This window comes from Eurytemora carolleeae, unplaced genomic scaffold (genome assembly GCF_000591075.1).
Source record: "Eurytemora carolleeae unplaced genomic scaffold, Eaff_2.0 scaffold412, whole genome shotgun sequence".
Classification (NCBI taxonomy): domain Eukaryota; kingdom Metazoa; phylum Arthropoda; class Copepoda; order Calanoida; family Temoridae; genus Eurytemora; species Eurytemora carolleeae.
This window is the reverse complement of record NW_019396406.1, coordinates 33022-95221: the sequence shown is the minus strand read 5'-3', so window position 1 is coordinate 95221 and position 62200 is coordinate 33022. Positions and strand designations below refer to the sequence as shown.

The 62200-nt window shown below is 31.7% G+C and overlaps 2 protein-coding genes across 2 annotated transcripts in view; one reads left to right on the top strand and one right to left on the bottom strand.

Moving 5' to 3' along the window:
- Positions 1–1885: 1885 nt before the first annotated feature.
- Positions 1886–47701, bottom strand: LOC111702634 (slit homolog 2 protein). The gene is made up of 27 exons (XM_023474388.1): positions 47255–47701; positions 46953–47040; positions 32964–33035; positions 32273–32329; positions 17152–17170; positions 17023–17083; positions 16077–16131; positions 15213–15288; positions 15000–15074; positions 14644–14696; positions 14512–14577; positions 13897–13932; positions 13495–13544; positions 13351–13381; positions 12996–13048; positions 12214–12282; positions 10983–11052; positions 9677–9748; positions 8959–9012; positions 7329–7400; positions 6932–7003; positions 6580–6651; positions 6383–6451; positions 5096–5137; positions 3736–3829; positions 2348–2508; positions 1886–1979 (listed from the first exon to the last, which is right to left on the bottom strand). The coding sequence occupies exons 2-27, from the start codon at positions 47000–47002 to the stop codon at positions 1907–1909; spliced, it is 1674 nt and encodes a 557-aa protein (XP_023330156.1). The 5' UTR covers positions 47003–47040; positions 47255–47701; the 3' UTR covers positions 1886–1906.
- Positions 47702–58956: 11255 nt separating this feature from the next.
- The window catches only part of LOC111702653 (uncharacterized), a 14601-nt gene continuing 11357 nt past the window's right edge, over positions 58957–62200 (top strand). The window contains exons 1-4 of the mRNA XM_023474408.1: positions 58957–59109; positions 59718–59812; positions 61261–61355; positions 61621–61676. The gene's annotated coding sequence lies outside the window, so the exon portion shown is untranslated. The remainder of the gene's footprint in view (positions 59110–59717; positions 59813–61260; positions 61356–61620; positions 61677–62200) is intronic.

Here is a 62200-nt window from a genome sequence, read left to right as displayed (position 1 = left end):
ACATTCTTAGAGAGGGGGGGGGGAGTAAACATTTTTAACAGGGTAGGGGTAAAAACCTTTTTAGAGGGGGGGGGAGGGTAGAAACATATTTAGAGGTAGGGAGGGGAGGGGACCTAGAAAGACATTTTCATAAAAACATACAGAGGGTTAGATAAAAATGAAGGGACCGTACACATATAAACAGTAAATTTTCAATTGTAAAGGTGCATGTTTTATTCACAACACTACCGTTTAAAGCTTTGCCTGATCAAGAATTCATGAGATATCCATCATCTTATCGATGTAAAATACTTATTTTAAATTGTGTAGATCTAAAGGGACTTGTGGATTTCTGTTTCAAAAACAATGAGAGAAATTGTCAAAATCAAACAATTTACAAGTTAGAACGGAGACTTTTTCTTCAACATTTTCTTTCAAGTAAAGGTTAAAGGTGTACCGATCTAGCTGTTCGATCTGAAATTAGCCATTTGATGTATTCACATTTTTACTATAAAGAATATGTACATTTCCAATTGTTGCGAGCAAGCATTATAAAGCGTATTTGAGTGTATATGCCTGGACCCTGAGTATAGCTTCAGTAAGGCCTAAACCAACTATGGACGCTGATGTAGACATACTTTGATGTATTTCTTTAATAGATACACTCGTGTAAGTATTTATATGAAATCATTATAAAAATTGTTCTAATCAATGTTATGTTGTTGCTATAATAATTCAATCTATTTCAGTTCAACTCTCCTCGCCCTTTCATCTGTTGTTAAACTGTAAGAAAATCTACCAAGTAAAAAAAGAATCAAAGAAGAAACAGTTTATGTATAGAGAGAGCAGTTTGAAACCGGTCATCCAAAGGATATCAGTCAATATACTAAACAAGGTTTCCCCCTCTTTAAATAGAAGGTCAATTGACAAAGACAGTTCTTTAAGGAACGAGCTTTAACCCTACTTGAAACCCAGTATACGCTGGGGGGGGGGGGGTCTCAATTTGATCCCTCCCTCTCTAAATCCCATGTTTGATGTCCAAATATGACAAATGAAACATTATTTGAAATCTCTAATGCTTCACTTTTAGAATCTGCAAAAATATTGCACATCTACTGTATATAAAATTTATCTTTGCAAAGTCCAGTTATATAGTAAAAATATTTGCAAAAAAAGGTCCAAAAAATGATAAATTTTTCATTTTTAAATCGCCATTGACAATGACCATACCATTTCAAATATGCAGAAATTTGTGCAAAATTTTAAATTTTAATGTGTAATTATGAAAAACTAAAAATGCGGAAACTTCTTTTGTGTAAATAATTTGCAAATTTTGTTTGCAAAACTTGTTTAATCTACTTTATTATGTAATAGGCTTTCTAAAAAGCTAAAAATCATAAAAAATGTGAAAACTAACAGTGGATCAAATTAAAAATTTAGTTTGTTATAGGAAAAAGCAGTCATTCAGGCAGTGTGCCTGAGGCCTCAGGCAGTTAGTAAAAAGCCTGATTTTAGGCCTTATGAGAGGGATATATGAGTATTTAGGAAAAGTCAGCAAATTTTAACAGCCTTAGACCATACAACGCAAATCACTCTGGGCCGTAGTAAATTTGAATTCAAACAGGACCTGCCCAGTTTGTACCGGCCTGCCAGATAACACCGTGTACTGACCCGATCCTATGACCATATTCTGTACAGTACGTCGCCCTAACCAGACTAAAATACGACAGGGGTCAATTTTCTTGTCATAGTCCCGTCGGAGGGCTAACAATGACAACTCCCATATTGCGCGTTCAGACTATTTAAAGTACCCGGCCTAATCCTAGGCATATTTGACTAACCCCGCTGGCTTAGTCCACCGTGAAATGGATAGACCCCAAAATATCTTAAATTTCCTGCTCTGCTCTGGACACTGGACTAAATGTTTCTATTTATCCCTGCAGTCCTTGAAGGATCCAGGTAACACTCTGTCAACTTTATTATTCCGCAGGGAAAGAGATCTGAAAAAGCAAAAACTGTTGAATTTATAAATTCTGAAATTCTAAAAATGAATAATACACAAAAAATGTTTTATAAAATGATTTTGCATTATTGACAGTCGTCTTAAAAACCCCAAAAAGCAGATATGGCGAAGGTTGCTCAAGCTTGCATATTTTTGCTAGCCCTTTCTGTAAGTGGCTAAAAAATTAAATCGGGAGGTTTCTTGGAGATTAAAACTTAATATAATACACATGTATTTCCAGAAATTTTTTTGTTGATATAAAAAAGTAACACAATTCTTAACGAGCTTTCCATATTACTGCAGCTCTCATGAAAAAGACGACACTCATTCCAATCCAAAGTTTTCTGGTAACCACTGTATAGTTACCTTAGATTTGGGGTTTGTTTACAAACATCAGAAATACTGGTTATTGCATTGTTGTCGAGTATAAGGTGTTGTACAGTACTGTGAACTGCAGGTACAATTGTTAAGTTTCCTGATGTACAATCCATCCTTTCTTTGGTGCAAATACAGCCACCAGGACAATCCTGAAAAAAATCTAAGAATTGTTGTTCAAAAAATTTTTTATAAGTTTTACATGGAATTTAAGTTATTGTAAAAAAATATTTTTTTAAGGGAAAGGAATTGAGTTTTTGCAACAAGTTCAAATGTTCTTATCCCTTTATCTTTGCAACCAATGGTGTAAACCTTTATAATTTCAACAGAATTCATATTTTGAAATATCAAAGGTCTACAACATAGGGTTGCAAAAGATGTAGGGTTTGTGGCAAAAACTAATTTCCTTTGGTTGTAGCTGAACGATTTCGTTCGAAATGCTGTCAAAAGCTAGAAAATAAACAATTGTGACACGCTTTAAGTTACGTACATATCTTATAAAAAACATTGAAACCAATCATTTTTAATGATTTAAAAAACCCAAATTTATTACGTTGTATGATGTATCTATACGAAAAGCAATAAAAAGTTATCACTGTATAAATTTTTTTCATTAAATCCATGAAAATGCAAATTCGTTAATTAACTCCCTTTCAAGAGTATTTTTCATTTATGTGTTTAGAAACTTAAAAAACTCTACGACAAAAAATTTCTGATGTATAAAATTCTTCAAAAATACTTGAAACCCTTTTTCGGGAACACCCTTTATCTGGAGTAATGGTTGGAAGGCTGAGGGAAACGCCCTAATATATTGTTGAACAATAGTCAATATTAGGAAATATTATTTAAAACATGAACAAATGATTAAACAAGATACAATGAACAATTAATAGAGGAATTGAGTCTTTGTCACAAACTATGATTTTCTAATCTCTATATCTTTGTAATCCAATGCCGTAGACCTTAGATATTTCAAACTATGAATTCTGTTAGATGAAAAAATCTAAGTTTGAAATATCAAAGGTTTACACCATCAGGTGGAAAGCATATAGGTATTAGAAAATCAGAGTTTGTTACAAAAACTCAATTTCTTTGCTCTAAATTACAAATATAAAGGGTTTAGTGTGAACCTTTGATATTTCAAACTTAGCTTTTATAATCTGACAAAATACATAATTTGAAATATTTGAGGTTTACAACATTGGGTTACAAATATAAAGGGTTTAGTGTGAACCTTTGATATTTCAAACTTAGCTTTTATAATCTGACATAATACATAGTTGGGAATATAGGATGTTTACAACATTGGGTTACAAATATAAAGGGATTAGAAAATTATAGTTTGTGGCAAAGATTCCATTCCTTTGTCATTTGATTACCATTTTTAAATTGCAGTATCCAGAAGAAGAAGAAGAAGAAGAAGAAGAAGAGCAAGGATTAGCATATCTTGAAGAAATCAGTTCTCCTGACAACCTAAACATAATTTCCGTAAAGCTGGTTTTAATCTTATAATGAAACTTTATTTTATATTTTTCTTTTGAGAGGATAATTAACATTAACTTTTATAGTAGTGGACAATATATTGTACTCTAAAATCTAAAAAATGTTATTTTTCTATAAAAAAATCATTTTAGAATAAAAGTTAAAGTAAAACAGGGTTTTTTGGGTGAAACTATCTCCAAGAAAGATCTTTAAAATCTTTTATTGATAAAAACATATCTAAGAACTTTCATCTTTCTACTCATGATACATCAATGAAAACTGAAAAATCTGCGAAATCAAAAATGTTTTTGTTTTATAATATGCGAAAAGAAAATATCTTTTATGGAGGGTCACTTGAAATTACGCTCATAGTTCCTTTAAGATTGAATTATGTAGATACTGATAATTTTTTTGATTGTGTAAACTACCTAAATATATTTTAAAATCATGTGACAGACCTATCATGAGATCTCAAATTAAATCCCCCAATTAGTAATCTGATAAGATTCGTATCGTTCTATCTAAAATGGGGGATTTTTCATTTATCTTTCAACGCATGAAATATGTTTCTGAACTTTTTGCACAAATGACGAATTCAAAGAGTTAGAATCTGAATTCTTTTCTTCCTAACAAAACAGGGTGAAAATATTTCTCGTTTTAAAGTTGATATTTTTGGAATAAACTTAAAAATGCTAATTAGAGAAACATGTCTTTTTAGAGGCTCTGCAAGAGGGATAATGTAAAGAAGAAGGTAAAAAAGAGAGGAGAAAATTTCTTTTTTTTTCGCAAAACAGATCAAAGCGAAATTTTCGGCGACAATTTTTTTTTCGCGAAACGATTTACCCTTGTTGCTGTAAGCCCTAGGTGTGGTGGGGGGAGGAGAGTAAAAGAGGAAAAGTATAATGTAGATTAAGGGGGGGGGGGAGAGTCTAAACTAGGATCGTCTAGAAGTTTCAGATTTTGTGATTAAATGAAAATTAATATTAATCTATATTTTCTATGCCAAGGATTCTGGAAACTATAAAGAAAAGTTTCCAAAAATATGGCTGAATTAGGATTATTCCATTGTTCTTAATGTTCAAAACATAAGAATTGATAACTTGCATAAAGGACTGTCAATGTAATTTAGAGAACATATCTGCCCGATTCACAACGGTACAGTTCTATTTAAACCTTTATCTGCGAGAATAAATAAAACAAAAACTTGATTCTCTAAATTCCAATCAAAATAATTTTTAAACAAGAGACTATACTTACTTTTCAGGAGTTTTACAAACAGCGGAACTTGTCTCTATACCTCTAAACAAGAGAAAATCAGAAAAAAATATCCAAAATAACATACATTTATAACCCCCCCCCCCTTCCAGCCTTTTTGAGTTATATATCCGGCATTTTTTTAAAGGAAATTGAGTTTTTGCCACAAACTTGCATTTTCTAACCCCTATATCTTTTCAACCTGATGATGTAAACCTTTGATATTTCCAATTTAGACTATTTGATCTAACAGAATTACTAGTTTGAAATATCAAAGGTCTAGAAAAACGGGTTGCAAAGTTATAGGAATTAGAAAGTCAGAGTTTGTGGCAAAAACTCAATTCCTTTACCGCGGGGAACGATTTTAATAAATTAAAGAGGTTGTTGAACCGCCGGTGATAAAAGATTTGCACCGACCGCGGCGTAGGATTGTTCTACGATCTAACTCAAGCTAATTCAATTTGGTTCCGGGAAAACTCAAAGCATGATATAAACAGGGTGAGTAAAAAAAGGTGAATATCAAGATCTTTTATTAGCAATCTGACCTTTTTAAAAAATACTATTTTCCTTTAAACTAAATGAATAGAAAGACAAAAGTGCGGGAATATATTATTTCTATTACACCTTAAAATCTTAAACCGATCAAATTAGTAGTTTCGGAGAAAATGTGTGAAATTAAATTTGGAAAATCCGTAATTTTATTTTTTTTTAAAATCATTATTCTCTTAAAAATTTTTTTTAATGTGAATTTTTGTGATAGGTAAAATATCTAAATATTAATATTAGGAAAATACGCATACAAAAGTGTATTATTAAAATATGTTGATTTCTAAATTTAATTTTGCGCATTTTCTCCAAAACTACTCATCTCATTTGTTTAAGATTTTAAGGTGTGATAGAAATAATATATTCCCGCACTTTTGTTTTTCTGCTCATCTAATTTTAAGTAAAAAATAGTTTTACGGTTTTTAAAGGGTCTATCAGATTGCCAATCAAATTTTTTTTAATTTCATTTATATTTGTTAAAATGAGATTACCAGAAAAAACTGCTTTATTATATGCAAGAACTCGCTATTCACCCTTTTTTTTAATCACTCTGTAGATATCTACTGAAAATCTATACTGACCAATTGCAGACTTTCAAATAAAAACTTTATATGTCACATCAAAATTAGGTTGCAAATTGAATGCAGTAAAATATCCCAAAAATAAAAAAAAAACCTTCAAGGTTTTTTCAATTGTAATGAAATTTCGCTTTATTAAGAATATACACTGTACTCTGTATCTTACCTTGAATTTAGAAAGGAGCTGAGCCATGCTAATTCACAGTTACAATCCCAGGGGTTCAAACCAAGGTGCCTTATTTAGATCATTTTAATAATAATTACGATAAAAATAATAATAATAATAATAATAAAAATAATAATAATGATATTTATAATATAGAAGTATTGTATATTTGTATATTGTGTAAATCAGATACTCACAAAGTTTTAATGTTTTCCAATGGTTTGAAGAGATTATTCGGTAGTCCCTGCAGGTTGTTATCAAACAAGGAACTTAATATTAATTTAGGTTAAACAATTGTTTCCAAGTTTTAAAAATTAACAAAAAATTTCCTTCAAGGCCTTGGTTTAAATTTTTTTTTTAACATGGACATTTTACACCTTAACAAATCAGACAGGATAGCTCAAAATTTGTTCACAAATGCACTTGAAAAGGTCAAAAGTAAATCTTAATTCATTTTACTTACATTTTGTCCTTGAATAATGAATAAAAGCACTTCCTAATCTTAAACCAAACACTGGGACTAGATTTTATAATGTTTAATTTACTCACACAAGAACTAAATTCTTCTGATCCTGAAAGGAATGAGGAGGAATGCAGGTCAACTTGTTTTTGTTCAGCAATCTACAAATTGTAATCAATTAATTTAATTAATTCAATTAATTCAATTAATTCAATTAATTCAATTAATTCAATTAATTCAATTAATTCAATTAATTCAATTATGTCAATTAATTCAATTAATTCAATTAATTCAATTAAATATGTTTAAAACTTTTTATAAATAGCCAAGCAAATAATACATTCAGTTCTATCTTAGGTAGCAAAGATATAGGAATTACCAAATTGAAAGAAATTGCGGTGAGTGTTCAGTTTCTTTCGATCAGTGAGACTTATTTTGTAAAGTGCAACATTTGATTTATAGTATTTCATTAATAATAAAACTTACAGCATATGAAGATGATGAAGTCCTTCAAATAGTCCAGGAGGGAGCACTTCGAGTTCATTATCATAGAATATCCTAAACAATGCTTCGAGTTCATTATCATAGAATATCCTAAACAATGCTTTGAGTTCATTATCATAGAATATCCTGAACAATACTTCGAGTTCATTATCATATAATATCCTGAACAATAATTAGAGCTCATTATGATAGAATATCCTGAACAATAATTCGAGTTCATATTATCATAGAATATCCTGAACAATAATTCGATTTTATTATCACAGAGTATCCTGAACAATAATTCGAGTTCATTATCATAGAATATCCTGAACAATAATTCGAGTTCATTATCATGGAATATTCTGAACAATAATTCGAGTTCATTATTATAGAATATCCTGAACAATAATTTTAGTTCATTATCATAGAATATCCTGAACAATAATTCGAGTTAATTATCATAGAGTATCCTGAACAATAATTCGATTTTATTATCACAGAGTATCCTGAACAATAATTCGAGTTCATTATCATAGAATATTCTGAACAATAATTCGAGTTAATTAACATAGAATATCCTGAACAATAATTCGCGTAAATTATTATAGAATATTCTGAACAATAATTCGAGTTAATTATCATAGAATATCCTGAACAATAATTCGAGTTCATTATCATAGTATATTCTGAACAATAATTCGAGTTAATTATCATAGAATATCCTGAACAATAGTTCGATTTTATTATCACAGAATATCCTGAACAACAATTCGAGTTCATTATCATAGAATATTCTGCACAATACTTCGAATTAATTATAGAATATCCTGAACAATGATTCGATTTTATTATTACAAAATATCCTGAACAATAATTCGAGTTCATTATCATAGAATATCCTGAACAATAATTCGAGTTCATGTATCATAGAAGATTCTGAACAATAATTCGAGTTATTATCATAGAATATCCTGAACAATAATTTGATTGCATTATCATAGAAAATTCTGAACAATAATTCGAGTTCATTATCATAGAATATCCTGAACAATTCGAGTTCATTATCATAGAATATCCTGAACAATTCGAGTTCATTATCATAGAATATCCTGAACAATTCGAGTTCATTATCATAGAATATCCTGAACAATTCGAGTTCATTATCATAGAATATCCTGAACAATTCGAGTTCATTATCATAGAATATCCTGAACAATTCGAGTTCATTATCATAGAATATCCTGAACAATTCGAGTTCATTATCATAGAATATCCTGAACAATTCGAGTTCATTATCATAGAATATCCTGAACAATTCGAGTTCATTATCATAGAATATCCTGAACAATTCGAGTTCATTATCATAGAATATCCTGAACAATTCGAGTTCATTATCATAGAATATCCTGAACAATTCGAGTTCATTATCATAGAATATCCTGAACAATTCGAGTTCATTATCATAGAATATCCTGAACAATTCGAGTTCATTATCATAGAATATCCTGAACAATTCGAGTTCATTATCATAGAATATCCTGAACAATTCGAGTTCATTATCATAGAATATCCTATAAAACATTAAAATGTTTAACCTATTTTATTCTTGAATAAGATAAGAAATACTTACAGGGTAGTCAGCTTTGAATTGCTTTTAAAAGTTTCTTCAGCCATTTCAGAAATCCTATTACGAGATATATCACTGAAACAAACAAAAGGAATTCAGTCTTTGCCGCAAACTCAAATTTTCTACGAAACCTGATGGTGTAAACCTGTAATATTTTAAACTTTAACTTGTTTAATCTGACAAAATGTATAGCTTGAAAAATTTAAGGTCCATGATATCGGATTAAAAATCAGTGGTTTTGGCAAAGACTCAATTCCTTGACAATAAAAAAAACTAGTTTCTCGCCACAAAATAAAACCTTTGAATCTATCTTTTCAATATTATGTTCAAATCCTATTTCATATTTCAAATCATCGGGATGACAAAGATTAATAGATTTGAAAATTATAGTTTGTGGAGAGTAATAGGTTTCTAGTTTGGAAACCAATAGGTTTCTAGTTTGGAAACCGAGCTTTGCCATGGAAACTAAAAAATCTTTAAAGTTGGAAAGATTTTTAACTAAGCTAAGTATATTAACCATGAGTCTACTAAGTTCCCCAATTAAAGTTTGAGGCAAAAGGGTTAAGAGGCCAGTTTTTGAGTTTTGATTGGACATACAAACAGACAAACAGACTTTATGTATACATACATAAATATTGAAAAAAGTGATAAGGTGTTAATATAGAAGTATATGTAGATATACATATATTGAACAAGTAAAGTCAGACATATTTTTACTTACATTCTTTTTAGATTTGGAGCACTAGCAAATGCATACGATGGAAGATGGGTTATTTGATTTTTCTCTAATCGTCTAAACAATATAAGATGACAAACATTGAATTACACAAGTTGCACTTGAAAATGAATGTGTTAATGAAAAAAACCAAAATTGTTTTCTCAACTTTCAAAGAATTAAATCAAAACTAAACCTAAAAATAATGGATTTAGATTATGGATTTGGAGTATTTAGGAGATTACAGAAATTTGAAAAATTCAAAAAATTTAAGATATTAAATAAATAAACTTATGAATTAAAGACATTCAAAAATCAAAGAAACAAGTAGATTTAAAAACAAAAGGATATTTAAAAAAAATATCAGAGAGAATGAAGAGATTTAGAGAGAATGAAGAGATTTAGAAGAATGAAGAGATTTAAAAGAATGAAGAGATTTAAAAGAATAAAGATATTTAAGAGAAGAAGAGATTAGGGAGAATAAAGAGATTTAGAAGAATGAAGAAATTTAGAGAGAATGAAGAGATTTAAGAGAATGAATAGATTTAGAAGAATGAAGAAATTATATAAAATCAGATAGGATAAATTGTTTATTTCTAAAAATACACATAAAGGTTTTAATGTTACAGGCAAAAAGGTGCAACTAATTTTATTGTTTAATTGTTTACTATATGTATGTATTATAGCAATAGGTGGAGATTAGCTTACATTGTTTTTGGTATTATCCCATGAGAATGAAGAGAATTAGAAGAATTAAGAAATTTAAGAGAATAAAGAGATTTAAAAGAATAAAGATATTTAATAGAAGAAGGGATTAAAGAGAATAAAGAGATTTAGAAGAATGAAGAGATTTAGAAAGAATGAGGAGATTTAAAGAATAAAAGATTTAGGAGAATAAAGAGATTTATAAGAATGAAGAGATTTAAAAGAATGAAGAGATTTAGAAGAATGAAGAGATTTAGAAGAATGAACAGATCTAGGAGAATGAAGAGATTTAGAAGAATGAGGAGATTTAGAAGATTGAAAAGATTAGGAGAATGAAGAGATTTAGAAAAATTAAGAGATTTAGAAGAATGAAAAGATTTAGAAGAATGAAGAGATTTTGGAGAATGAAGAGATTACAAAAGAATGAAGAGATTTAGAAAATTGAAGAGATTTAGAAGAATGAATTTATTTAGAAGAATGAAAAGATTTAGGAGAATGAAGTGATTTAGGAAAATGAAGAGATTTAGAAGAATGAAAAGATTTTGGAGAATGAAGAGATTTAAAAGAATGAACAGGGTTAGGAGATATATCTCCAACAGTAACTTACAGTTCCAAAGTGTCAAATGGAAGAATTGAGGGAACTTCAGTCAAACCCAGAGATCTGCAGTCCACCGTTCCTAATTAATCAATTAATCAATTTATCAAGTATAATATATTTGACAATTAATTAAATAATCAAATAATCAATTACTTTAATACTTTTAAAATAATCAAATAATCAATTTTTTATTAATCATAAAAATAATAATAAACTAATTAATTAATCAATTAATTAGTTCTTAATTAGCCAATAAATCAATAAATAATCTACTATCAAATCAAAATATCTAAATTGGAATTTATCTGTTTATCAATAATCTAATTAACCAATTTATAAATTAATTAACTAATGCATTTTCAATTTCTGGATGTAATCGTTAAACAATCATTAGACAAGATGTCAACCATTATCAGTTCCTTATTATACTGAATCCAAAGCAGAAATGTGTCAAGCTGAATAAATTGTCAATTTCTTTGTTCCTTGAATATACTACTGTACAACACCTGCCGATAAGCACTAATACAGTCTGGTAAATTAAATATAGGAACAAAATACCAATGTCCGGAGAAGCACCGCCTCTTTTTACAAAATAACCGTGCCTGGTAAAGCACCTCCTCTTTTTACCAAAATACCCGTGCCCGGAGAAGCACCACCTCTTTTTACAAAATAACCGGGCCTGGTAAAGCACCGCCTCTTTTTACCAAAATACCCGTGTCCGGAGAAGCACCACCTCCTTTTACAAAATAACCGGGCCTGGTAAAGCACCGCCTCTTTTTACCAAAATACCCGTGTCCTGCGAAGCACCACCTCTTTTTACAAAAATACCCGTGTCCGGGAAAGCACCGCCTCTTTTTACCAAAATACCCGTGTCCAGGAAAGCACCGCCTCTTTTTACCAAAATACCCGTGTCCGGCGAAGCACCACCTCTTTTTACAAAAATACCCGTGTCCGGGAAAGCACCGCCTCTTTTTACCAAAATACCCGTGTCCGGCGAAGCACCGCCTCTTTTTACCAAAATACCCGTGTCCGGGAAAGCACCGCCTCTTTTTACCAAAATACCCGTGGCCGGGAAAGCACTACCTCTTTTTACAAAAATACCAATGCCCGGGAAAGAATTAACCCAAATGCTCATGGCCTGAGAAGCACAACCTTTTTTTCCAAAAACCGATGAACTATAAAGCACCACCTTTTTTATCTAATAACCATGTCTGGCCAGAGAAGCACCAACATTTTATACCTTTAGAGCATTTGCATTTGAGTGGGCAAACAAAGGATTTCTCAACACATGCATTCTCCTCTAGCTCCTCTGCAAATAGAATAAAGGAATTGAGTTTTTGCCACAAACTCTGATTTTCTAATTCCTATAACTTTGCAACCCGTTTTTCTAGACCTTTGATATTTCAAACTATTAATTCTGTTAGATCAAATAGTCTAAGTTTGATTTATCAAAGGTTTACATCCTCAGGTTGCAAAGATATATGAGTTAAAAAATGCGAATTTGTGGCAATAACTCAAATCCTTAGTATTATTTTAATTCTTTAAAACGCATCAAGCTAGTTTACGTAAATAGTGATCAGCAGAATTTGAAGAACACTTTTCCTTTATAAATCAGCTGATGTGAAAGAAATTTAAATTCAGCTGATGTTGAAGGAATGTCTAATTTACCATTTTAGACTAACTAGCTGATGTTGAAGGAATCCCTACTTAGCATTTTAATCAGCTGAAGTTAATGGAATCTATATTTACCTTTATAATCAGCTGGTGGTAAAGAAATCCCTATTTACCTTTAAAGTTTAAAAACAGCTGATGTTAAAGAAATTCATATTTACTTTTATAATCAGCTGATGTTAATGGAATCTATATTTATCTTTATAATCAGCTGATGGTAAAGAAATCCCTATTTACTTTTATAATCAGGTGATGCCAAAGGAATCCATATTACCTTTATATATCAGATGGTGTTAAAGGAATCCATGTTTACCTTTATAAATATATTTACCCTTTTATGCTTCCCTTTACCTTTACAAATGAGCTGATGTGGTAACACTGTTGACACACTTCGACCAGAATGACTATAACGTTTCAGTATTAATAAATTAAAAAAATTTTCCTTTAGATATGACCAGAGATTAATAACGATACAGATAGTACACTAGATGTGCTGAATTGCAAGACAGGGTAATTGTGAACGAAATTCCTAAATCTTGAAATGACAACATCCTGTGTTATATCCGAATTGTTATTAATCTATGGCGCTAACAAACTTAATTTGATGTATATTACTTCATGATAAAAAATATTTGTTTATTGAAATGAAAATACAAAAAATGTTGCAAGGAAAAAAACCCATGTTTTAGAAGATGAAACCGCTTACCTTGCAGGAGAATGACACAATATACCAATTCCTTGAAAGTTTCAAAACAATTAACAATGTATTTTTGACTTCTTTAGTAAAACGTCAAAACAAAAAATTAAATTTGATAAAATTCTTCATCAATTTTTGTAATTGCTTTTATTCCTAGATCAGGATGTTGTCTTAAAAATTTCGTCAACCACTCTACTCCACAACTATACCAATAACTTCTCAAATAGTGCACTCTTTAGATAAATCATATGTTCAAAATGTTCATAATGCTCTTGAAAAAGTCACAGTTTTGCAAAATTATAACTTATTGGATTAATTTGCTGTTTAACTTATTGATTTAATAAAAGTCTGTTAACATAATTTCAATGGACCTCGCGTTTGTAGAGCGGCATATGTCCAACTCACAGAGGAATCATTTACATCTTTGTATAATCAAGGATGACGAAGTTTTCCTTAAATATCTCGCTAAAAAAGGGTATCATTGTGAATCTTACAGGCTATATAAGATAATTAATTAATAATATTGATTAATAAACATCGAGAAGATTAAGTTTCCTGCAGTCTAAGAGATTTTGTTCTAACCGTAGTTGCCTGAAAAAAATTGACGAAATGTAAATTGACGAAATGTAAGCTAACCAAATGTAAAGTGACCAAATGTAAATTGACCAAATGTATTTTGACCAAATGTATTTTGACCAAATGTATTTTGACCAAATGTAAATTGACGAAATGTAAATTGACGAAATGTAAATTGACGAAATATAAATTGACTAAATTAAAATTGACGAAATGTAAGTTGACAAAATGTAAGTTGACAAAATGTAAATTGACCAAATGTAAGTTGAAGAAATGTAAATTGACGAAATGTAAATTGACCAAATGTGAATTGACCAAATGTATATTGACCAAATGTAAGTTGACCAAATGTAAATTGGCGTAATGTATACACTCCGATATAGGGGAGGAGTGGAATCCAGTTTTTTCTATATTTACTCATTTTAGAAAATTCTAAACATCTTACTTTACTATAAAAACTGCTTGGAAGTTTTAGAACACCGGACAATGAGGTACATAGAACATCGTAACACAAATTGGGATATAAGAAAGCTTTATATCCAAGTTAAGCAACAAAAATATGAAAATTGAATTAAATTTTTTAAAACATCTGACCTTAAGTTAGGCATGGACATGAATGCATTAGAAGGAAGATATTTCAGTTTATTGTTCTGCAGGTTTCTAAACATTTTAATTAAAAAATTATTTCATTAATATTTATCTATTAAACAAATAAAATTATCTTACAGGACTTCCAGGTTAGTGAGATACTTGAGAGCTGGGTCAACACATACAACAAACTCTATATCTTTAGATTCCAATGTCGTAGACCTTTGATATTTCAAACTATGAGTTCTGTTAGATCAAATAATATAAGTTTGAAGTATTAAAGGCTTACAACATTTGGTTTCAAAGATATAGGGATAAGAAAATCAGAGTTTGTGGCAAAGAATCAACTCATTTGTTACATATTTTAATATTGTCAAATTTAATTGAAAACAAATCATGTTGTTGTTAAAAAAATCGGTTTTTGCTTTTTTGCCACAAAATCATCTTTTTAAGACATGAACAGAAATCTGACAGAAAATTATATAAAGGTAAACCTGATTTCTTCTTTCATATTCCTTCTCCATCCTTCTTAATCTTGCAGTCTGATCTTCTCCTTTCTCTGCATTCTCCTTTAGTTATTATTATTATTGTTATTATTTTTATAATTATTATTATTATTATTGTTATTATTATTATTATTATTATTATTATTATTATTATTATTATTATTATTATTATTATTATTATTATTATTAAAACAAACTGACCTGTAAAACCTTTATATTAATAATACTTCGCAAAAATTTTGCAGTTAGCTTACTGAGGACATTATAACTCAAATCTCTAAATAAACAAGGAATTAAATCAATTAATTATAGCTAATCTAATTATAAATTTCTTGTCTATTTGTCTGTTTTTTTGTGTCCAATTAACGTCAAAACGGCTGAACACCGATCGGGCCCAAATTTTGTAAGGGACCTCACATGACCTCAGGGTCGGAAGGGATATGAATGATCAAAATTTCAAAAATTAGCTTTCAACAAAAATTGATTTACATTAAATTTTGAAATTCAACGAAATTTTATAATGAAATCCGCTTTGTTTAATCAAATATATATGAATTAGTTTTGTATGTTTTTAATTTCGAAAACTGATTATTTTATAATGTCGTTTCTCTACGTAAGTGACTCGCACATTTCTACTGAAGGAAAATCATGGAGAAATAAACAGAATCAAACACGTTATCTTCCACATTATTGATCAAGGGTTCCGTTGTGTATCGGACATGTCCCTGTTTAAATGGAGGGTCAATTAAAATTACGCTTATAATCCATTTCAAATACTGTATTTCGTTATTTAATCAGATAATTAATGATTTGAAAAAGAGATATTGCAAACTTACATGACATCATGAATTTAAGAAAAATATGTAGGATAAATTTCTTCTCATTCTTTCTGGGTAAACCTTTACAATAGAACGCAACCATATTTTAAGTTCTTGCAGTGAACATTCTCCTTGCCAGAGATTTCATTTATAAATATATTCATAATATGTATAGAGGTTGAAATAAAAATGAGGTTAACAGGTGATTTTATGATTAAAAATATGTTTGTTTGTTCAATATACTTACAATCTCTCTAGTTTGGTGCAGGTTTTTAATGAATCTGAATGAATATCGGCCAATCCTAAAAAATAATTAATAAATTCATAAATTATGCAAAGAAAATCTATCAAATAATTTATCATGAGTTATTTTGAATATTCAGATTTAAGGGATTGTTCAGAATATTTAAGAGATATAAAATCAAGCGATGATAAGAAATTTATCAGTACTTTTGCCTTTAGAAAAGTAAACCTGCAAGGTAAGTTCTTGATCTACTGTAAATTTGGGTCTTTATATTTCCTTTTTATTAGCAGAAGTCAGCCTTTTAGTCTTGTGAACTTTGGGAACAAGCATTGACCTTCATGTTTTGCAGATTTAATTCCTCTTCGATATAAAGAGGTATTGTTACACTGCAGCGATAACTGTCGTTAATTGATCAGCATTTATCTTCTAATTAAAAGTGCCTACATTAGAATATCGAGATAAGGCGTTCAAGACTATCGTTACTTTACACAGTTTCATAACTTTTGCAATTTTATGTTGCTAATCTTGGAATCAATTAAGCATTAATCTCCATCTTATCCTGATCTACGGAGTGATTTTATTCCTTTGATATCCCGTAATGGTAATACTCTGAAGGGATAACTTTAATTTAATAGTTTTCAAGCATGATCCTCAAATTTAAAAATGTCCACGGCGGATATCAAGATCAAGCGCTCAAGATTAACAATACCTACATTAAAGTTCCAATTTCATCCCTTTAATTATAATTAGTGGGAGGAGTTTCCCTTGGTCTCTAATCATGAAGAACTCATGTACACTGTAACCTTGCCTGGCTTGTATTGCATAAAACGTGCTTGGTCGCCTCTTTTAATGTTTAGTGCTGATTTGACAGTACGACTGAATTCATATGCAGTGCTTGTACTGGCTTTGATCATGCAACTTACAGCATTATATTTAAAAAGATGATTACCTGTGTTGGCCAAGGATAATGATGTAAGATTTGAAAGATTTACATTCTTTAAGTATTTTATCTAGACATACAAATGTATACAAAAATATATGTATTTTAATTTTTTAAAATAATTGATTTTGTTTTTACCTTGCTTCCTGATAAATACCTGAAATAAATAAATTGATTTAAGAAAAATTTATCTAAAATAACGAAATGGAATTTGACTTTTAACCAATTTGGGATAATTTTTTCTCAGTTATACTATGGGTGAAACTTATGCTTCTTAAAGGAACCGTAAACTTAATTTAATTAAAAAATAACAATGTCAAATTCACAACAGTACCCTTGAAACATTTATATTATCAATAACGTGGAAGATATTGGCGGTCTTCTAAGTTTCAATAGTTAATTTCTACCAAATATTTTCTATTTTTATCCTGCAGTAGAAATGCGCGAGTCACTTTTGTGGTGAACCCCCGGCCCCATATGAAAGAAATCGGTTATAAACATTTGATATGTTGTTCATACTTTATCAGATTAAATTTTGAAGGATACCATTGTGAATCAAGCATTGCCATCTTTGCATGGAGGCCCACTAGTAATTACGCTTACAGTTCCTTTTAAAAAATAGCCTTCAGTGCTCAGACGGATACTTTCCCTCTCAAAGAAACATTCTCTAATTGTAGTTTTTTAAACTATATTTTTGTGGTTGACCCTTTTAAGGTTTTTGAAAAATATATTATTTTAGCTAACCAAAAAACGATCGTTTTTGTTTTTTCCCATATCTTCTCTCAGGGTTAAATTTTGGCATAGAGTAAGGAAAGCAAATGTTCAGAAAAAAAAAAACTATTTTGAAATTAAAACTTTAATCGTGGAACGCTTAAAATCCAAATAACCGAAATGTTTTGTCCTCTGTCTGTATGTAAACACAAAAAATGGCCAGAATTAATGTCTTAAATGCCCTACAGTTATTCTGAAGTAAAAGCTTCTGTAAACATCATACAATAAACTCCAGAAGTTTAACTGTCTAAAGGGATTGAAGAAGGACAAGGTTTTATTAAGTCCGCACTTAAATAGACAGAATTAAGCAGAATGTTGGATAGATATATAGTCCGACTTTGTGACCTCGTAGCTCCTCTTGTTTTTATTTTACTCAATATATACATCTTTCTATGATCATAGCAGGCAAATATTGACTTGATTGGTTCAGCCGTTTTTACATTTAATTTTATATTTTTATAAAAACATTAATCTGTTATTTTTTTGGTGTGATGTTGTAAAGTCAAGAAAAATAAAATCTCTTAATAGCAAAAATAGAACTCAATGTAATGAATGACGATTCAATACCCCCCCCCCTTCCTCTATGACATCACCTCACGTTTTTCTTAAATTTATAATTGAAGTTAATCGTAAATTAAGGAATGTTTTAAAACTTACTTATTACCATGCTATTAAACTAACACGCCTATTCTTAAACTGAAATTCCTAGACGCCTCTGTTTTCATTCATTTTTAAACCTAAAGGGGCTAATAGGGGTATATTAAATTAATCCTTAATTTAATGGGTGGTATGTTCGATTCACAACATTATTATTCTAACCTAACCATTACATAGATTTCCAAAACTGATTGTTAACATTCTTTAAATATTAATTTTTTATCAAAGTCTAAAACAAAAGTAATTTTTTTATTTCTACTCGATAAATTATATTTGTAGTAAGTTTTGCATCTTAATTTATTTATATCTTTCGCTCCTTCCTTTACTGCAAAATTGTTTGTATAATGTTTAGATAAGATTGCATGCAGTTTGCAAATTCTTTGCAATTTCTTCACCTATTGCACTGTGCGAATATGTGTGCGAATCTGGTAAAAATCAGTTGCTGCAGGGTTTGATGTTGTTAGCAAAGATTGATGAATGTATTCATGCAAACATTTCGCACTAAATCAATCATCAGTGTGTGGGCTGAATCATGTGCATAAATGAGGCACACTTTTACCAGACAGGTTGAATCACCAAAAATAGGCCCGAAAATGCATCTTTTAATCAAAATTGAATAATTTCCTTGCTCTCTGTATAAAATAATAATAAAAACAGTTTTTCAAAAAATGTTGACAAGACACAAAAATGTAGTTAAATATTTTAGTGCATTTTTCACTGGAAATTGATCAACAAAATGGCGTACATTAAAACTACACTTTGGTTTCACAAAAAATATTCTGTTGAACATTTCGCAAAAAAATACGAAATTCCTACCAGTTTATTTAAAAAAAAATACTAAATAAAGATTTTTAAATCAAAACATTCCATTTTCAACGATGATTTGCAAGGCCCCTAGGCCTCGTATGCAAAAAAAGGGTTTGCAAATTTATATTCATTGCAAATTTAGACAGAGGTGAATGTGCAGATTCTCATGTATTCAGTTTAGTCCAGTTGATTTATCTCACAATCATCTGACAAGATATATTTACATATCTTTTCATGAAATATCTTTTTTAATGAAGAAGAAGAAGTATAAGAAGAAGAAGAAGAAGAAGAAGAAGAAGAAGAAGAAGAAGAAGAAGAAGAAGAAGAAGAAGACGATTTGGAAGAAGAAGAAGAAGAAGAAGCAGAAGAAGAAGAAGAAGAAGAATAATAATAATAATAATGAAGAAGAAGAAGAAGAAGAAGAAGAAGAAGAAGAAGAAGAAGAAGAGGAAGAAGAAGAAGAAGAAGAATAAGAAGAAGGAGAAGAAGAAGAAGAAGAAGAAGATGAAGATAAAGAAGAAGAAAAAACTAATATGTGTAAACCGTTAAAATTTAATTTGGCTTCTTTAAGGGGAGTAAAATACAAATGAGATAAAGTATTCTCTAAATCAGGTTTGTTAAAGGGTGTATCCGCAGTATTTAAACTTTTTACAGGGTGTACCGTATTAGTGGTGAGAGGCATTATTTATCAATATCATGGTCGGATATATTTCAGTAGGAAGGGGGTAGATTTAAGTGGGGGGAGGGTTATTTGTTGGATGGGTGGGATGGGAGGGGTGGTGTTGCTGAAAACAGATATAGCTGTGGATAATGAGATATTTTGGATTATACATCAACTATTTTACATAGCTGTTATCAATTTGTAAAAAAAAACGTTTAATTAACTGAAAGATGTTTTTCAAATGTTTTTGTTACCTGAAAAACTCTCATTTTGAAAGTAAGACATTACTTAAAAGATTTATAAATATAGTAAAATGTATTATCATTTTGGACGCTTTTAAAAATACTTGAAACAAAGCTGGGCACCTCTGCTAATGGTATATGTGTAAACCTTTAACTACAGTGAAATACAATAAGAGTAATTTGATTCAATATGATATTAATAGGAAATAATTTGTTTCTACGAATTACTTGCAGCTTCTGCAAATAAATTAAAATATCTAAATAAAGGGTTGTATTTTAGAAACCTCGTTAGATTAAATTGATTAAAAAATATACATTTGGAGATTATACATATTTTTGATTACACAATTATCTACATTTCCTGAAGTGTTGAAGGCTTACTTTAAAAAGAGACAAATTAACACTTATTTTTAAAAAGGCATTGACTTTCTTACCTCTATATTTTTGCAACCTAACGGTGTAAATCTTTGATATTTTAAACTTAGATTATTTTATCTAGCATATTTCATAGATTCAAATATGTAAGGTCTAAAACATCGGGTTGCAAAGATATGGGGATTAGAAAATTTTAGCATGGGGCAGCGGCTCATTACCTTTCAGATAATTTTAGCTAGGGGCAGCGGCTCATTACCTTTTAGATAATTTTAGCTTGGGGCAGCGGCTCATTACCTTTTAGATAATTTTAGCTTGGGGCAGCGGCTCATTACCTTTTAGATAATTTTAGCTTGGGGCAGCGGCTCATTACAATGGGGTAAACTTATTTTTGTACATGCTCCCTGACTACTGAGAGTTGTAAGCTCAGCATGCATAATAAAACATGTTGGTTTATGTTTAGAGGGTCAGACCTAAAAAGCGCAGTTAAAGGGACTGTAAACGAAATTTCAAGTGACCCTACATAAAAAGATTGCAATGCCCTATTTGTAGTGGTACCATAATAGCGTTGTTTGATCAAATATGAATTAGATATTTCTGTTTGTATTGTTTTTTTCCATTTGTGGTTTCAATACAAAAGTGCAGGCTTGCGAACTTTTTGAAATTATAAAAATTAACCACTTTTCGACGTTATCTATCACATTTTATCAGGTTAAGGTTTAAAGGCTACCATGGAAAATCTGGCATTGTCATCATTGCATGGGGAGTCACTTACAATTATGCGTACAGTCTCTTTAAACCAACTGATAATTGGTGCTCAACCCCCCAGGAGACCATTTTTAAACCCAGGCTCAGCCATTAGGCATGGTTTGGTTAGAATAGGTTTGTATATAAGTATATATATATACTTATATATTACAAACTCATATTCTGGACGCTTTCTCAACACTTTTTGTACACAACTAATCTTTGGGATCAAATTTTCATATAGCTATCGTAGAATATGTACTGGAAAAAGAGGAGGATGGGGGGGGGGAGAAATAACTATCCCAAAAAAGACCGAAGACTGAAGTGGCCCTTCATTTAAAGACTATGCTTTTCCGTTTCTTTTTCCGTAGTATTGAGGACGATATCGTTGTTTTATCTTTAATCTTGTTAAATTAGGACACTTCCCTCATTGTCTCTGCATAAACACAAATGTGACTCTTCCAGAGAACCCTGTGTTTTAATAATAATCAACTCTTATATAGAGAAAAATGCCACGCTATAAATGGAGGATCACCTGAAATTATGTTTACAGTCCCTTTGTGTTCACTTTGTGTTGAAGGTCTGATAATGCACACTGCACAATGCATTTTGTTGATTTCCAGTGTGTGGTGGTTAAGATTAGGTTACTAGATATCAAGCATTTAGGGATGGGTAACTTTTTCAAAAACGATCGGAAAACGTTTTTTTAAGTTTCCTTTTGGATTTTCAAAACTGACAAACATTCGTTTTTAGAAAGAAAAAAAAATTGTTAAATCTAACGAAGTGTTAGTTTTAAGCTTTTGAAAGAACTATAATTTAAAACAAATTTATTTTTTTGTTTAAGTTTGATCGCAAATTTGTTTGTTCCAAGGGGGATTTGTAGATTCAAATTTAAATTTGTCATTAAAATATGCTTCATTTGTCATTTATTTTCAAACGATCGTTTTTATTCCAAAGCGAGCTTTTTGAAAACTATCGTTTTCTGGAAAGATCGTTTTGAAAACGATCGTTTCGTTTTTTCTTCCCAAAAACATAACTTAGTTTCTTCCCTTTCGAAAACGTTAGTTTTCTAGAAAGATTGTTTTCAAAATTATCGTTTAGTTTTCAGATTTTTTTCATTATTAACAAAACGAAATGAAGGTTTAAAAAAAGTCAAAACTGCCCATCCCTATTCATGACTATACATCACGTTTTAGCAGATATTTTACTAGTTATCAAAGATGTTTAGAACATGCTCAGTGTGTCCCAAAAAAATATCATAATTAAGATTAAATTCATAATCCATGATGATACCAGCATTAAAATGTATTGTTCTATAATTATCTTGAGAATGAGCTTTTGACGCTAACTCAAATTTTCTTATCCCTATATTTTTGCAACCTGATTGTGTACACATTTTGTATTTCAAACTTGTATTTGATCTAACAGAATTTATAGTTATAAAAATTAAATGTCTATGGCATGGGGTTGCAAAGATAAAGGTACGTATAAATAGCAAGAACCCAGTTCCTGCTTCAACATAAGTATTACGAGTAAAAAAAAAAATAAAAAACTTTGTAGAGCTTTTAACAATTGAGACATCAAACATAAACAATGTTATCATTTTTAGTACAAAGTTGTCAACATTTTACGAATCAAATTCAGAACTAATAAAAGGTTTATTGGACACAACTCGTCCAACGTGAACAATGACATGTTAGTTCAAATATGTTTTAAACCTTTATATATCGTCATAGGAATGGTTGAATTTGTTTTCTAAAACTAAATTAGATTTTTTTATAATTTTTATAAAGATTTATTTCGGAGTGATACAAACCAACCCCTCCCCCCGTGTGTTGGTTCAATAAGTGCATCTTTTTAATAAAAGAAAAACATGTTTTTTCCATCTTTGCATAGATAAGACGGTCTCCATTTAATAGTACAAAGTTATTAAATAGTGTAAAAAAAGTATTTTACAGGGATAGAACAAAATATTCTTGTTCATCTTGAAACCATTGTAACCTAATGTCATTCTGCAATCTGTCTGTAGTTCATTTCCCAAGAAATTGATATAAAATTGTGTCAAATTTATACTAAAATCTATGTATATAAAACGTATTTTGTATAAAAATATATAAAAATGTATAAAAATAGTAGGTTTAAACTTAGGTTTGCTCATATTGTTATTATTTGAACGGCAGTGCAGTATCATTATCACTACCATTGGTGGGAGTTCTGGTCATGTGCGAGGGACGTATATAAATAATATTATCAAATGAAAAATTATTAAATTCAAATATTAATAGAAGCAAACCTAAGTTTCCTAGGCTCCTCTGAAATATCGTCGTTTTCAGATTGGTTTCGTATTCGCTGAATATGATCCGTTTATACAAAGTTTTTTATATTTAGGTTTTAGTACACATTTGATACTGTTTTATATCAGTTTCTAGAGACAGGAACATCAGATAGAACTCATATGAGTCTGGATCAACTCCTAAAATGCTAAAGTTTCGACCTATTTTCATTTTTTCTTTACAGTCCCTTTAATGGCGTATTTACTAAGCAAAAAAACCTGTCAAATTTGCGCCAGCTTATACTTCATTTTTTATTCATGGCTTAATTTTACAAAAGAAAGGTAAACTTAAAAAAATTGCCATTTTTTTTTTCTTAAAGTAGACGCTATGACCCTTCCAAAAACGTAATATATATGTTATAGATATATATCTCAATGGAAATTGAGAGCTTGGGTCCTTCTTGATTCTTGTGTGAGATTGAGGGGGGGGGGGGAAACTATCAGTCATGCACATATGGTTGGTTTGTACATAAAGTCGGCTTGTATATACCTTGTACTTCAAATACAGGCTGTATCATTGACACATCAATAGGTTCACCTCATTTTATATACAAGGAAGGGGGAGGGGGGGTTCATATATCGATGCATGAGGGGGGGCAACAAGGGATGTAGAAAATGAGAAAAACATGTTTTTTATGTTTGGTAAACAAATGGTGCCAAGGTTTGACATTTCTTATTTAAAAAGTCCGATTAAATAAACTTAACAACTTTACGTTAAAAGTATATATATACGTTAGTCTTTGTGTGCTCAGATTTCAAGTGTATAATTGCAGAGAAAATGTTGCTCTTTATAAATATATTAGTCTCTAACCTTTTCAATACAGAAACTGACGGATAAAGACAAAAACAAGGGAAAATTTAAATGTGTATTGTTTAAACATATACTCACCCTTTCAAAGGTTTGTCTAGTGTATTTAAAGGGACTGTAAGCATAATTTCAAGTGACCTTAAATTTAAAGAGAGGTATCCCCGAATCACAAAGGTACCCATAAATTCAAACCTTTGACTGATCAAGGATGACAGAATTTTCCTTATTTATCTACTGACAGCTAGGCTTTAACTGTTGAACACTTTGTTTGCCAGTTTTTTCTCAGGAATAAATGCGTCATACTCCTTGAGTTCACACAGTAAGCTAGCGTTCATTCCATCGTGCCCGATTTGTTCAGCCGTTTTGGCGTTTGTTGGATACAAACAGAAAGACACCCAGACAAGCAATGTATATATAGATATTGACGGATCACTCTGTAGAAAATATTTGAGTCCCCCTGTAGGTTCTAATATTTGAGTCCCCCTGTAGGTTCTAATATTTGAGTCCCCCTGTAGGTTCTATTAGTTGAGTCCCCCTGTAGGGTCTAATATTTGAGTCTCCCTGTAGGTTCTAATAATTCAATTAGTGGCAAGATCCTTCCAAACTGCTAGATATAGATCACCTGGAATCCTCAAAGTATAATATTTACATAATTTTACATTTTTAGACAAATAAACCAGAATAGACAGGATAGGCAGGGCAATCCAAGGTAATAAGGCAAGGAAAGTTAATTGCTGTTGCGTATATTCTCTGCGTACATATTGAAACCAGTTCTCTCTGAACGGTTTTTGTAAACAAGAATTGTTGTATCAGTGTTACTCTAGTATCCGAGGAGAATAAAAGCATTTAATTTTTAAAATTTTGACAATTCACATATAATAGCTTCCTATGACCAGAATATTTCATTGATTTTTTATGTGAAAGATGATTCCCATGTCAGGCTTTGACATCCGTCTTGTGTTTACTTTACCGCCCAGATACAGTTCACTGCAGTACACAAAATGCGTAAACCTCTGAAATAACTTTCTTTACATTATAATTCTTCGGAGCAACCGGCCACTAATCAATTGTCAAACTGAACGATGCAAGAATGTAATGCAAGGAAAGTTAATTGCAGTTGCGTATACTCTGCATACATATTGAAACCAGTTCTTTCTGGGCGGAATTTGTAAACCATAATAGATGCCTCAGTGTTCATTTAGTATCCGAGGAGGTTAAAAGCATTGAATTTTGATAATTTTGATAATTCACATAATAGTTTCCTATAGACCAGAATATTTCATTGATTATTTATGTGAAAGATGGATCCCATGTCAGGCTTCGACATCCGCCTTGTGTTTACATTACAGCCCGGAGACAGTACACTGCAGTACAAAAGATGCGTACACCTCTGAAATAAAAGGTAAATGCAATACTCTTTTGCTTTATACCTCCCCCCCAATTCTCAAAAATAAAAATAAATATATTATTTCAGCTTTTTACTATAATAAAAGATTTAGTATCTGATAAAGCTTATTTTCTTTAAAATTATCCAACTATCCTAAACTAAGCCTCAACCCCCATATTCAGAGTAGAAGATACCCCCGGCCAGTAATAAACTTCTCTATTCCCTCTAGTCTACAGTTTAAATATTCCAAAATAGGGTTGCTTAGACAATTATTAGACTATCTGTATCCTTAACAGTATACATATACCATCATAAATATATTTCCCCGCCCCCTCCCCCTTTTCAGCCCGTTATCTTCCTTCCTTTAGAAGAATTTTAGAAGAATAGCATTGATCCTTGCTCGCATTTCTCATGAATTATTGAATATGATATAAAATCTGACAGAACTGAAAAAATAAAACCAATGCTATAGCTTTGAAACTGTGCATGAGTTCTTATAAAGTTTATGACTAGTTTTAACGATTGTATAATGTATAGTTTGCAGTATTAAATGTATTGTATATTCTATAGATGCCGACAAACAAGAATAGTTTTGGTTATTCAAATTATTATGCAGATACACAGCTAGACTCGGAAATTTAAGAGAGTTACGTATATAATGAAACTCCCGAGTTTCCGTTTTACAATTTTATTTTTCATAAAGATATAAAAAATATAAAAATTAAGGGATAAAAAACTGCCAATGAAAATAATATTTTAAACTATATCTATCATCTCTTAAGTTTTGGCCTCTGTGTCATCTTACATACAAAGTTACAAGTTACACAGAGCCCAAAACAGTCTCTTTTTGGTTTTCGGATTGTTTAACTAAGAATGTACGCCAATGTATAAACACCAAAAAGGGAAACCCCGAACAAACCCATTTTTGTGGTTTCCCAATAATATTTGAGGCAAATTGGTTAAGTGGTTCCTTAGTTGATCGGACATCCAAACAGAGATTACTACTTTTTAAGTAGATGTAAACAATTAAAACTTTCTTTTAAAATCACGTAAAGGACCACCCAAACATACCCCGACCCCCTCCCCCATCCTCCTCCTCTTCCCTAACCCCATCTACTCATATAAACCCCTTCTAATCCTTCATCTGTAAACACAAAGGTTTATTGTCACATAATTCAAATTCTTAACTTGAGTTCATTAAGACAAACCATCTCAAATAGATGGATAGATTAAATATATAAACAGATAAACAGATAGACAGATAGATTAACAAATATATAGATTAACAGATAGATGGTCAAAAAGACAGATAGACAAAAAGACAGATAAACAGATAGACAGATAGACAGATAGACAGATAGACAGATAGACAGATAGACAGATAGACAGATAGACAGATAGACAGTTATACAGATAGACAGATAGACAGATAGACAGACAGACAGATACACAGATTGACAGATAGACAGATAGACAGATAGACAGAAAGACAGATAGACAGATGGACAGATAGACAGATAGACAGGTAGAGATATACAGATAGATAGATAGACAGATAGACAGATAGACAGATGGACAGATAGACAGATAGACAGATAGACAGATAGACAGATAGACAGATTGACAGATAGACAGATAGACATATAGACAGATAGACTGATAGACAGTAAAAGAGTATGATAAGCAGACAAGTATTAAGTAGTCAAGTATGCAATTAGACGAACCATCATCAAAACTTTCACAAAAACAATGTCCATCTCTAGTATGATCCAAAACTTCAGTCAAAAACTTTCACTTTTTTTAAGTACGTACATAAGGTTTTTAATTTAAATACTATACTTAAGATACAAAGTTTGTTTAAAAAACAGTTTTTTACCAAGATTTTGTTTTCCGGTTAATTAATACGGAAAAAAAAACAGTTCTTAAAAACAAATAATTTAACAACCATAAAAACGATAGATTCCAGCTGGAATAGGGTCAAAGATAAAATATTCAGCTTAAGGTAGTAAAAAATTCGTTTGAAAATAAAATAAAATCTAGACTCAACATTAACTACTTTTTGTTTTTAAAATTGTATAAAATGTCATGCTTGAACATTTTTATGATTTTATTGAATAAGAGGGGGGGGGGAATATTATGAGTTTGATTCAAAGGAACTCCCACGCCCCTTTATACAAGAGGGTGGAGTCGTGTTTGTATTGTTTAGATATATTTATTATTCCTATAAACGATCTTATCGATCTTTGCATTGTGTCCGGGAAATTCGAGTTTTTTATTTTTAATATTTCAATAAATCCGAATTATTAATTTACCTTCCCTGATGGAAATATCTTAAATAAGTTAAAGATAATTTGTTCCTTAAAAATTCAACTATCCAATTCCTGCTGAATGAAGGGGGGGGGGGATTTTAGACGCCCTTCCACCCAATATATTTTTTGCTATCACTGTATATAGTCTCTGTAAAAGTAAGGTTTTTCTTCTTCAGTCTAGTTTCTTAGACATACTGCCGGAATTTTTCTTTTTTTCTATGTAATTTCAAATATCGATTTAGAGCCACTGTCTGGATATTTTATATCAACATTGTACAATGTACAGCTCTTTGGAAGAGGAAATATAAAGGAATTGAGTCTTTGAAACAAAATATAAATTTTCTATTTTCTATTTTCTATATTTTTGCAACTAAATGTCTTAGACATTAGTTATATAAAACTATGAATTTTTTATATCAAATACTCTAAGTTTGAAATATCGAAGGCTTATACAATTAGGTTGCAAAGATAATGGAATTAAAATATTTGATTTTGTAACTTACTTCCGTTGACACACATTTGTAAAACTATAGGCAGAGCCGTCTGGGGCTGGTAAAGACGACATTACGGGGGGTGTATATTTTTCTTGATATAAATGAAACTATTTAATTCCGCTGCCTTTCCAAATTTTATTGGTGACTACCGAGGATTTTATATTAGTAGTATTGCTAATTATAAAACTAAAAAAGAAAATAACTGTGAAGCTGAATATTCAGGAAAAGCAAGCATTGCGCAAGTTATTGCGAATGAAAATCCTAATTCATACAGTTTATTAGAAATTAATAAATCACTAAAATATTCTCTGAAAGCTGTTAATAAACGATTAAATTAAGTTAATAACTTTCCTAACTTTTTAAAGAATTACTTCCAAATTTGTTTTATTGAGGTAAATTTAACTATTCATTCATTCATTCATTCTCAGTTATCCATTGACAGGTAGTTTATACTTTAGGGTTTGGTTAAACGGCATTAATGCCGCAATTTAGCATATATGGGTTGGGTGGTTATGTTGGGTTGTGGAATGGGGGGGGTGGGTTTATGTGATGTGTGTATAGACAGGGGAGGGGAAGAGGATTATATGGGAAGGGTAGAGGAGTATATGGGAAGGGATAGAGGAGTATATGGGAAGGATAGAGGAGTATATGGGAAAAGTGGAGGAGTATATGGGAAGGGTAGAGGAGTATATGGGAAGGGTAGAGGATTATATGGGAAGTGATAGAGGAGTATATGGGAAGGGTAGAGTAGTATATGGGAAGGGTGGAGGAGTATATGGGAAGGGTAGAGGATTATATGGGAAGGGTAGAGGATTATATGGGAAGTGTAGAGGAGTAAATGGGAAGGGTGGAGGAGTTTATGAGAAGGGTAGAGGATTATATGGGAAGGGTAGAGGATTATATGGGAAGGGTAGAGGAGTAAATGGGAAGGGTAGAGGAGTATATGGGAAGGGTGGAGGAGTATATGGGAAGGGTGGAGGAGTATATGGGAAGGTTGGAGTGTGATAAATATCCGGTCACATGATATTCAGTAAGCTTGCAGTACATTGTACATTATTAATTATCTATGTTTGTAAACTTCTACGGTAAAATCATTATTCATTTGAACTGCATTTCAAATAAATACATAGCATGGTTAGCAAACCCTTTTTAATATGTACATAAAACTTATAAATATGTGTGGAGATAGCTTAACTACGTTATATCTATCTTGGCTAATCCTGTAAATACGCACATCTTAAATGCGCCTATTTCAACTGTGCTGTAATATGTAACATGTGATATAAATAACAACGTAGGAATTGTAATTACGTCTATTAACTTTAACCTGTGGCATATAAACCTCAAATACAATTAGTTAGAATAAGAACTCCGCTTTGATTATAGTGTAGAGTAATTGGACCCCGAATTAGGTATTTGGGTTGAGATCCTACCTCAGTATAAGTAGAGATTGATTAAGGGCTTGATAGATAGCCAATGCGTGTGTCTTTTGTGGCATTTAGAGCCAAAGTAAAAGCTTGATTGATAAGCTACGCCTGTGTCCGGTGTGGCATTTAGAGCCGGAGTAATAGCTTGATTGATAGCTATTTGTGTGTCCCTGTGTGGCATTTAGAGCTAGGTGGGTTGTATCCTAGTCAATAATAGCTTGTTGGATAGCTAGGCTTGTGTCCCTGGTTTGGCATTTAGAGCCAGGTGGGTTGTGTCCTGGTTGACTTGGATAGCGGACGAGTGGTACCTGGACTGATACTGTTTGGCACGAACTTTTAAGAGTACGGCATTTCTTACAGGAGTAGGTCTAGGAATATTAAGATTGTAAGATGACACCTTGTAACAAATACTATGCTAGAGTATATTGCTAATCTAACCGACAGACTTTTATATTTTCCTTCTAAACATGTTTAATAGTAGCCATCATCAAACATACAGAACACCAGTTTTATTTCATATACTCCTTTTAAAGGGACTGTAAGCGTAACTTCAAGTAAACCTTCATTTAAATATGGCAATGCCCGATTTACAACGCTACCCTCAAAAATTTTGTCTGATGAAATTCAAATATGAATAAGAATCAATGTTTATAATTTTGAAAACTAATTAATATTTTCAATTGTGGTTACTCTACAAAAGTGATCAAAAAACGACAATATCTTCCTCATTATTGATCAGCTAAGGTTTCCAAGGTACTTGCATGAAGGGTCAATTTCACACATTTTCTATGCTTTCAGAAGAACTATTGAGTAGATGCAAATAAATTGTTATTCTCATACTTCAGCATAAGATGAAAGCTATACAGGAGTTATGATACTGGTAACTTTGCATAAATGTTGGCCTTTTCCCTATGTAAATGATGAATTCAGTACTAAGCAGTAGAAAAAGGCATTATCTCTACTGCTTATTTCAAATGTCCCAACCATTTGAAGAGTCTATTTTTCTGAAGTTGCATTAAAAGAATATCGTCGTTAATTTCCTCTTCTAAAGCATAAGAATGAGTGTAAGCATAAGAAAGTCACTTACAGAGAGTTAAGGGCAGTTTAAATTGCATCCTGCGACCGACGGGTTTACCGACGCTCTAGCACCCTCATACGTGACCCAATTGAAAGTAATACAGTTTAGCAAGACAAAAAAAAGAATATCTCATTCATCGGACAAGAGTAAAAGGGAACCATTGTCAATCAAACATACCTCTCCGTCAAGTTTAAGGATTAGGATGCATCTACAATTTGGTGCTTTCATAAGTCTGTACATATTTTGTTTGTGCATAGACCGTATACGCAAATCCTGAAATATGTGCGTAGACAACTCCGAAAATATGTCATCAAATGTTTATACAGCCTCGGCTTTGAAGTGTCGCCACGCCTTGGCCTTTTGCTTTATACCTCCCCAACTCAATCATACTTTGCTGTAGTCCTAGGTAAATGCAATACTCTTTTGCTTTATACCTCCTTAACTCAATCATACTTTGCTGTAGTCCTAGGTAAATGCAATACTCTTGTATCTTGTTTAAGTTTAAAAGGAGTAATTAGCAAAAAAAAAAAATTTTGCGTGAGAGCGTCCCAATATTTTTTGTAGTGATAAATATACACAATATACAATATAAATCAAGTGTATTAATACCACCGTCCACATTACCTTACCACATTACCATTTCTACGAAATTTTTACAAAATTATGCAAAACAGCCTGGGAAAAATCTGACTTTAATCGTATTTATATTTCAGCTGTAAATGTAAATGTCAGGAATAATTCTAAAATTTTACAGGTTTCGAATTTAAGCATTAAAGGTGAAGATTGCAAAACTAAGATTGCATAAAATATCTCATCAAATACCAAGAAGACCTACTTAACGACTCTCTTTCTTTCTGGGAATTTACGCTTAATTTCAACCCTTTCTAAGCCTGATTTCGACCCATTCTTGCTAAAACCCATCTTGCCTAAATCCTTCACAACATATTAGTCTTAAAACCAGCTTTTCCGTGAAGTTTTTTTTTGTTAAAAGGTATCAAAATTGCATTTAATTTAGTTTTTATTTAACTTTGTACAAATTCACAAAACAAAGAGAATTGGAATTATTTTTTGCTTGATAGTATAAATAAAGGAAAGTTGTAGAGTAAACACTGTCAAACTTTAATTTTTATTCGACAAATTTGAATCAGAAAATCAAGAATTACTTACAGTTTCTTGGTATTGGTAGGAATACCACGAGGTATGTGTAAGTTCTCTTTATGACACCTGGAATAAAAAAGTTTAGCCAAAAAAACATACAAATAATCTAAAACAATTTGAAACATAAAAAACCGGAAACAATAAAGATTCAACAAATAAAAGAAAATTATATTAACCCTTATAAAAGCTCTCTAGGTTCTAAATGTATGTCCCAAAAAAAGGTTTCCAAAGTCAAGAAGTTTGATTAAAATAATTATTGTCAACTATTAGAAACAAGATTTGCCTAGTTACGGTTTTAAACATAAAACATAACAAAAAAATTTAAATAACAAAATATTTATATTTACAAGATCTACAAACAACCAATAATAAAATCAATTTACAAACTGCCAAGCAATCTTATTTTATAAATTATTCAAATAAAAGTCAAATGCTCAAAAATCTCGGCATCAAACATTCATACTAAGCAAATAAATCAACTGCATTTAATTGAGATCAAATCAATTTATGATCAACTAGATCAAAGATTTTCCTTTCAACAAATAAATTTAAAAAGCGATAAATTTTTGGTAAATAACTAGAAAATAGAAGACCGACGAATCAAATAACAGGTCAAATAATTAATTGAATTAATTAATTGAATTAATTAATTGAACAATAATTGACTTAACCTATCGATTAATTAATTAAGAAAGGTAACCTGACTGTGTCTGAGTAACAAGAACATGAAGATGGACAAAATCCAACAAATTTGGATTCAACATTTTCAAAACTAAAATGAAAATATTTATAAATGCAAATTAAAGAGAATCTGGTCTTGATTTCAAGTGTACAATTTTTATAATGTTATGTCCATCGTCGGATTAACAACGGTACCCTTTAATACTTTATTAGAGTAACACTCAGAAAGATATCTTTGTCACTACGCCCAAAAATTACAAGTCACTTTTAATGAGACCCAGCTTTAAAAACAATCAAATTTCAGCAAAAAAAAATATTATATTCTTAATGTTTTGATACTTTTTAATTATGGAGGGCAAATAGATTTTCAAGGAGAATAGGTAGCAACAGAGAAATGGACCAACTCTACACGACGTCACAAGTGTCAAATATAGCAAGGAAAAAGGAAATTTTCTCACATTAGTTGACATGTTTTCTAATATTAAATAACAAAATGTAAAAACAGACAATAAAGAACACATAAAATTAAACTTGTTTTACTGTAAGATCTAAAATTATCATTATTATTAATAATTTTGTCGGGCATAAAAAAACTGAATTGACACTTGTGACGTCAGAATACAGCTGATACTGATTACAAGTACAAATTCCAAGTTGCCATCTACAGTACTAGAATCTGTTTGATGGAGGGTAACTTGAAACTACGTCTTCAGTCCCTTTAAGTTAAAACAGTGACATCTTCTTTAATTTTTTTTACAAACTGCTCCCCCCCCCTTTCTGTAGAATTCACAGTTGAAGAGTAATACGCTTATACATGTATGCAAATTTGTGTACAATTTATTCAATCAAATAAAAATGGGAAGAATGGAGATTTGTGTGGGAGTGGGGGGGGGAGGGTCTTTTGAAAAAGGGGTTGCATCATGGCTTGAAGGGAAAAAGGGGGTGGGGTGTTGTTGCATAGAATCTTTTTAGAACATTAATCAATCTCTATTTAGACAAATTAGTTTCGATGAAAAATGAGAAATTGCGGCAAAATTTTATTAAAATTTATTCTTCAGTTAAAATTAATGTTTTGTGGGATTTTAGCTAAAAATGAGATTTATGCAAACTTCATCAAAGGCTTGAAAAAAATATGTTACGGAGGGGAAGGCGGGAGGAGGTGAAGGGTAAATATTCTCTAAATCACTTTAAAAGATACGGTTTTTCAAATTATTCAAAACAATTGTTGACAACTCTGATATCAAATGAGTAATGTTCTTAAAATGTAAGAGGGAAAAAAATTATCATGTTCCCATTTTCTGATGACACATGTTGAAAAGTTTAAAAATCATTTTTAAAATGTAGCGATAATTTTTGGCAAACAAAACGTGAAAGAAATATGTAAACTGCCATTTGTTATCTTTTGTCTTCGCTTTACAATTTGCAAATGCAAAATTTAAACACAGGGCGAATACTTTAAGATAAATAAGCCTAATATTCAAACTGTCGGAGGGGTTGCCAAACAGAACCTAAAATATATTCAAAGAAACATTAATTTCTGATTCTCTGCTATGCATTGTTTACCTAAATGAACAGAAGGTAAATACGAATGTCCAAAAATAAATTTGGTAAGGTTTCATTTTTTCACTTCACATTGTTCACGTAATTTTATTTGCTCTCTTTTCACGTTTTTTGGACAAAATCTTGAAATTGGGCAAAACTTTAAATTCACATTATCATCATATACTGAAGTATAAGCCTTCGGACATCTTTGTGATGCACTCGGGCTCGGTCAAATATGAACTGAAGGCCCGAAAGAAAAGATATTACGTATCTGTTGCATGAGAGAAAGATGGGTATGTATCTACGTAGCGCTAAAAATCCTCGAACATGGGCTAGACTCGACGCAGCATTAATCCGGGAAAAGATAGTAAATATTTGTGTAATCCGCGAAACCCCACCTGTATGTTTGGGTTGGATACGCGCCGTGGGGGGTAGGAGGACGTAGGGTGGGGAACTAATAGGCATGGATGATCGAATACACCTACTTGAGTTGTATATATGGTAGATATGATACCATGAATAATACGTAATCAACTATTTAATTTACATTCCATTCCACGCTGTGGATTTTTTGCCATGAATTTATTCATCTATTACTTTGCTTTACTGTGTATTAAGATTATTTAATCCAATATTTAACTGAAGGGTTTAAAAAGAAAAACTGTATTCTTGAGAAAGTAAGCTTAACCCTATTCCACCCCCCCCCCAGCATATCCTGGTTTTCAAGTACCCAGCAGGGATAGGGTTAAAACATAAGGAAAAAACACTATCTTAAATTTAAAATTAAATATTTTCTTCTTTAGCAAGAAATACATATATAAAAGGGACTAATGTTGTAATTCTATGTGACCCTCCATTAAAATAGAAAGAAAAAAAAGACATGTCCGATTCACAACTGTACCCTTCAGAAACCTTTATCTGATCATAATGTGAAAGTTAAAAAGTGTTATATTATAACCATGGATTGGAAAATCCATAATTGATGCTACAAAGTTTTTACCGTTGTGAATTGAATATGACACTCTTTAAAGTGACAACTTTGACAGGTTACAATTGGCCAGTTGAAAACATTGCCAGGTGAAAACTTTGCCAGGTGACAACCTTGCCAGGTAGCAACTTTGCCAGATGACAACTCTGCCAAGTGACAACTCTGCCAAGTGACCACTTTGCCAGGTGACAACTTTGCCAGGTGACAACTTTGCCAGGTAGCAAATTTGCTAAGTGACAATTGTCTGTTGACCGTTGTGAATCGGACATGCCACTCTATAAAGTGACAATTTTGACAATTGGCAAGGTGACAACTTTGCAACGTGACATTTTTGCCAGGTGACTTCTAAGGTTGTTAATTGTTTATAAAAACGATTGAAAAAACGTTCGTTTCATTTTTTGCTTTTTTCCAAAAACGATCGTATCGTTTTTAGAAAAACGATGGATCACAACTAACGAACCATTCGTTTTGAACTTTTGAAAAACGAAAAAGGAAACAACGATGCAACCTTTTTTTTGGAAAACTATTGTTTTTTTAATTTACCTAATGAATATAATTTTTTTGACATATACTTTTTTTTACAGTGAGAAATGTTTATGAATGTCGATCTACATTGTTTTTTTTTATCGAGAGTTCTGGCCTAATATTTTTCTGATCTAAGGGTTTTCCGACCAAAAACTGTAATTTGTCTAGCACATTTAAGTAAGTATTTAAAAATGGCGATTTCAAAAATTAAGATTCATGTGTAATTGTGTACGTAAGTATCTTAATTTAAATCAAAATGGTTAAATTGCGAAAATTACCTTCTCAAAAATGCCTAAAGTAATTAATTGAATCATAGCAAATCGTAAATCCAGGCATAATTTTATACTTTGCCACAGGTGACAACAAGAAATACATTTATTTATCAAAATTATTAGATTGTGACACTTTGGGCTTGTACCGTAAATATTAATATATTTTTTCCATTATCTCTGACACACTAAGCACATGAAACTAAGCTAGTGGGGTAGGTAATATAGACCTATAATAGGCCAGGTGCTGTAAAAAGTCGGGTCGCGCCAACAAAGTTTAAACCGAGCCAGCATAGGATAGGGTCGGGCCGGTACTTTCCACGCGTCACTAAGGCTTGTACAAGGGGTCGGTCCGGTCCGAATTTAAATTGACCCTGGTCCACCGTGTAAGTGATTACTTCTGTACTTACTTCTATAGTACGCCCCAATGTAAAAATTGCCTAATCTGAGCCGGTACATCGTGAACTGTTTATGCATTCAGTCGTACTGTCCAGTCTGAGTCGACCCAGCACGTTTTATGCAACAAATCACAATGTGTAACCATCTTTTTTATCAAAAATGTATAAAAGCTATATGTGGTGTAGAAATAAATTTATTTGCTTTTATTTTTCCAAACTGAGATTAGTTTAAGATTTTTCTCGTCTTTAGTTTCCTTTTGTTTGCCTTTACACTTTACCTTATCAATTTCAAAAGTGTGTTTGTTTGCAAACACTAAACATTTAACACCCATACTTATGTATTATAAGGTAAACAACAGTATTGTATATATTTGAGCGAAGAGCTTTATTATAAAGATTTCAACATTGATAATAATAAGAGATATATAAAAAATCCTCGAAAAACTTGTAATTCGTAAAAAGCTTGGCAACAATTTAAATTTAAATAAAAAGTCGTCTTCATTACATTAATATAATCGCCTACCACCGTATTAAAATTATTTTTCCATATTCTAATTTCGTAAGATATACAATACATTTTTTATGGGTCCGGGAATTTCCGTTTTACACCCTTATATCTTTTCTAATTCTCAGAAAAATGTTGGATTTGCATAAAAGTGATTTCATCTAATTTCGGACAACGAATTTTCAAAGTCTGCTAAATAGCTAACAAAGAAATATTATTTTATATTGTGACATGAAGAGATTTTAATTTTGAAGTCTACAAATTATTAGACTGAAAAGTTGGAATTCATTTGATGTTAATCCGCAAATCCATTCCTTTTGGAGACGCTTTCATAATTCCTTTAACTTTTCCTATACTGTCAACTCGGTGGTAACTCTTTAATCCCTCTCCCGTACCTACCCTTTACTGTACTTACCCCCCTCCCTTACCATCTCTCTTATCCCCCCCTTCCCCCTGTGCCCTATAGTGTTTACAAAACCACAAATATGACATAGAGACAAGATGACAGTTCACATATGTATCTGTATAAACATACAACCTAACTTATGCCAACTTATGCCCCCCTCCTTCTAACAACTGTTAGCCGTCTTAACGCTTTGAAAATCCACAAATTAAATCCGAAAATCAGCAAAAAACTTACTAAATATTGCTTAATAATGTATATCGCGAAAATGCTTCTTGGTGGAAGTAAAACAAAAGTTAATAACAGAATATTCAAGTTCAGAAAGAGAGAGAAACTAGGGTTTGCCGCAAAAAGGAAAAATCATTTCGCGAAAATTTCTCGAAAAAAAGAAATTTTTAATTGACTGGCTCATAGTCATGGGTAATCGTATATGGACGGACAGAAACTTAGCTAAAGAAATCAAATTCTCTTCATCAAGCCTTTATTAAAGTAAAGGAAGAGAAATTGTTAATATGACAAAGTTATAAAACTTCAAATATTAAGCAATCATGATTCATGAGCAGAGAATTCTACAAGTTTTTGCAAAATTAATTGTTTCACGGAACTTTTTCCTGAAAATATTTTCAGGAAATTTTCGCATTTCGCATTTTCGCGAACATTTTTTTCAGGAAATTTTGCATCGTTTTTTCGTGAAAAAAATGTTAAATTTCGCGAAAAAGTTTGCAAAATGCGAACGAAAATTTTCGCATTTTTTCGCGAAACGTTCCGTTTGCTGCAAACCCTAGGGAGAACGCCTCAGAGAGGAAGGTGTGGCTGCTCACAAGGGTTTTGTTTAAAAATCTTTAAAAAGTTATTAAGAAGTGGAGTAGTTAAGAATCCTCTTGGACAGAAACAAATCTGTTTTTTCTAAAATAAATCTTAAAACGTAAATAAACATTTCAAAAAAATATCAGAAACCGAGTGGATAAAAATAAAGAAATATAGGTAGCTGGATAGATAAAAGAAATAAAGTTAAAGAAAGAAAGAAAAAAGAAAGAAAGAAAGAAAGAAATAAAGAAAGAGAGAAGATCAGAAATAAAAAGATAGAAAGAAACCTAGATATGAAGAAAAAATTCTCTTCGCTAATATATATTTGTTTGTATATATGTTAGCTACATCTGGCCTAACGGCTGGACCGAATGGGCTAAACATTTTTGAGGGAACTCTTGAGTACCCCGGGGCCCGGGGGTAGCATAGGTTAAAAAATTTGATTATTTTACTTTCAAAAATATTTATATATAGGTAAATAGATACATAGATAGATAGGTTGATAGATACAGGGTGGCCCAAAAAAAGGGATTTGGATTTTTCAGCTTTTTTTTCGCTTTTAAAGACTAGAAAATGAGCCTTAGTGTATGTTTTTGATTTTAGAAGGGGTCATCTAATTAACTTTGTGTCATCCGATCTTTCCGTTTAGTGTAAAACCATGTCCGATAATAAAAAATCTCTCAGTTAACTTCAGCTAATAAATATTGCATAAGAAATAAAAAAAATTATTTATATAAATCTGAACCCACTAAGATTTTTTTTAAAAGTTATACTTATGAATACTTAATAAGATTACTTGTAACTTAAGTGTCATATTTCAAATAATGTCTTGAAGAGTCCCCTATTTCTAAGGTCCATCAAAGCTGTTGCAACCAAAGAGAATAGAATATATATTAGAGGGGAATTTACTAGAAAAAAGTGTAAAACGGCCATTTTGTTGTACTGTTTCCATACTGCAGTAGTACTTCACATATTTATGCTATATAACCTTTTGGGCCCTGGAATATCATTTTATTAAAAATCTAAAATTAATGTTAAAAGAAAACCAAATTATGAAAAAGGCTGGCTTCATATTTGACCGATGATCATTTCACATAGACTCTATGCCTTTCACTTTACAAACAATGATTTTCCATTATAACTATAAATCAAATGATTTGTACACTTTGTTCCGGTTTATGATAACGTAGAATACGCAGGATTCCAAACCCCAGATTTAAAAATCTAAGTGGGTTTAGAATCAGATTTATAAAAATGATTTTTTTTATTTCTAAAGCAATTTATGTTAGCTGAAGTTTAAAGAGAAATTTTCGGAAAGATCGGACGACCTAAATCCCTGTTGTTTTTGGGCTACCCTGTAAATAGATAGATTCATAGATAGAAAAAGCAACAGATAGATAGATAGATAGATTTTTAGATAGAAAGATAGATAGATAGATAGATAGATAGATAGATAGATAGATAGATAGATAGATAGATAGATAGATTTTTAGATAGATAGATAGATAGATAGATAGATAGATAAAATTGTTTTCTTATACCTAGTTTTCACTTTACCAATCTTGGATCCAGATATACATTTTTTTTGTTAATTGACCATTACAAAATCAAACAAATTGACATTATTTGTAATTTTTTCCCCCACTGTAACAAACTTTAAAAAAACGATCGCGTCGTTTTCACAACGAAACGATCGTTTTCCAAAAAATGAATACGTTAACATCCCTACTTATAGGTATCGTTCAACTCCTGAGATTCTCGGGTTTTAGCCTATACCCATTTCATTTTTCCTTTACAGTCCCTTTAAGGTTCGAACTAAATATTTGTTCTTATTAATCGTTACTTTATAGGTGTTTACTTCTTAAGATTTACGATTATTAACAATTAATGTCGAGGCAAACTAAGAAATGTATTTAAATTTGTTAACTGTCTTTATTTCATAATCTACATATTTGAGCAGATGCATATTTATTTTAATCCATGTTTTAAGTATTGTAGGTTTTGGCATGTTATCAAGTTTAAGGTAATAGGATACACGTCTAATTCAAGGCAGGGGTAAATAGTAGTGATTGTTGAGGGGGGAAGGGGTGGGGGGAGTAGGCTTTTCTATTTTATTTTTCTATTTATATTATTTTTCTATTTTGACATTTTATATTTTTTATGACTTTTTTATTGATTAAGTAATGATGTAAAAGTCTATCCATTTTTGGACAGGTGTACACTGTACACAGGGGTGTGGCTATTAGGGCAAAGTCCCCTCTTCCCTTGGGAAGGGAAAACTTTGATATTCATGGGGTATTCAGCCCCCAACAGGGACTGAGCCCCCCTCCCCCCGTGGAATGGTTTGTAAAATAGTAAGCAATTTCAAAAATATCTTTTAAGCTTGTAAAACTATTTTTTCCTAATATTGGACGATTTAAAATGTCGTCTTTTCTTAACGGATTCATGAATTTAATTTCAGGGCTTGCTTGACAAAAAAAGGTAAAAAAAATGTTTCAAATTTTCCCACGATAATTTAAAAAAAAAGAATTTCATGTACGTTATTGTAATATTTTTCCTCGATTTTGTGCACTGTTAGAAAAGGCCTATTTGAACACTTTCGTCTGGCTTTATGATTTCTATAACAATATTGATAATTGGCTAAATCAGTAAATGCACCCCATTAGCTGTATATATGTTGTTGTTTGAATCTGATTGGTTAAAAATAGATATAATTTTTATAAAGAGAATATATGTCGTTATTTTACTCGAGGAAAAATCAAAATACACTTCTTGCTGCGTGGGTTGACATTTGTAGCATTTTTTCTTTGTTAATTTTGCTATTTTATAGAAATAACTCAAAGAGAACCTTTAAAATTCTAGATCCCAGAATTGTTTTTGTCACTTTGTTTGGCTAAAATATAATTCCTCGTAATTTATCAATTTTGTTATTGAAGAAAAAGTTTTATTTTTTTATTAATTTTGAAGAATTGTTATTGACGCTTTGGTTTAAGTTAAATTCTTTTAAAGTATGTTGAATAAAATATAAACTGTTTTGTTTTTTCTGAAACGCCAATAGGGCTGTACATACTGCATATTTTACATTTAAAATTCCATTTATTTTTATTATGAGTTGGTTGAAATGTTTAGATTACTACAAGTAAAAACTTGCAGCAGTTACATTTCTTTAAAACAGTTTGAAAGTTTTAGGAATGTTACCTTGCTAACCATTACGTTATGTAACGTTTTAGGAACTTTTTTATTTGACCCATTATTTTTTAAAACATTATAGGAACGTTTCGTTAGAATCCGTTAAGTTTTTCAGCTTTTCCTGGTTTGTTGGCTAATAAAAATCTAAAGTTTTCATCTTTTTAATTTGAAGAAAATAGACTGATTATTTATGCCATAGATTAATAACAATTCTGATAGAACACTAGAAGTCGTATTTTCAAGATTTAGGGTTTTTCGTTCACAATAACCCTGAGGCAGAAGCCCAAAGGAGTTACACGCATGCCGCGAGAATGGACTTTCTCTTTGTCTTGTAATTCAACTCGGCATGCGCTTAACTCCTTTGGGTTTCTGCTTTAGGGTTATTGTGAACGAAAAACCCCTAAATCTTTTATTTGTATTGTTATTAATCTTTGATTTACACAAATTTATGTTCACTATTGTGTACTATCAAAGAGACTGCAGGAGTAATTTTGAGTGAGTGAAGTGACCCATTATCTGATTAAAATGTGGAAGAATAGTCCTTTTTCCAGTTTAGTTCTGATAATTACAGTATGTTTTCCTGCAGTAAAAATGCACATAAGTAAATTTTGTGTAGAGAAACTACTATAGAAACCCAGGAAACAGAACTGGAGGATACAACTAGATGTTAACTAGATGTCCTAAACGCCACTTCAAAAGTCCACTTAAACTCGACTTTAACTCCACTTTTGAATTCCAGTTACCAACTGGGTGAAATCTGAGTGAAAAACTCAACTTAAACTCAACTTTTTAAATCCCAGTTTTCTCCACTTCAAAACTCTACTTTAACTTGGCTTAAACTTCACACTTGAACTCCAGTCACCAACCGGGTAAAATCTTGGTGCATAAATTCGACTTAAACTCGACTTTTTGAATACCTGTTTCTGTGTCAATATATTCTTGAAACCTCAACTGCACAAAAATGCATTTTTAAGTGAGAATTTAATAATATTTGATGATTTTTTATAAGAATTTATATGTAATAAATTTTATGCAACTATTTTGGGAGATACAATGTTTCAAAATTTTTATCATTTTGAAGTAAATTGATGTTTTCATTAGAATCAATGTCAGTAAATTCTTGATTTTTTGATAAATATAAGTTCCATTTAGACAGTCTTATAACAGGTATAATGGTAAGTGAATACAGTATAACATATATTAAATATATAATTGTTCAAGATGTGTGCTGTATGTATGTATGAGTGTTAATTTAGATTATTACAGATGGAAGAATAATGATAAGGTGAATATGTGAAGAACAATGCTGGATTGGATTGGTGATATCTAGATGATATGTGGGTGATATCATCCAGATATCACCCACATATCATCCAAATATCACCCACATATCATATCATCCAGATAATTTTAAACACTTGTGGATATACAGCCAGGCACAACAAAACTGGTTTTTTACTCGACCAGATGTGAGGACTGGACTGCTATGGAAGATTACTCTCAAGAGAGCTTTCAGGGCTCAAAACTCTCCATTTTGCATAAGGGGTGCAGTTATGGGTTTTCCTTGATTCCCCTAACTTGGAAAAAGTATGAAATGAAGGAACACAGGGAGCAATCCCCTATACTTTAGGAAGTTCTCTCATAGATGTTTTTTTTTTTTTTTTGAAGAATCAGAATTCAGATATGATAATGTTATCAGATGGCAATTTCTTCATTAGCCAAATTCACACAATCTAACATATCCAAGTAAACACTAAATTAGTTCTAACTATTCCTTTCATTTAAAGACAAAGAGAACAAAAAAACTATAGTTTTTAAATAACCCATTCGATGCCCAAACCCAATTGCTGGTCACTCCATTTAAGTAATTAAGACACTGAAATAAGTTAAAGTCGTTTTTCTAAAAACGGTGTTACTATGTTATTTGTGTAGGAACCCTTTTTTAATCAAAGTAAAATAATAGCCAATATGGGAAAAGTTGATTCAATTAAAAAAAATATTAAAAAAATATTTTTTTCAAATTGTTTAGATTTGTTGTATTGCGTGCAAAGTGATGAACATTATTTAATCAGATTTTTAAATTGCATCGTATTTTGTGTAGGGTGTCCCAGATTATATTTCGTGTAGGGTTTCACAGAATACATATTGTTTAGGGTGTCCCAGAATACATGCTATATAGGGTGTTCCAGAATACATGTTGTGTAGGGTGTCCCAGAATCCATGTTGTGTAGGGTGTCCCAGAATACATGTTATATAGGGTGTCCCAGAATACATGTCGTGAAGGATGTCCCAGAATACATGTCGTGAAGGATGTCCCAGAATACATGTTGTATAGAGTGTCACAGAAACATGTTGTTTAGGGTGTCCCAGAAACATGTTGTTTAGGGTGTCCCAGAATATATGTTGCGTAGGGTGTCCCAGTATACATGTTGGGTAGGGTTTCCCAGAATACATGTTGTGTAGGGTGTCCCAGTATACATGTTGGGTAGGGTTTCCCAGAATACATGTTGTTTAGGGTGTCCCAGAATGCATGGTATATAGGGTATCCCAGTATACATGCTGTGTAGGGTGTCCCAGAATCCATCTTGTGTAGAGTGTCCCAGAAACATGTTGTTTAGGGTGTCCCAGAATACATGATGTGTAGGGTGTTCCAGTATACATGTTGTGTAGGGTTTCCAGAATACATGTTTTTTAGGGTGTCTCAGAATACATGTTATATAGGGTGTCCCAGTATACATGTTGTGTAGAGTTTCTCAGAATACATGTTGTTTAGGGTGTCTCAGAATACATGTTATATAGGGTGTCCCAGTATACATGGTGTGCAGGGTGTCCCATAATACATGTTGTTTAGGGTGTCTGAGAATTCATGATATTGGGTGTCCATGTAAACATGTTGTGTAGGGTGTCCCAGAATACATATTGTGTAGGGTGTCCCAGAATCCATTCTGTGTAGGGTGCCCCAGAATCTACGTCTAAAATAAAATAAAAATATAGATGTTTGTTTTTGACATATAATAACTTTTTTATCAATTATTTTTGCATCTATTCTTTAAGCGCTTTTTATGAATGTAGTTTTTCTACCGGCCGTTTTACCGTTCTGTGCCCTTATTAATAAAAAAATTGCAAAAATTCCTTAAAAATACTATTTCTTAAGAGTAAAAGTTTATAATTGTGATGGTGTCAAAAATTAGATTTTTTAGCCGGCAAAACTACAGAATCGCGGATCCTCCATTTCAAGTTAATAAAAGATTAGATTTTACGAAAAGAAACCATTTACTTGTTAAACCTCAAACTGCTCAGTAGATAAATCCATTGTTTACAAATATTCACAATATTTTGAAGTTTAAGCTTGAGCTAAATTAACTTATTTTGAATAACAACATTATTTTAAAAGTTGAATTCTTTTACAAGAGTGATGAGCACACTAGGACACTAGTAGTTTAACTGATCATATCTAGTTAAAATACTTCTCATTATGTATGATTTTCTATCTTTTCATGTTTATACCTTTGATATTTCATACTATTAATTCTGTTAAAAGAGTTATTGTTTTAAATATTAAAGGTTTGCACCGTTCATTAGGTTACAAAAATATAGGGAATAGAAAAAAAGCTTGTGATTAGTTGCTTAATTTGTTTGAAAGAATTGAGTCTTTGTCAAAAACTCTGATTTTTTAACCCCTTAATCTTTGCAACCCAATGTTGTAGTCCTTTGATATTTCAAGATATGAATTCTGTTGGATCAAGTATTCTACGTTTGAAATATCAAAGGTTTTATCATTGGCTGAGTCTAGGATCCTAGGCTTTGCATAGATCTTCACGCAAGTGGATAATCCTTCGACGCAAAATTTATTTCAGAGGTGAAATAGGAAAAACATTTAGAAATGTATTTAAGATATCTAAATATTCCAGATTGAAAATGAAATATTCATATTTTCTGATCTTTCTGTTATTCTGTTTGAAGATGAACCTAGGAGCTGTATTAGCTGATTGTGCAAAACATGAGCAGAATAGTCGGAATATAATACAATGGTTTATCAGGAAAAATTTACATATAAAAAAATAAAAACTGTGAATAAAAACAATTTGTGTTGATTTTGAAATGGTTTCTGATATAATTGCACATACTGGTTTACTAACTAAAACAAATGTAAACTTGTCCGTCTTCACTGTTCATCTTGCAGCCATTTATCGTTTTCATAAAGTAAACTCTAGCAGACGTTATTATGTTATGATGTTTTAAAGGAAAACAAAAACGACCTTGAATTCGTCAATTACAAATTACAATTCATAATTGTATTTAAATCATTGTAATATATATTATGTGATTTATTGATAAAGGAGAAATGAGAATGTGGGAACTTGCCTTCATGTTTATATTGGGTTTGTTTTTAAATTTAGCAAATGATCAACTACATAAGATAATCATATGGACTCCGTTATCTAAACAATATAAAAACAGGGTTACCCACAAAGCATGAGAAAGCATTTAGGTACGAACGCACAAAATTTATTCATTCATGTTTTACATCAGGTGGTTCAATAGATGGGTTGTTTTAAACCCCAACGGAACTGAGGTCTTACCACTCTGATTTTCTTATCTCTATCTGTAACCCGATGTAGCATACCTTCGAAAAATTCTGGTAGATTAAATTAGTCTAAGTTTGAAATATCAAAGGTTTACATCATCAAGTTTCAAAGATATAGAGATTAGAAAGTTTGGGTGTTTGGCAAAAACTCATTTCCTTTAACCTTTTTTGGTTATTATAGGTAGTGAAAGAAGTCTCATCGTTTCTTAGTAACCCTGTATAAAAGCTGGAACGGACTTCAGTAGTTCGTTTTCTCAATTTGTATTTCATTTCTTTTGTTAAAATAAGATCTTTGCGCTAAATCTACTCAAATTCCTATCCTGAAAACTGATTTATCATTAACACCTAAAATGCAATTTATTAACACTTTTTAGGATTGATTCGATTGTTAACCCAGTATCTAATCAACAGCTTGTTATTGAAGATGAAAATGAAATGGAAAACTATAAACAAGTCTTCAAATTTTTCAAGTGTAACATTATATTAACAACTAAGGTGAAAAACTAAGGGACTTTTTTATTATCAATTTACAAACTAAATTTTTGAAAAATAAATTATAAGCATAATTAGTTTACTATGGAATTTTTACTATTTTTTTGTAGTAGTTATTTAATAATTAAAAAAACGATTCTGAAAACGTACCCACCCAAATTTATGTTTTTAAACATCGACTTTGCGCTCAAACTCAGTAAGTATACTTCGTGGAACTAGAAACATTTATGTAAAGCTATTGAATGTAAAGCTACTCTACAGAGAGTACTCTACAGTTCATAAAGCAATGGTAAAGCATTTACCTAGTCCTAGGCTTGCGTGAGTGAGTCGAACCCTTCCCCTTTCCAACCATATTTCTGGAATGATGGAAGTTGAACTGGATGGTTGAATCTTAAAAAGAAATATCTAATCAATTCCAGAAAACGTTATTTTACTTTAAGCTAGTCAATTTTCTTTAAATTTAAAATACAAGAAAATTTAAACTTATCAGTTCCACTACTTTATCAAGAATAAATGTATATGACTAAAATATAGTAGGCTATGAATATCATAAACCATCATTTTTATAAAATCACAAAATGTTTGACCCCGGTTCTGTACATACCTCTACGTTCCTCTCACAAGCAAAAGACAGCAAAAAATATCAAAATCTCAAGTCTAAACCGTTATTCTTCTGAAAAATACATACGTTCACTCAATCAATTCATTTTTACCACGCGGAAATTTACAGGCGAAAATAACGTATATACATGCTAAAAGCTTGAACAGAGAACTATGACTGAGAGTACAGAACCGGCCGGGCCTAGTTTTCACAACATAAACAAAAGACCGGTCTCCTCTGTGAAGTACGCTCACAGTACAGGCAGCTTCCAGGGGCATTACAATAAACTCAGCGTCAGGGGTGACTGGCGCGAAACACTGGGGCCCGGGAAAAAAGAAAAAGAGAACCAACCCATCACTCAGGCAACCCAAGGACTAACATCTCAACCTTCTCACTAAGGAGAACCAACTGAAGTTGTAAGCTTAAAGATCAACCATGATCCCTAATCAATACACACAATAAAGCTCAAAAAAAAATTTCATAAAAAATGTATTTCAACAATAATGAACTGGCACTTGTTCCGTTTAAAATTTACTCTCTTTAGGGTTGAGTTCAAACTCAAACTCATCTTCTTCCAGGAACCTGTTCTCAGCTTCAATTCTCTCATCATAAGTCAGAACTCTAGGTACAGCTAAAACCCTAGATCTAGAACTAGACCTCTCTCTCCGACGTGTAGTGAGTATAGGACAGGAATCAATGGAAGCCTCAACATCAACCACCCGTCCAACATCACCAATCTCATCTCCAGCCTCATCAATCACCTCCATACTATCCTTGGCAATAAGATCATCAATAGAACCAGGTTCATAACTCTTCTTCTCAACCTTCTTAACGTCTCCAGAACCAGGAACTCGAACCTTCCCAGATCCAATCGGAGGAAACTTGATCTTCCGCTCATCTCCTCTCTTTGACCTGCTCCGACTCCGGAATCCTCCAACCTTCTTCTTGGACAGATCCCTACTCCTTCCAGCCCCTGTAATCTCATCTGTCTGAACCGACTTAGAGATCATCTCTAACACGCCCACAGAGCTAGCAACACTATCCTCAGCCCTAACTGCACTATTGACCTTAGACGAATCTAAGACAATCTGCACAGGGACAAGGACAGATTCCTCTTCAGCAAGCTTCACCTTCTTCTCCTTAGGTTGGCCAGCTCCTTTCCCATTAGAAACTGAACCAGACCGTTTCTGAGAGAACTTCCTTTTCCAGCTAGGCAAAGGAGTCAACCCACTCTTCCACCTAGATCTCTCCTTAAACTTCCAACAGGCGAAAATAACGTATATACATGCTAAAAGCTTGAACAGAGAACTATGACTGAGAGTACAGAACCGGCCGGGCCTAGTTTTCACAACATAAACAAAAGACCGGTCTCCTCTGTGAAGTACGCTCACAGTACAGGCAGCTTCCAGGGGCATTACAATAAACTCAGCGTCAGGGGTGACTGGCGCGAAACACTGTCTTTTTGTGCTGTCAATATTACCAGAGATAATAAGAATTTCGCTCGGATTTCAATTTTGTTAAATAGAAACAAAATTATCGAAATCTGAGCACCAAAAAGACAGACCACATTTTGGAAATACGAAGACTAGGGTATTTTGTGATTATTAACTCTAGAATTCTAATTCTAAAATTAGGTTAACAAATTATTTCAAAGATAACCTTCAAGGCTTCTTACTACTGGCATGTTTCGTGGGACACCCTGTAGCTGAACCGCGCAGACGTAGTTCAGTACCAGTTCAAATTGAAGAGAAGTGGTTGAACAATATCTACGCGGTTCAACCATGCCTCGTTATTTTTGAGGCATACAAGCTAGGCAACTAAAAAGAAAGAGTTTATTTGGTTTTTAGATTGCAATATCTTAGGTTTATTTGACTCCCCTAATATAGTGTATATAAACTATATGTCTGCGCTGGGTGGAATTTATTTCCATTTAAAATATTATATTTAGAGAAGTTTAGGTTGGGTCAATGCACTAGCCCGGCCCTATTGGATCATTATATTTCTCACTTTTTATCAAATCATCGTTTCTAAGTATTCGATTCAACCTCTCAAAACATTCTGTACCTTGAATTCAAGATTTTAGTTCAGCCTTAAACTAACATACTTAACCCTTTAATTATCTGATAAATAGAGGAGGGGGGGGGGGAGAGAAAGATTTTAGTTTAAGGTTAAGGATGGCAGATTATACAAGGTTGTATAAACTGGGGTGAAGGGATAGGATAAGGAAAATATACGGAGTGGACAAAAATCTGAATTCGACGAATCTAAAATGATAAAAATAAAGATGGAAAGGGATTTAAAATGGCAAAAAATTAATTGAGTCAAAGCCACAAACTATGATTTTCTTATCCCTGTATTTTTGCAACCCAACGTCGTAAACCTTCGATATTTCATACTAAGAATTCTGTTAAAAGAGGGCAGCCCTTGTCAACAGTGGTGGCTGCTAGGGAGGGTGGGGGGATATAGAGGAGGATGGTGTGGCGGTGAGGGGGGAGGGGGAGCTAAACGATGGGAGGGTGTGTGGTGATATGGGAAGAGGGGGAGATAGGGGGGTTGGAAGAGGGAGGGGGGGGTTTTATGATTAAAGGGGGTGAGACTAGTGGGGTGGTTAAAGCAAGGAAGGGGGGGAGTAGCTGATTGAGGGGAGGGGGAGTGGGCGAGAATTCCAAGTTTAAATCGTGAGGATTGAATCCAATCTAAGCGCATGATGAGATGATAATAAAACACCCTGATATCGATAATTTGGCAAAATCTATTGTCACTTCACACCGTACCAAGATATGTCGAAGCTCAGTAGTGGAGAAAAAAGATTAAAAATGTCGTCTTTTTCACGAATTCGAGATGGTCATGAAAAAAAAATTATGAAAAATCAAAATGGGATTGAAAAAATGGATATTATTTAGAAGAAATAAAAATGGTCGTCTGAAATTTAAATTCAGTCGTGTTAATGACTATGCTATCCCGGCTGAAATCTCCGCCCCTGGCTCGGGATGATTTGAGAAAATTGAATCTTTATCAACTACAAAAGGAACAAGTTTCCCATGAGCGAGGATTTTATTTTATTCACCTTTCTGGGGGATTGGGTGAAATTGTACAAAACGTTGATATGTGAACAGTCATTTTGAGAGGAATAAACCAACAGAAATTAAAATATTTTGAGAGGAATAAACCAACAGAAATTAAAATATTTTGAGAGGAATAAACCAACAGAATTCAACTCTAGAATTCTATTCTAGGATTCAACTCTAGAATTATACTCAGTAATCAACTCTAGAATTGTATTCTAGAATTCATCTCTAGAATTCTACTCAGTAATCAACTCTAGAATTGTATTCTAGGATTCAACTCTTGAAATATACTTAGTATTCAACTCTAGAATTCTACTCAAGTCAGTAATCTAAAATTGTATTCTAGAATTCTACTTAGTAATCAACTCTAGAATTCTACTCAGCATTCAATTCTAGAAATGTATTTAGAATTCAACTCTATAATTTAATTTTATAAAATTCAATTCTAGAATTGTATTCTAGAATTCAACTCTAGAATTGTATTCTAGAATTCAACTCTAGAATTGTATTCTAGAATTCAACTCTAGAAGTTATACTAGAATTTAACTCCAGCATTTTTTCTAGAATTAAAATCTAGTATTGTATTCTAGACTGGATTGGATTAAAAGTATAAAACCTTGTAATCCATACAAATACAATTATATTGTTTACACAAAAAATTCTTTATCACGCAATTAGTTAATAACTATATTTTCTACAAACAAATCTAACTTTGCAATTCATAGAAACAAACATCCCCGCAGTAAATACGGTTACAAAAAACATGTACGATTCAATATTACAGAAATTATGAGAAGCATCTTTTAACAAAAAAAAATATAAAAGAACCACTTTTAACATGTGCGAACTTAGAAGCCCGGCCATATAACTGTAAAATTGAAGTACTATTTTTGAAAAAACTTTTTCATATTTGATTCCGAAGCAAATGGTCCTTTCTATTCAACAGTTTTAGTACACTGTAGTCTATGTTAGGGTTGTTTAGTCCTGTGAAATATTGTATAGTCATTTTTAGTCCTGTGTTGCCCTCTACACTCTATTATTGAAACCTATTTATAGGTCGAAACTTTGGAGTAAGAAAATGCTAATCTGCAACACTTGATCTCTATATCCACGATGTCAACTTTAAAATTGGAAGGATACTTGCTGTTTAATCATTTAATTTTAGTTATCATTGCCACGGAATATCTGACCATAGAGGACTGCACAAAATACGGATCCGAATATAAAAGTCCTGAGATTTCAAATACAAAAATCCTGAGATTCCAAATACAAACATTTTGACCTCAGGTTTATTTATAAAATTACAAAAGAAAAATGACTTGCAAACAACTTATCTATCAAATTTTAGCGAACTAAAAATTTCGACAAAAAAATGTTTTTAAATAACTTCTCTTTCCCTTCTTGACATCATCTTTGAAAGGAATTGAGTCTTTGCCACACACTCAAATTTTCTAATACCCATATCTTTGCAACCTTTTAAACTTTAAATAACTGAATACATAGTTTGAAATATCTGATTCAGGTTGCAAAGATAAAGGGAGATTCGGTGTACAAGTGTTGGTTTTTAAATATTTTGCAATATTGCATGAGCTACTGTTCCTTCTCCGGGCTATAAGCCTGATTGTGGTGAGTCCTATTAAATGTTCTAATTTAGTGGGATTGGTTTGATTGCTCTTATATCCTTTCAATTTCATCCAAAACAGTTTCAATGTGTGGGCTCTTAACGTCGGCAGCCGTTTTTCTTCCTGAATAATTTAATTTATAAAACCGCTTAAAATATAGAAAATGTTTTGGTATCTTTTAAAGTATTGCGTAATACGCATTTGCGCGACTTTTGAGAAAAAGACGCAAAATTTGAAGTTTTTGACTTTATTTATATATAAACACATGGAAAAAGGTAATGCACATTTATGACTAAATAGTGTTTAATGAAGCACAAGCTCAACCTTCACCTAATCAAGGTTAAGAGANTAATTTTACTACCGAAAGAGATACTCCATACAAGCTGTTTATGTAAAGTTAAAATTTTATATATATATTTTAACCGTTAGTAAGAAAATAAAGAAGGTTATTACTGATCCTTGTAATAGTAAAGAGTAAAAGGATTCAAAAAAGAAAAAGAGGAAAAAAAGAGAACGGTGAGAAAAGGGGAAAGAGAAAGGAGAGAAAAAAGGAACAAAGAAAAAAATGGTAAAGAAGATGAAAATGATGAAAAAAGAAGAAAGAAGAAGAAAATGAAAACTGGAGAAGAAAAAAGAAAAAGAAAACAAGAAAATTGAGTTTTTGTCACAAACTCAAATTTTCCAATCCCTATATACCTTCCTTAGAGTGTAATCCTATGATATTTAAAATTTAGATTATTTGTCTAACTTGACAGAATTCATAGTTTTAAATATCTAAGGTCTGCGACGTTTGGCTATAAAGATATAGGATTTTAGAGAATCAGAGTTTGTGGCAAAGACTCACAATATAAGATAAAAAATTACAAGAACCGGACTTGTTCTATGATTATCGACGATTCAACGGTGTAGAGAAATTAGAAGGAGGAGCCACCAAGTTTACTGTTAATTGAACCTATTGAAAAGGTATTAGGTCTAGTCTAATCCATGGGACCGCAGGATTTCACTTTTTCATAAAATTAAATTTTTACAACCATCCCTTGATCCTTGTATCCTAGTCCTGTCATATAACTCAGAGCTGCGGTAAGACTAAGAGTACTGTTTTAACGGATATTAGTTTTAAAATCTAATTCTTAAATCAAGGATTGACCGCTCCGCGCCCTAGATTTAAACTACAGGGTGGCCGAAAATAGAATGATTCGAGATACAAAGATAAAGAGCGAACCTCTCAGTAAAAAGATTTTGATAAAATCCGTTTATAGGCGTTTTTAACGAATACAATAATGGAGCTAGAAGGTTTTCGTTTTTAACACATACAATAATGGAGCTAGAAGGTTCTCGTTTTTAACGAATATAATAATGGAGTTAGAAGGTTTTCGCAAAAGTTCATCTTTATTTTCCAAAAGAAAAGTTTTGGAGGTTTCTGTCTGAGAAAATAGTTTTTTTTTTAGTTCCCTGAAGAAGTTTACTAACAGATAATTAGAAATAATTTGAAGGAAGGGATGTCTATATCCAACTACTTAGAATAATCCACTAGGCATACGTTCTGAACAGATTAAAAATATAAAGGTTTAACCTCTGTCCTTGTTGTAATATAGAATGAAAACTATTGCAACGTCAAATCTTGGAATATGTAATATGGAATGAAAACTATTACATCGTCAAATCTTGGATTATGTAGTCTAGATAATAAATAAATTAGATGAATAGGAAGTTATAACATCTTAACTATATTTCATTTTGGTTTGTATCCCAAAAAATACCTCTCATGACAGATTTTGAATAATTTTGACACAATTTTTGCCCCCCTGAGGATTATTCAATAAAATATTCGTTTTTGTTATGTTTGGTCAACCAAAAATATCTTTCTTTATCCTTTTATTTCTTCAGAGAGGTGACGATTGTACAATCTATTAGCCTTCTGGACAGAGTTACCCCATCCTAGATAAGCAATCTCAGCAGTCTCGAGAAACTCATAAACAGTAACCTCAGAATTATCGGAAAAGACTCCCACATCAGAAGTATCCCCCTTTGAAGTATTAATAGAATGTACTTCTGCTAAATTATATAATCTCTCAGTATTAAGACACCAGGTTTCAGCCCTATCCATTAAATCATTAATATTATCACAGTATGCCGAGTCCATACCAGGAAAATTAACGTACTTCTGTAAGTATTTCTGTATATTGCCTACAGCAGTATGTATACTAGGAACGTCAACAGTCTTACACTTCTTAACCAATGAAATATCTATAGGATTGGAAGGTATAACTATCTGTATAGACTGTAAAATCTGCTTCTCTAATCTCTCAATACCCTTCTTAACTATTTCTCTTTCTCTCAGGGTCCCCTCTGATACAGCAGAACTATTAGTGGTCATCAGGTTAGCTCCTACAATGTTGGATTGGGATTCTACTTGTTCCTTAAGAGTGACAACCATATCTCTAAGTCCTTCCGTAATAAATCTGTCTGTGAGAGCAGCCTTCCTCATATCTCTAACTTCATTCCTCATAGTCTCCACAGCTATACCTGGAGCACTGTCTAGAATTACTTCTTGGATAGAATCTACAATTTCCTTAGGAACATCAGAACTATTCATAGCCCTTATATCATTAAACCAGGTTTCCACTTGATTAACTCTATCATTAATTGCAGTACGCAGTGTACATATAGCTACATCTAATGTTGAGTATCTCGTATCCTGTTGATCTATCCTTGACTTGATCTCATTTAATGTTTTATCTAATTCTCCAATACGGAGTTTTATCTCATCCTGTGTCTTGTCCTTCTCTACGATAGACTTACTCAGTACACCTAAAGATCTTTCAATTTCCTGTACTCTACTGTCCAGTCTGGCATACTTAGAATTAGTTTCCCCTCTCCAGGTATCAGTACAGGTGGATATAACTTGAAACCCGGGTCTAGGATCATTCTTAAGGTTTCCCAATGATGCAAGAATAGAAGTTAAAGATTTAGAAAAATCTAGAGATAAGGTACTCCCCTCCCCCCTCATGACTGGTTCACATTCTTTAGCAGGTTCCCCCCTCATTGTAAGGTCATTGGATCTAACTAAATCAATATCAATTCTTGAATTCTGATTTAAAGTCATTATCGGTTCAACATTATTAGGAATAGTAGGAGATCGAATAACAGATAAATCTAACTCGGCATGGTCTAAGCGATCATTAGGCGGAGTATTATTAACCCTAGGATTAGGAGTAAAAACGTCGTCATTCCTAAAGTTCACTGCAGTTTCACGATTAGCTCTGAATAGTCTTCTAGCATCTTTACGAATGGCATCTAATCTACTCTTTAGGATTCCAAGATCTCCAATCATACAAAAATCCACCCTTCCCATCAGAGCATTAGATCTAAGCTTATCTATTTCCGTACAAAACAAATTATGCTTATGCTCAATAACATCTAATGATTGTACAGAATTAGTAGCTTCGTTTTCCCATGAAATAATCCGATCCTCAATGTTTTCAAAATCCCTCTTAGTACGGATCTCATTCTCAATATTGGAGCCCCCCACAGCACGTCTAGTTTGTAACCGGGTCCCAGCATTTGCACGGTAGGTATCATCAATGAACCCCGAAATATTAGGTTGTGATAAGCATCTATCAGTATTCGGAGTAATCAATGGAACATTATAATTAACAGGGTTTATGGTACTACTCAGATGATCCCCCTGACTCTCAGATGAAGACCTTCTTCGTCCCACCCCTTTGGCATTTGTTTCCATCGGCATATTCTGCACTTTTCAAGGTTTTGGACTCCCTCGTTAAGTGTAGAGATTCAATGTAAAGCTATTGAATGTAAAGCTACTCTACAGAGAGTACTCTACAGTTCATAAAGCAATGGTAAAGCATTTACCTAGTCCTAGGCTTGCGTGAGTGAGTCGAACCCTTCCCCTTTCCAACCATATTTCTGGAATGATGGAAGTTGAACTGGATGGTTGAATCTTAAAAAGAAATATCTAATCAATTCCAGAAAACGTTATTTTACTTTAAGCTAGTCAATTTACTTTAAATTTAAAATACAAGAAAATTTAAACTTATCAGTTCCACTACTTTATCAAGAATAAATGTATATGACTAAAATATAGTAGGCTATGAATATCATAAACCATCATTTTTATAAAATCACAAAATGTTTGACCCCGGTTCTGTACATACCTCTACGTTCCTCTCACAAGCAAAAGACAGCAAAAAATATCAAAATCTCAAGTCTAAACCGTTATTATTCTGAAAAATACATACGTTCACTCAATCAATTCATTTTTACCACGCGGAAATTTACAGGCGAAAATAACGTATATACATGCTAAAAGCTTGAACAGAGAACCATGACTGAGAGTACAGAACCGGCCGGGCCTAGTTTTCACAACATAAACAAAAGACCGGTCTCCTCTGTGAAGTACGCTCACAGTACAGGCAGCTTCCAGGGGCATTACAATAAACTCAGCGTCAGGGGTGACTGGCGCGAAACAATTTAATAAGTCTCAAATGAATCCTTAAGAATTTGTCCACAACACTGCATACTCAGTTTAACTTCTTACAAAGCCGGTCACTCCCTTTAAACCAAATGCGAATGCACAAATGTTTCCTTATTTTTAACTAAAAGACAGTTTAGCAATTTTTCAGAAAGATTTAGAATTGATTGTTCTCGACATTGCAGGTTGTAGCTGTCGAAGAAATGATTAAGTTAGGGTTGAATCCGACCCTGGTTTTTATTCTACAAAATCATAGCAGTAAACATATAGAAAATCTCATAGGAAATACAATTTATAGTAAAATAAAAAAATGATACTTAAAGTAGAATATATTTAGACAAAATAAATAATGTCGCTGAAGCTCTCCGCACTTTTAAAAAAAATTTAATAATTGGATTGAAATGAAAGAAACTTATTGGTTTTGTCACAAACTCAATTTGTCTTACCCCTATATCTTTGCAACCTGATGGTGTAAACCTTTTATAAAATTTGAATTTAGATTAATCGATTTAACAGAAATCTATTGTTTGAAACAGCATTGGGCTATGAAGATATGTGGATAAAAATCTTATTGGTTGTTACAAAGATCATAATTCAATTCTAACCTTTTTAAAATATTTGGCGAAAAAATACTTTTACTTGCGGCACTTCTAATTAATATACTTTAAGAAAATACAACACTAAATCTGATTTATATTGAATATCACCGTAAAACACGATAAAATGCTATGTTCTGAGTAGTATTGAAAATTTTAAAAAAGGAACATTTTCATTTTTAAATACGATTAAATTATGTATAATTTTAAATTTCGGTTAAAAATCTTTTATATAACCTTAGTCTGACTTCAACTCCAATACTAAAAAGTTTATTTTACAGATAAAACTCGCATTGTTCTTCTCTCTAGATGTTCAAAAAAGTTTTGGTATTGGTAAGCACAGTGATAACCAGAAAACTCTGATAAAGAAAGACGAAGTTTAGAATCAAGTAATAATATTTAAAGGACCAATGAGCACGAGACACAGGAATTGTGCAGTGTGAGCATGGTTCCTTTTCACTAAATTAGTGATCTAGAATTTGTCCTGCTGTGTGTTGGACTTTGCACAATTCGCTAAAAATTGTGTCTACAGTTATCACTGGTCTCTAATAAGTTTCTATCAAAACTTTTTGCTTTGGAACTACATCAAATACATTATAGATTTGCTATAATCTCGTCTTCCTATTCCATTGTTTTCTAATTATCACTGTAATGGGAAATCAAATCTGTCATTTAATTTGAATGATCAGAAGATAACTTTTCTTTTATATTTTTTTTATTTGAATTGTACTTTGATTATTTATTTTATAAGTAGACCATTTATTAAACCTTCAGATTTCCAAAAATTTAAAATTTCTTACTTTTTATTATGTTTATTTTTTGTCTCTGTTCTTTAGAAATAGATTTAGTTTTAGTAATAATATCATTTTCCAGCAATAATTTATTTATTTGATTACAACCTTTTAATTTCGGATCATGTGGAAATCTTCTAGGAATTACACCCCTACCCCCTTACCCTCTTTGTAGTCTAATATAACCTGAAGCGATAACGTTTGTGAGGATCAAGTATTTTTTATCTTGAACGTTTGATTTCAGTTATTCCTGCAGAGTAAAATTTCACCATGGTATATCCAAGAGAAATTATATTCATCCGTAGATCTGCAAGAGATAGAGATAAATGCTTGATCCCGAGATTCACAATACAAAAGTTACGATCTCTGGAATATTTAGAAGTTGTATTCTCCATTATGAGAATTTGCTAATATTACAATTATGCAAAATGTGTACAACACTGACCAAGATTCTGACCAACTTGGCCGGGTTATAAACGTTGTAATTACAACTATTCTTTGACATGATTTTCAAACCGATTTATCCAATCATTATTTATAATTAAACCAATCATTGTTTATTATTTATTCTATCATTATTTATTGTTCATCCAATCATTATTTATTATTTATCCAATCATTGTTTATTATTTATCCAATCATTGTTTATTATTTATCCAATCATTGTTTATTATTTATCCAATCATTATTTATCATTTATCCAATCATTATTTATCATTTATCCTATCATTATTTATTATTTATCCTATCATCAGAATAAATTTGATGGTATCTGGTCTGATCACTATTCTACTGTTCTATTTAGGGATACAAACCAGAATATATTTGATGGTATCTGGTCTGATCACTATTCTACTGTTGTATTTAGGGATACAACCAGAATATATTTGACGGTATCTGGTCTGATCACTATTCTACTGTTCTATTTAGGGATACAAACCAGAATAGATTTGATGGTATCTGATCTGATCACTATTCTACTGTTGTATTTAGGGATACAAACCAGAATATATTTGACGGTATCTGGTCTGATCACTATTCTACTGATGTATTTAGGGATACAAACCAGAATAGATTTGATGGTATCTGGTCTGATCACTATTCTACTGTTGTATTACAAACCAGAATAGATTTGATGGTATCTGATCTGATCACTATTCTACTGTTGTATTTAGGGATACAAACCAGAATAGATTTGATGGTATCTGGTCTGATCACTATTCTACTGTTGTATTCAACAGGAAAAAGGATTTGGGCAAAATAGATTCATTACACAATCTTAAACTAAGGTGATTATTGAAAATGAACACTAGAGACAGGGCTGATCTTTTCAATTTTTTAAGGCAAACAGATCAAGGGGTTCATGAGTTATGATCGGACATACTTAAAAAAAGATAGGCTATCAGAGATTACAAATTTATACATCTCCAACTTAGGAACCCAGTTTGCCTAAAAAACTAACTTTTCTTTATGAAAGCCAACTCACATTTTTTATAATTTCAAAACAGGCCAAGATCATTTCAGTGGCTCTACAGATTTTGATGCAAAACGGTCGAGATTATGATTGGACTTAAAAACAAAATTATAAACATTGCATCCATTTTTGATGAGCTTTAATAAATTTGTTTTAGATCTGATTAATAAAAAAGTTATAAATATTTTTAATTTGTTTAAAAAATCAACCAGCCGTTTGACCGTCCTCCATCCAACTTTATGTATCCCAAAAAATATTTTTTGTAAATCTTGTTTATAGCTATGCTGTTAAAAAGTGAAAAAGTTTGAGTGTTTTTTAGTGAAAGTCGTTTTTGAGTTATGGAGAAACACATGGGGGAGGGGAGGTGGAAGACACCTTCACACAACCCAATCTTGATAGGATTATGGATATTTAATGTTTCAGGGTTGGATATAATATCTATTATCCCAAGTTTGATCAAGATAAGAACGGAGTTGACTTGAACACTTATGAGGGATATTTTCTCAATTCATTTATAGGTTTGTATTATGGAAATTTTAAAAAATATTTTTCCACTTAATGATGTTATTCAAAGCCAGATAAAAAATATAAAATTATTACCCTGAACAGCTTGGGAATATTCACTTTAGATGTTTTTTTTTTTTTTTTTTTTACAAAGTATGGAAGTTTTTTTCCCTGATTATATTGAAAGTCTTTAAGGCTTATTGATTAATAGTATATTGCTGTATTTCCTTTTGCTATCTATACATTTTGCTAAAATCATTCCAATTTTTCGAAGAAATTGAGTCTTTGCCACAAGCTCCGAATTTTATATTCCCTATATCTTTGCAGCTTCGAATACCTTAATATTTCAGACTTTGAATTTGAACTATAAGGTTGCAAAGGTTTTGAGTTAATGGCAAAAAATCAATTTCTTTGCATTTTCTTTAATTAACGTGTGGATAACTTAAAAAGATATTGTATCTATTTTCTAAATACATGCATATCTCAGTATGACAACGACAAGTAGATGACCCTCAGATTTCAATATTAATAGATTTTATAAAATTGAAGAGAAAAGTTGAATCTGAACCCTGTTCTAAAAATCTCAATAAATCTATATATAAATTTGGCTTGTCTGTCTGGGTGTCTGTCTGTTTGTTTGTATCCAATAAACGTCAAAACGGCTGAACCAATCGGGCCCAAATTTTTTGTGGGACATCTAGGGACCCCAGGGAAGGTTTATGAATGATTAAAATTTTAAATATTTGTCTCCATCAAAATTCGATCGTCATTAAATTTTTTAAAATTTTGAAAATCCGCGAAATTTTTTGTGAAAATCCGCGAATTATTTTTGTTTTGTTTTACGATGTATGTGAACATGTTCACAATTAATCTAGAAGATGGGCGCGAAGCGCCCTCTAAGGCTAGTACAATACATTTTCCTAAAATTGAATAGAAAAGCTGAATCTGAACCCTGTTCTAAAAATCTCAATAAATCTATATATAAATTTGGCTTGTCTGTCTGTGTGTTTGTTTGTTTGTCTGTTTGTATCAAATAAACATTAAAACGGCTGAACCGATCGGGCCCAAATTTTTTGTGGGACATCTAGGGACTCCAGGGAAGGTTTATGAATCATCAAAATTTCAAATATTTGTCTCCATCAAAATTCGATCGTCATTAAATTTTTTAAAATTTTGAAAATCCGCGAAATTTTTTGTGAAAATCCGCGAATTATTTTTGTTTTGTTTTACGATGTACACAAAGAGAACATGTTCACAATTAATTTAGAAGATGGGTGCGAAGCGCCCTCTAAGGCTAGTATAATACATTTTCCTAAAATTGAAGAGAAAAGCTGAATCTGAACCCTATTCTAAAAATCTCAATAAATATAATACATTTTCCTAAAATTGAATAGAAAAGCTGAATCTGAACCCAATTTCAAAAATCTCAATAATAATAATACATTTTCCTAAAATTGAATAGAAAAGTTGAAATTAAACCCTGTTTACACCTATGCTGATGATACATGGGGTAAAATTGTTGCTGATACTGGAAGATGGAATGGAGTCGTAGGACTGGTAAAAAAATATAGAAAATAATTTTAATTGAATTAAACGGAATGTAAGTGTAATTTTATGTGACCCTCATTGCAAAGATGACAATACCTAATTTGCAACAATACCTTCAAGCAATTAATTAACTGTAATTAAATGAAATTCAAAATATTGATGATTTGGCAAATTCTATGTATATAGCTTAACAATTTTAACTTTTAAACTTTTTAAATCTTTAATATTAGAAAAATAAATTATATATATCAATGTTTATATCTACTAACTATAGGTTGGATATGATAAAGTTGATCTTGGAATAACTTACATAGCATATACTTCAGAAAGGTATGGTTTTTATTTGATTTGGATAATAGAGATTTAATTACATTTTGAAATATATTTACTCAGAACCCTTGGGGAATCGAAATATTAAGTTAAAAAGGAATTAAGTTTTTGCCACAAAACTCGAACCCTATATGTTTGTAACCGAAGTTGTAAAACTTTGATATTTAAACTTGATGTAAGAAAATTCATAGTTTGAAATATCTACGGTCTCAATATTAGGTTCTTCATATATTGGTATTAGAAAATTAGAGCTTGTGGAAAAGACTCAATTTCTTTATCAAAACTATTTAAATATGATTTAGGGTTTCAATGAGAAGCAAATTTTTGCACAGTTTTCATAATTTCGCACAAATTAATTCCAAATCGCATAGAGTTTAGCACAGAATTGTTTTCCATGTAGTACAAATTTAGCTCAATTCTGTTTGTTGTAATCTAGAACGGATTAGGAATTATTTATTAAATAAATTAATGAATTAATTATTGCGTTTAAAATTCTGCTGTAGTCTGAATCAAACTCGGGGTTT

Bases quoted from the DNA above. Each gene is read 5' to 3' on its own strand.
- LOC111702634 (XM_023474388.1), bottom strand. From the start codon at position 47,002: ATGGTTGGAAAGGGGAAGGGTTCGACTCACTCACGCAAGCCTAGGACT. The intron at 14,697-14,999 runs GTTTACCTTTAT...AAAGATATAGAG, and splicing joins AATATGAAAGAAGAAATCAG to TTTGTTGTATGTGTTGACCC. The intron at 13,545-13,896 runs GAAACTTAATCT...TTATTGGTATAG, and splicing joins CAAAATCTCTTAGACTGCAG to TTGTGGAGTAGAGTGGTTGA.